Below are 72089 nucleotides of genomic sequence, written 5' to 3'. Positions count from 1 at the left end.
TTGAGTTTTCATTTAGTGGAGTGGTTAGTTTGGTAGAGTTGTGATCAGAAGTACCAAGATGGTGTAGAATGGTGTAAAATGGGTAGTAGGTACATGTAGGTCTGGTGGACTGTAAAGCAACTACTTAGAGTAAGAGGCAGTATGTGTACCCATGTGTGTTATTTAGGGGGGTTTAAAAGTATTAATCACTGGTTAATATTGTTTTCTAGTGTAAAAAGGCATTTAAATGTAACCTATATAGCTGTAGAGAATCTAGATGTTTCTGGTAATAAACATCCATCCTTTCACTCTTCCAGGAACATCACTGGTACCTATAATTACATCTATTAATTCACATATCGGTGTAATATAATGAGAAGATTAAAATCCATGTCAGTGCCAAATGTTGGTACTATTATAACTTTCTGAATTCTATATAAACAGAGAGCTTTTAAAAAAACTCATAAGCTTACATTAGACTTAATAAATGATTCAATATTTCTGCATACACCTAATCAAGATACAAAACACAATAAAATAGCTAATTATTAATACATTTTAAACATGATTTTAACTAGAAATACTTGGCATACACATGTTAATTTTATAAAATTACTTCCAATTTTGACAATTTGTTTGTCTATTCTGCTTTCTTGATACTTTAGTTTAAAGTGCAATTAGTTTAAAGGTTAAGATAAAGCTGTTTATTTTGATTTTGAAGTATGTCAGTGTACAAGTGGGCTCTGTGAACTGATTGCTTACTGGCTGACAAGCACAAATCCCCCTATTTAATGGTGGACAGTAATACAAATACAAAAAAATGCAACAAAGAAAAAAAACATGCATTTAAAGGAATAAAGAGCGTATTTTTCTTTGTTGTATCAATGAAGGGTATTTTAAAAAGCATTCATTACTGTCCCGATAAACAGTGTTTTTAAATTCCAGTTCTCAAGGGGCCGTATAAGGGCCAGATTCTAAAAGCCTAAAAAAATAAAATTTCATGCTTCCAAGAGCCTGCATTTTTAAGAGATTTAATAGACTTTTCAATGTAGTAGAGATATGCATGGGCGACACATTTAGTTTTTTGACTATTCATTGCTGGTGCTATTTGGTATTCATTTCGTTTTAAACAAAATTAATACCAACCATTCATGGAACATTTACATCCGTTTTAATTAAAGTTATATAAATGTTCCTTTGCTACAGGGGAAAATGTTCAGAAGATGTACTGTATCTATGAGTCAGAAGTCAGATAATGTACTGTTTCTATGAGTATTATCTATATATATATATATATATATAGAGAGAGAGAGAGATAGATAGATAGATGATAAATAGATAGATAGATGATAAATAGATAGATAGATTATAGATAGATAGATAGATAGATAGATAGATAGATAGATAGATAGAGAGGGAGAGGTACATACATTTACATTCATATTCATTTTTTATTCTTGTGTATTGGAGCTTGTTATATATAGTGGATACAAATATGTTTCCATATACTTTTTACAAAAAAACATTATCCTTTTTTCAGTAGGTACAAGATAGGAGGGCTGTTCCTCCTCAATCCCCCATTGCTTACATAAGTAATTATCCTTACGTGCACACTTTTGTTGCATGACACCACAAGGTATGGAGTAGGACACTGATGGGGTGCGTGAAGCAGGCTACACTTGGTAACACTAAACTGTAAGTAATTTTGCAGATTTTTGGAAATTTTATTAAAATACTTATAAGCTTTTTTACACCTTTTTTCACACACTCTTTTACCTCAGTTGACCCTTCTATAATATGCCCATAGCTCAAAATGTTTTATGGCACTTAAATGAGTTTAGTTTTTTCTGCCACACATATTGGTAACAGGTGCCTACAATCCAGCACATAGCCATCAAATCTCCATAGACAAACAATGGCAGTACAATGGGTCATACTGAAGAGCTCAGTGACTGTTACAGGATGTCATAGGATGTCACCTTTGCAACAAGTCAGTTTGTGAAATTTCTGCTCTACCAGGTCTGCCCCAGAGGGCTGAAGCACATATCACATAAAAAACGTCTACAGAATTCCATACTACCTTTCAACATAGCTTACACCTATGGAGTGGTGTAAGGAATGCTGCCATTGAATTCTGGAACCATGGAAACATGTTCTCTGGAGTAATGAATTATGCATCACTATCTGGCAGTCTGTTGAAAGAATCTGTGTGTGCTGCTACCTGCTGTAATGCATAGCGCCTACCGTAAAGTTTGGTGGAGGAGGGATAATGGTCAGGCTGCTTTACAGGGTTATGGATAGGCCCATAAGTTCTAGTGAAGGATCATTTTAATGCTTTGTAGGCATTTTAGACAATTTGGTGCTTCCAACAATTTGGGGAGACCCTTTCCTGTTCCAGCATGACTGCACCTCTGTGCACAAGGCAAGGTCCATGGTTTGACAAGTTTGTGGGGGGGGGGGAATTAAGTGGACTCCACCCCTGGACATCCATAGAACACTCCAATAACATACAGAATGAAAAAGCATATAGAGTTTTTCAGGAAACCAGGTATAAAGGACTAAGAAAATGATTTGCTGCCCACCCAATCGTAACAGATCAAAATGCCTTTGTACAAGTGACTGACAAAAGTATAAAACAGACAGTCAAGGTCAAGGATGTTGGTCAAAGGAAGAGCTACAAGACAGAAATAAAGATTGTATTAATAAATACTGGAACTACAATAACTGTTATTGAATTTTATATTAAGACTTGTTAAAAGGTGATTTATTGTACTCATAAGCTTTACATTAGACTCATTAAATGATGCTTTCACCTAATCAAGATAAAAAGCACAATAAGACTTATTATACATTTGAAACATGATGTTAACTAGAAATACTTTGCATACAAATGTTAATTTTAAAAATTACTTCAAATGTTGCAAATTTGTTTGTTTATTCTACTTATTCTTGATAATTAAAATTAAGTGCAATTAGTTTAAAGCTTTTCATTTTGATGTTGAAGTATGTCTGTGTACGAGTGAGCCCTGTGAACTGATTGTAGAAGAATATATGCTTTGCAAAAAAAAAAAAAAAACAACTTTAATACACTTTAAAATGCAACAATGAAAAAACATGCATTTAACATTGCTTCAAAGTTATATCAAGAGACTGTCTTTGTTTTATCTATGAAGGGTATTTTTAAATGCATTAAAGGGATAGTCTATTCATAATTAAACTTTCATGATTTAGATAAAGCACCTCAGGCCTCCTTAACAGCCCATTTTTTAGGCTATCTGAACTAGAGCACATGTGAAATAATCAGCTGATTAGTAAACATGGTTATTTTACCTTATCTCATCCTAGGTAATCCCAAAAATCTGGCCTGTTAGGGAGGCCTGACGACAGGTTTGAAAACCAGTGAGATAGAGCATACAATTTTAAGCAACATTCTAATTTACTCCGATTATATATTTTTTCTTCATTCTCTTGGTATCTTTATTTGAAAAAGCTGGAATGTAAGCTTAGGAGCTGGCCCGATTTTGGTTCAGAACCCTGGGTAGCGCTTGAGACACCAATCAGCAAGCGCTACCCAGGTGCTAAACCAGAAATGTCCAGGCTCCTAAGCTTACATTCTTGCTTTTTCAAATAAAGATACCAAGAGAATGAAGAAAAATTGATAACAGGAGTCATTTAGAAAGTTGCTTTATATTACATGCTCTATCTGAATCATAAACGTTTAATTTTTACTAGACTATCCCTTTAATTAATGTCCCAATACCAGTTCTCAAGAGGCCCTATGATTAAATTGAGCATACAATTTTAAGACACTTTTCAACGTTCTTATATGATCATATTTACTTTATTGTCTTAGGCCTAGATTTGGAGTTCGGCGGTAAAAGGGCTGTTAACGCTCCGCAGGCTTTTTTCTGGCCGCACCATAAATTTAACTCTGGTATCGAGAGTTTAAACAAATGCTGCGTTAGGCTCCAAAAAAGGAGCGTAGAGCATTTTTACCGCAAATGCAACTCTCGATACCAGAGTTGCTTACGGACGCGGCCGGCCTCAAAAACGTGCTCGTGCACGATTCTCCCATAGGAAACAATGGGGCTGTTTGAGCTGAAAAAAAACCTAACACCTGCAAAAAAGCAGCGTTCAGCTCCTAACGCAGCCCCATTGTTTCCTATGGGGAAACACTTCCTACGTCTGCACCTAACACCCTAACATGTACCCCGAGTCTAAACACCCCTAACCTTACACTTATTAACACCTAATCTGCCGCCCCCGCTATCGCTGACACCTGCATATTTTTTTTAACCCCTAATCTGCCGCTCCGTAAACCGCCGCAACCTACGTTATCCCTATGTACCCCTAATCTGCTGCCCTAACATCGCCGACCCCTATATTATATTTATTAACCCCTAATCTGCCCCCCTCAACGTCGCCGACACCTGCCTACACTTATTAACCCCTAATCTGCCGAGCGGACCTGAGCGCTACTATAATAAAGTTATTAACCCCTAATCCGCCTCACTAACCCTATCATAAATAGTATTAACCCCTAATCTGCCCTCCCTAACATCGCCGACACCTACCTTCAATTATTAACCCCTAATCTGCCGAGCGGACCTCACCGCTACTGTAATAAATGTATTAACCCCTAAAGCTAAGTCTAACCCTAATACTAACACCCCCCTAAGTTAAATATAATTTTTATCTAACGAAATAAATTAACTCTTATTAAATAACTTATTCCTATTTAAAGCTAAATACTTACCTGTAAAATAAATCCTAATATAGCTACAATATAAATTATAATTATATTATAGCTATTTTAGGATTAATATTTATTTTACAGGCAACTTTGTAATTATTTTAACCAGGTACAATAGCTATTAAATAGTTAAGAACTATTTAATAGTTACCTAGTTAAAATAATAACAAATTTACCTGTAAAATAAATCCTAACCTAAGATATAATTAAACCTAACACTACCCTATCAATAAATTAATTAAATAAACTACCTACAATTACCTACAATTAACCTAACACTACACTATCAATAAATTAATTAAACACAATTGCTACAAATAACTACAATTACATAAACTTGCTAAAGTACAAAAAATAAAAAAGAACTAAGTTACAAAAAATAATAAAATATTTACAAACATAAGAAAAATATTACAACAATTTTAAACTAATTACACCTACTCTAAGCCCCCTAATAAAATAACAAAGCCCCCCAAAATAAAAAATTCCCTACCCTATTCTAAATTAAAAAAGTTACAAGCTCTTTTACCTTACCAGCCCTGAACAGGGCCCTTTGCGGGGCATGCCCCAAGGATTTCAGCTCTTTTGCCTGTAAAAAAAAACATACAATACCCCCCCAACATTACAACCCACCACCCACATACCCCTAATCTAACCCAAACCCCCCTTAAATAAACCTAACACTAAGCCCCTGAAGATCTTCCTACCTTGTCTTCACCATACCAGGTTCACCGATCCGTCCTGGCTCCAACATCTTCATCCAACCCAAGCGGGGGTTGGCGATCCATCATCCGGTGCTGAAGAGGTCCAGAAGAGGCTCCAAAGTCTTCCTCCTATCTGGCAAGAAGAGGACATCCGGACCGGCAAACATCTTCTCCAAGCGGCATCTTCAATCTTCTTCCATCCGGTGCGGAGCGGGTCCATCTTGAAGCAGGCGACGCGGATCCATCCTCTTCTTCCGTTGTCTCCCGACGAATGATGGTTCCTTTAAGGGACGTCATCCAAGATGGCATCCCTCGAATTCCGATTGGCTGATAGGATTCTATCAGCCAATCGGAATTAAGGTAGGAATTTTCTGATTGGCTGATGGAATCAGCCAATCAGAATCAACTTCAATCCGATTGGCTGATCCAATCAGCCAATCAGATTGAGCTCGCATTCTATTGGCTTTTCCGATCAGCCAATAGAATGCAAGCTCAATCTGATTGGCTGATTGGATCAGCCAATCGGATTGAACTTGATTCTGATTGGCTGATTCCATCAGCCAATCAGAAAATTCCTACCTTAATTCCGATTGGCTGATAGAATCCTATCAGCCAATCGGAATTCGAGGGACGCCATCTTGGATGACGTCCCTTAAAGGAACCGTCATTCGTCGGGAGACAACGGAAGAAGAGGATGGATCCGCGTCGCCTGCTTCAAGATGGACCCGCTCCGCACCGGATGGAAGAAGATTGAAGATGCCGCTTGGAGAAGATGTTTGCCGGTCCGGATGTCCTCTTCTTGCCGGATAGGAGGAAGACTTTGGAGCCTCTTCTGGACCTCTTCAGCACCGGATGATGGATCGCCAACCCCCGCTTGGGTTGGATGAAGATGTTGGAGCCAGGACGGATCGGTGAACCTGGTATGGTGAAGACAAGGTAGGAAGATCTTCAGGGGCTTAGTGTTAGGTTTATTTAAGGGGGGTTTGGGTTAGATTAGGGGTATGTGGGTGGTGGGTTATAATGTTGGGGGGGGGTATTGTATGTTTTTTTTTACAGGCAAAAGAGCTGAAATCCTTGGGGCATGCCCCGCAAAGGGCCCTGTTCAGGGCTGGTAAGGTAAAAGAGCTTGTAACTTTTTTAATTTAGAATAGGGTAGGGAATTTTTTATTTTGGGGGGCTTTGTTATTTTATTAGGGGGCTTAGAGTAGGTGTAATTATTTTAAAATTGTTGTAATATTTTTCTTATGTTTGTAAATATTTTATTATTTTTTGTAACTTAGTTCTTTTTTATTTTTTGTACTTTAGCTAGTTTATTTAATTGTATTTATTTGTAGCAATTGTGTTTAATTAATTTATTGATAGTGTAGTGTTAGGTTAATTGTAGGTAATTGTAGGTAGTTTATTTAATTAATTTATTGATAGGGTAGTGTTAGGTTTAATTATATCTTAGGTTAGGATTTATTTTACAGGTAAATTTGTTATTATTTTAACTAGGTAACTATTAAATAGTTCTTAACTATTTAATAGCTATTGTACCTGGTTAAAATAATTACAAAGTTGCCTGTAAAATAAATATTAATCCTAAAATAGCTATAATATAATTATAATTTATATTGTAGCTATATTAGGATTTATTTTACAGGTAAGTTTTTAGCTTTAAATAGGAATCATTTATTTAATAAGAGTTAATTAATTTCGTTAGATGTAAATTATATTTAAGTTAGGGGGGTGTTAGTGTTAGGGTTAGACTTAGCTTTAGGGGTTAATCAATTTATTAGAATAGCGGTGAGCTCCGGTCGTCAGATTAGGGGTTAATAATTGAAGGTAGGTGTCGGCGATGTTAGGGAGGGCAGATTAGGGGTTAATACTATTTATGATAGGGTTAGTGAGGCGGGTTAGGGGTTAATAACTTTATTATAGTAGCGCTCAGGTCCGCTCAGCAGATTAGGGGTTAATAAGTGTAGGCAGGTGTCGGCGACGTTGAGGGGGGCAGATTAGGGGTTAATAAATATAATATAGGGGTCGGCGGTGTTAGGGGTAGCAGATTAGGGGTACATAGGGATAACGTAGGTGGCGGCGCTTTGCGGTCGGAAGATTAGGGGTTAATTATTTTAAGTAGCTGGCGGCGACGTTGTGGGGGGCAGATTAGGGGTTAATAAATGTAATACAGGGGTCGGCGGGGTTAGGGGCAGCAGATTAGGGGTACATAAGTATAACGTAGGTGGCGGTCGGCAGATTAGGGGTTAAAAAATTTAATCGAGTGGCGGCGATGTGGGGGGAGCTCGGTATAGGGGTACATAGGTAGTTTATGGGTGTTAGTGTACTTTAGGGTACAGTAGTTAATAGCTTTATGAACCGGCGTTAGCCCAGAAAGCTCTTAACTCCTGCTATTTTCAGGCGGCTGGAATTTTGTCGTTAGAGCTCTAACGCTCACTTCAGAAACGACTCTAAATACCGGCGTTAGAAAGATCCCATTGAAAAGATAGGATACGCAAATGGCGTAGGGGGATCTGCGGTATGGAAAAGTCGCGGCTGAAAAGTGAGCGTTAGACCCTTTAATCACTGACTCCAAATACCAGCGGGCGGCCAAAACCAGCGTTAGGAGCCTCTAACGCTGGTTTTGACGGCTACCGCCGAACTCCAAATCTAGGCCTTAGTGTCCTCTGTTTAACCCCTTAATGACCGGTATTTTCAGACACAAACTTACCCAAAAGACCAGAGCATATGTAGCATTTTTTCTATCACTTCATTTAAACAGAAAAAGTTTTGTTTTTTCAAAAACTATATATATTTTTTTTTTTAATAGAAGACAACCCAAGGTATTGATCTAGATCCATTTTGGTATAATTCATGCCACTGTTTTGCTGTAATATGCAATCAGATTTTAAAAATTGTTAACTTTTTGCCCAATGTAGGGGCTCTCACTGAAATTATTTAGATATCACTTATGCAGTCATAATACAAATGGTTGTAAAAGCTTCTCTGGGATCCGCTTTGTTTACAAATAGTAGACATAGGTGTAGGCGTTCTGGGGGTGTTAGCCAGGCATTCCAAGGGGAGTAACCTGTACTTTGATTGGGATACATCGCCAGCAGTGCAATATATTCCGGGTGTCCGCCATGTTCGTCTCACCACCTTTTCAGTGGCAAGACTTTCCAGTGTGAGGAAGGTAGTGTAGGTGTAGTTAGAGTTAAGACAAAAAAAGGCATTATTTGAAGTGTTCCAGACACAGAAACTGTGTTTGGTTTCAGTGAGGCCACTGTGTAGAAATACTTCAATTACACATTAGAAAAAAACACACACAAATGATCAGCTCAAAATGGACCTACACAAACAATCACGATATAAGGAGCTCCTAAACCTTATAAAAAAAGGGAAATAATTACATTAAACAGAAAATTCATGATTGTGTAAAAAATGCTAAAATGGATATTGAAAATATGGATTTAGAAAGGAACATTGAGCTGCCCCTACCTAAACATTTCATAAAATGTAATAATAGCAATTGGAGAGGAGAGAATATCAGGAAAGAACTGCTAAGGTTAGAAATAACATACTTATCTAACTGCCATTCTAATAATGTTTAAAGTTCATATGTCCCTTTAAGTTGTAAGGTCCCTTTAAATTAAGTAAGTAATAAAAGGGCATTGAGTTACACATTATACTGAGCTTAAAAAATATTTTTGAAATGCTTTGCTCAGTATCCAGGGGAATCCGTAGTGAAGCGCACCTGAGATCAGCCTTTAACGGTCAGTTTTAGGTCCAAACGGACTTGTAGTAGCGTTAGTCTTGAAGCACACTGTAAGTCAGTCACAGATGAGAACTTGACCAACCACACGGGATAACGACTTTCTTCCCTAATGCTTGGCAGATTTAACTGGCTTCTGAGGACACTGAACTACATCCATACCGGACTTCTCATATTTATATGTGAGTATGAATTGCTTTTGTATCCCTATGTTTTAATACTGCAAGAGGGGATTTCTTTCTCCCTTTAACAGGACCAAGACGGCTTGTATTGTGAAACCCATAAAGAGAACAGCCCCACATTGCGGATCTATTTGGATATTCACCTTTGCATTTGATGCTTGTTGTTTGTTTTATTGTATTTTTTATTTTTTTTTTATATAATTTTGTATCAATTTGTTATCATTGCCAGGTGTGTTTTACTGTTTTAAATTAATTGTTTTCAATTAAATGTTCTACTGATTTTTATCATAATAGTAAAGTAACGATTATATTGCACATATCATAAAAAATCATCTGTTGCATCACTCAATACAGAATTCTTAACTGCCTCTGAAAGTTACATCAGCACATCGAGAGCTTCATGAAATGGTTTTCCATGGTTGAGCAGTTGTACACAAGCCTCACATCAGCATGTGCAATGCAAAGGAATGGCTGGAGTGGTGTAACGCATGGCCCCACTGGACTCTGGAACAGTGGAAACATGTTTTCTGTGATGATGAATCACACTTCACTATCTGGCTGTCTGATGGAAGAATCTGTATGTGGTGGATGCCTGGAGAATACTACCTGCCATAATGTATAGTGCCAACTGTAAAGTTTGATGGAGAAGGGAAAATGGTCTGGGGCTGCTTTTTAGGGTTATGATTAGACCCCATAGTTCTAGCGAACAGTCAATTAAATACTACAAACTCATTTTAGACAGTTGGGTGCTTCCAACTTTGTGGAAACAGTTTGGAGAGGACCTTTCCTGTTTAAGCATAACTGTTACAATTTGCTCAAAGCGAGGTCCACAGCTTAACGAGTTTGGTGTAGAGGAACTCAAGTGACCTGCACAGATCCCATACTTCAAGCCCATTGAACACTTTTGGGATGAATTTAAATGAGGATTACAAGCCAGACCGTCTCATCCAACATCAGTGCCTGACTTCATAAATACGCTTTTGGCTGAATGAGCGCAAGTCCCCACGGACACGCTCCAGAATAATACAATGTCCATTTAACAGAAAATTAACCAGTAGCTTAATCATACACAGACATTTATGAGGCACCAAGCAATGATGCTTTTTTTCTGCTAAATCACATAAAGCATAAGCTTCCTTGTTTCTAAGCTAACAATAATTTTAAAAGCAGGGCCCTGCTATATATCCTGGCCCTAAGATGCTATTCAACTGATGGTATATTCTTAAGTATTACTATATTAGTAAACAAAACAGATTATCTGTGGCTCCAGAAAATGTCCATGGAAATTACCCCGAAACAAAATACACAAGGGCGGGTGCTGGCAGGAAGCAGCAATCTCCCAATGCTGTAAACACAGATGCGATACTGCCACACTCAAATGCTGGTAAAAAATGTATTAAAAAAACATTAAAAATAAAAAGTTACACACAGAGACAACAATGACACAAACATCTTATGCGTTTCGCACCTAGAAGCATCATAGATGACGTAGGTAAATGCTATTTTTAATGTTTTTGTTAATAATTTTTTCAGTTTTTACCAGCATTTGAGTGCGGCAGTATTCCTCATATTACTATATTAGTACCAGGGCTTTTTTTGTGTGAGTACTCACCGGTAATAAGTACCACCACCTCTGCCATTTCATAACAGGTAATATTTGTAATCATTATGTAAATACTCTAGTTTTCACAAGATGGGGCCGCTTCAAAACATATCAAGCATTGTAAATAACTAAATCCTGTTGCTTTTCTCAGTTACTATATAATATCTCAATCAATAATCAGTACTGGCACTTTTTTTTTGAGTACCAGCACCTTTTCTTTTACAAAAAAAGTACTGATTATTTCCATCTATTACACAAGTCAACGATGATTTTATTGGTAATGATATTAGATCGATTTTAGGGTAACTTTGTGCTGCTGATTCCGAATATGGCATAGATTTGTCTAGATTTATTTTAATTTTAAAGATAATGGATGCCCCCATTTAAAATAAAAAATGTAAGGAACAGGCGTACCCGTCACATGGAAACTGTCTCAAATCATACAAATACCTAATGGTGTTGTATTCAGCACAATAACATAAAAACAAAGTAAGCTGATTCAGATAATCTCACTTAATGCATAGAAAAACAATGTCTGTAAATGGCTGTGGAGAAAGTGTACCTTTATGCTCATATTAGTACTTCATTTTTTAAAGATAGCAAGCATCTTTTGCACCAAGTCTTTATAATTGTCTGCTTTGTGGTTACCCAAGAAGTTCTTGACAACTAAGGCATAACGGCACCCGGTAGAAACTTCAACCACATTCATACATTTTGTGAAATTCGAAACATTGATGAGTTTACCAATTTGAGAACCATCAAAGATTCCTGCTTTTAGTTTTTCAAAACTCGGTCCAAGGAACAATCTACAAATGTATTTTAACAATCACCATCTCTGTCCAAGGCCTTAACAAATTGCTTCATCAGTCCAAGCTTTTTATAGAGTGGTGGGAGAATGATTTTTTCTTTGGCACCCAATGGCTCATTAATGATGTTCGCTGCACTACAGTTATGTCTTCCCTTGAAGTCCCTTAAAGTCCATGTCACTTTATTCCAGTGATCTTGCTTTGTCTATCCCACATTTCAAGCATTTTAATTAATTTGTTGCTGCTCACTAATGTGATCTGCTAGAATAATAAGGGAAAGTTAAAGGGACAGTAAAATGAAAATTAAACTTGATTCAGATAGAGCATGCAATTTTAAACAACTCTTCAGTCTACTTATATTATCTAAAATGTTTTATCCTCTTGCTAGACTCTGTTACAAAGCATAGCTAGGTAAGCTCAGGTGCAGCAATACACTACTGGGAACAAGATGCTGATTGGTGACTCCTCATATGCATTTTGTCATTGGCTCACCTAGTCAGCTAGCTCCCAGTATTACATTGCTTCTACTTTAACAAAAGATATCAAGAAAATTAAGCAAACCTTTGATTACATGTAAAATGAACTGTTGTTAAAGATTATATACTTTCTATCAATCATGAAAAAAATGTGGGGGGGTTATGTCCATTTAAACACTGACTTTGTCATTAGCCTTATTTTTATGTAATTGTTCTGCAGGACTGAAACAGCACCTTGTATTACTAGGACCTACAAACTCTGTATGTATCTGTAGCCCACACCAAATAGACCAAGAAGGAACAAGACAAATTTACCTCCAGGACTATGATTAGGTTAGCTGTCACTCCTCGTAGTGCACCTGTACGTGAATTAACAGAACCAAGTGAGCAACTCCTATGTTCCAAATATTTTTCTTGCTTAATAAAAGGATCATTATTCATTGTCACATATCCTCCTCCCCTACTGTGTTAACTGCACTGTGAATTCAATTTCTTACATTGCCTGCGGTGGACCTTTAACAAGCTACCATAGCTTAGAAAAAATGAACCATTCCCCAATCCTTTTAATTAATCCTAGCTAAGCTATGTTCAGTTCTAGGATTCCTGAATAATTTTGTCTACCACTTAACCCTCTTCTGTATGCTTTGAATATATTGTGTCATATAATAAGTATCTTCTAAATAATTATTTATATTTGTATATAAGACCTTTTTAACAGCTGTTATAGGCTCTTAAAGGGATTTAAATAAGGTCAAAATTGGAAAGCGCATGAGTATATTTCAGTATAAATAGAAGCATTTTTGCAATATACTTCCATTAGCAAAAATGATTACTGTTTAAATTGCATACATACACATGACTACATACGAATAGAGGATGAAAACACTTTGCTTGTTTAGAGAGCTGGCAGTTGTGTGTACTGCATCAGTGACAACTTCATTTGGGTCATATAAAGCACTGCTTAATCTCTGAGAAGGTGTGGTGTTTCATGATTCAGATAGGGCATGCAATTTTAAAGGGACACTGAACCCAAATTTTTTCTTTCGTTTTTCAGATAGAGCGGGCAATTTTAAGCAACTTTCTAATTTGCTCCTATTATCAAATTTTCTTTGTTCTCTTGCTATCTTTATTTAAAAAAAGAAGGCATATAAGCTTTTTTATTAGTTCAGAACTCTGGACAGAACTTTTTTATTGGTGGATGAATTTATCCACCAATCAGCAAGAACAACCCAGGTTGTTCACCAAAAATGGGCCGGCATCTAAACTTACATTCTTGCATTTCAAAAAAAGATACCAAGAGAATAAAGAAAATGTGATAATAGGAGTAAATTAGAAAGTTGCTTAAAATGTCATGCTCTATCTGAATCACAAAATAAAATATTTGGGTTCAGTGTTCCTTTAAACAACTTTCCAATTTACTTTTAGCATCAAATTCTTTTATCCTCTTGATATTCTTTGTTGAAGGCAAACCGAGGTAGGCTCATATGCTAATGTCTAAGCCCTTGAAGGCTGCCTCTTATCTTTTTCACAGCATTTTGACAGTTTTTGCAGCTAGAAAGCACTAGTTCATGAGGACCATAAAGATGACATTGTGCTCACTCCCAGTTATTTATTTAGTCAACACTAATTGAGTAAAATGTAAGTCTGTCAAAAGAAATGAAATAAGGGGGCAGTGTGCAGAGGATTAGATACGAGGTAATCACAGAGGTAAAAATTATATTAATGTAACTGTGTTGGTTATGCAAAACTGGGGAATAAAGGGATTATCTATCTTTTTAAACAATAAAAATTCTGGAGTAGACTCTCCCTTGTAAAACTGAAATGTGCTTAGGTGTATTTAAATTTTACCTTTCTAAATAAATCCTCTAAAATACACATCCTAGGGGCTCAATAATCTTATCTAATTTTCCAGATAGGACATGAGAAACCTCACTAACACTCGCTGTGGTTGCCCTCAGGGAATTCTCTCAAAAAAGAGACTTTCCCTGCAAGATGTGAGATGTCTCCCATAGAAAGTAAGGATTTAGCTGGAGAGGAAAATTTTGCTGGGGAAAGTGAAGTTAACAGGGAGCAGGGAGCACACTTTAAATATTAAATACTGCACCAATACAAATCAGATATATAGTAGTATTTTGTGATTGCCCTGATTTTTGTCTGCATTTTTTACTACACCCATGGAACACCTCTGTGCAGCCCACTAACAGAGGCAGAGAAACACGTCCTACAATATGTTAATGCATAGTTATGAAATATTTATATTTAGTTAAGTGTTATACTGTGTATGTACTGTAAATATTTCACATTCCAATGTTCTGCACATAGCAGAATATTTTCTAAGTATTTTTAAATAGACATTCATATATATATATATATATATATATATATATCTGTATATATATATATATATATATAATTATATACACTGTATATATATATATATATATATATATATATATACACTGTATAGATATATATATACACTGTATATATATATATATATATATATATATATATGGACAGAAAGATGGGTGTAGGAATGGCGCTGGAAAGACACCCTATAAATATATTTTAGAGAGATAGGAGCGGTAAATTTGCTGCCTATGAATATCTACCCAAAGTAAAACTGAGCCCCCAGGAACAGTTAACTTGGTAGGAAAAATATGTAATAAAGAGAGGGAAAATAGGGGAAAAAAGGGAAATTCAGGAAGGCGCAACACTCTGAATAAAGAATCCTAGATAGGGAGTATTTGGATCAGTGTGTTTTGGATGACCTATTACTCTAGTGATATATACCTAATGGATTAATGCAAAGGGAATATCAAATATAGATATAATATAATATAAAATAAAATAAAATAAAGGAGAGGCAATAAAATGTTTACTAAGAGTTATTCTGATAGGTTGTTTGTTGATTATTAGATGTCTAAAAGTTCTGTTGGATGATATGTGACCAATTATGTACATACAGACCTATAACAGAAAAAAACACAACCGCCTAAAAATGCCTAAAATATTCAAAAGTTAGCAAAAAATTTTTTTATAAAAATACCTACGATTGATATTGTAAATTATAATAGCCTGAATATAGAATAAATTATGATAGTAATAGTAATATAGAAACGTAGTATTAACTGTCAGACTGTATTTCAACAATAAAAGTCCTGTGAAAGTTCAGAGTTTTAATCCAATAAGGCAAGTGAACTTCTATAACTGTGGATGAATGCAAAAAATCCAAAATGGTTAAACAGGATATATCAATGAATCCACGTTCCACAACGAACCCGTTGGGAGTATACTTACACTCTGTTACCTCAATCTCATGAGGTAAGTGCCGCGTAGTGTATAGGTAGTTCTTCCCCTTGGTGTCTGTGGTAAAGTGGAGCGGTGTCCTTTTTCGATCCAGAGATCTCTTTAATACTCTCTCCCGAATAGTATTCAGTCCTCTGTTATCAGATTTTGTTGTCTTGGTAATTTATTTTTAGAGAGCATATTTAGATGTCCTATATGGAAGCTGTGAATATATATATAGGTATTTATTGTACCAAAATACCATCCAAAATATATAGAAATATGTATTTATGAAAAAGATAGAACATATTCTGCTATGTTAAGAACATTGGAATGGGAAATATTTATATTTTTATGTCTGGTTAGCGCACTTGAGAGTATGCGTTTGGGTTAGCGAGAGTGCGGTGTTAGTTTTTTTCCACTTTTTCTCTCCATTGACTACTATGGGGGGATTAGGTTATCGTGCAAGCAATTTTCTAACTTTGGCCTAGATTTAGAGTTTTGCGGTAGCCGTGAAAACCAGCGTTAGAGGCTCCTAACGCTGGTTTTAGGCTACTGCCGGTATTTGGAGTCAGTCAGGAAAGGGTCTAACGCTCACTTTTCAGCCGCGACTTTTCCATACCGCAGATCCCCTTACGTCATTTGGGTATCCTATCTTTTCAATGGGATCTTTCTAACTCCGGTATTTAGAGTTGTGTCTGAAGTGAGCGTTAGAAATCTAACGACAAAACTCTAGCCGCAGAAAAAAGTCAGTAGTTAAGAGCTTTCTGGGCTAACGCCGGTTTATAAAGCTCTTAACTACTGTGCTCTAAAGTACACTAACACCCATAAACTACCTATGTACCCCTAAACCGAGGTCCCCCCACATCGCCGCCACTCGATTAAATTTTTTTAACCCCTAATCTGCCGACCGCCACCTACGTTATACTTATGTACCCCTAATCTGCTGCCCCTAACACCGCCGACCCCTATATTATATTTATTAACCCCTAACCTGCCCCCACAACGTCGCCGCCAGCTACCTACAATAATTAACCCCTAATCTGCCGACCGCAAAGAGCCGCCACCTACATTATAGCTATGTACCCCTAATCTGCTGCCCCTAACACCACCGACCCCTATATTATATTTATTAACCCCTAATCTGCCCCCCTCAACGTCGCCGACACCTGCCTAAATTTATTAACCCCTAATCTGCCGAGCAGATCTCACCGCTACTATAATAAAGTTATTAACCCCTAATCCGCCTCACTCCCGCCTCAAAAACCCTATAACAAATCATATTAACCCCTAATCTGCCCTCCCTAACATCGCCGACACCTAACTTCAAGCATTAACCCCTAATCTGCCGACCGGACCTCGCCGCTACTGTAATAAATGGATTAACCCCTAAAGCTAAGTCTAACCCTAACACTAACACCACCCTAAATTAAATATAATTTAAATCTAACGAAATAAATTAACTCTTATTAAATAAATTATTCCTATTTAAAGCTAAATACTTACCTGTAAAATAAACCCTAATATAGCTACAATATAAATTATAATTATATTATAGCTATTTTAGGATTTATATTTATTTTACAGGTAACTTTGTATTTATTTTAACCAGGTACAATAGCTATTAAATAGTTAAGAACTATTTAATAGCTAAAATAGTTAAAATAATTACAAAATTACCTGTAAAATAAATCCTAACCTAAGTTACAATTAAACCTAACACTACACTATCAATAAATAAATTAAATACAATTCCTACAAATAAATACAATTAAATAAACTAACTAAAGTACAAAAAATAAAAAAGAACTAAGTTAAAAAAAATAAAAAAATATTTACAAACATTAGAAAAATATTACAACAATTTTAAACTAATTACACCAACTCTAAGCACCCTAATAAAATAACAAAGCGCCCCAAAATAAAAAAATGCCCTACCCTATTCTAAATTACAAAAGTTCAAAGCTCTTTTACCTTACCAGCCCTGAACAGGGCCCTTTGCGGGGCATGCCCCAAGAAATTCAGCTCTTTTGCCTGTAAAAAAAACACATACAATACCCCCCCCAACATTACAACCCACCACCCACATAACCCTAATCTAACCCAAACCCCCCTTAAATAAACCTAATACTAAGCCCCTGAAGATCTTCCTACCTTGTCTTCACCTCACCGGGTATCACACCGATCCGTCCTGGCTCCGATATCTTCATCCAACCCAAGAGGGGGCTAGACATCCATCATCCGACGGCTGAAGAAGTCCAGAAGAGGGTCCAAAGTCTTCATCCTATCCGGGAAGAAGAGTAGATCCGGACCGGCAACCATCTTCTTCCAAGCGGCATCTTCTATCTTCATCCGATGAGGACCGGCTCCATCTTGAAGACGTCCATCACGGATCCATCCTTCTTCTCCGACGACTTCCCAACGAATGACGGTTCCTTTAAGGGACGTCATCCAAGATGGCGTCCCTCGAATTCTGATTGGCTGATAGGATTCTATCAGCCAATCGGAATTAAGGTAGGAAAATTCTGATTGGCTGATGGAATCAGCCAATCAGAATCAAGTTCAATCCGATTGGCTGATTCAATCAGCCAATCAGATTGAGCTCGCATTCTATTGGCTGATCGGAACAGCCAATAGAATGCGAGCTCAATCTGATTGGCTGATCGTCGGGAAGTCGTCGGAGAAGAAGGATGGATCCGCGATGGACGTATTCAAGATGGAGCCGGTCCTCATCGGATGAAGATAGAAGATGCCGCTGGAAGAAGATGGTTGCCGGTCCGGATCTACTCTTCTTCCCGGATAGGATGAAGACTTTGGACCCTCTTCTGGACTTCTTCAGCCGTCGGATGATGGATGTCTAGCCCCCTCTTGGGTTGGATGAAGATATCGGAGCCAGGACAGATCAGTGTGATATCCGGTGAGGTGAAGACAAGGTAGGAAGATCTTCAGGGGCTTAGTGTTAGGTTTATTTAAGGGGGGTTTGGGTTAGATTAGGGGTATGTGGGTGGTGGGTTGTAATATTGGGGGGGTATTGTATGTGTTTTTTTTACAGGCAAAAGAGCTGAATTTCTTGTGGCATGCCCCGCAAAGGGCCCTGTTAAGGGCTGGTAAGGTAAAAGAGCTTTGAACTTTTGTAATTTAGAATAGGGTAGGGCATTTTTTTATTTTGGGGGGCTTTGTTATTTTATTAGGGGGCTTAGAGTAGGTGTAATTAGTTTAAAATTGTTGTAATATTTTTCTAATGTTTGTAAATATTTTTTTATATTTTGTAACTTAGTTCTTTTTTCTTTTTTGTACTTTAGTTAGTTTATTTAATTGTATTTATTTGTAGATATTGTATTTAATTCATTTATTGATAGTGTAGTGTTAGGTTTAATTGTAGGTAATTGTAGGTATTTTATTTAATTTATTTATTGATAGTGTAGTGTTAGGTTTAATTGTAACTTAGGTTAGGATTTATTTTACAGGTAAATTTGTAATTATTTTAACTATTTTAGCTATTAAATAGTTCTTAACTATTTAATAGCTATTGTACCTGGTTAAAATAAATACAAAGTTACCTGTAAAATAAATATAAATCCTAAAATAGCTATAATATAATTATAATTTATATTGTAGCTATATTAGGATTTATTTTACAGGTAAGTATTTAGCTTTAAATAGGAATAATTTATTTAATAAGAGTTAATTAATTTTGTTAGATTTAAATTATATTTAATTTAGGGGGGTGTTAGTGTTAGGGTTAGACTTAGCTTTAGGGGTTAATACATTTATTAGAATAGTGGTGAGCTCCAGTCGGCAGATTAGGGGTTAATGTTTGAAGTTAGGTGTCGGAGATGTTAGGGAGGGCAGATTAGGGGTTAATACTATTTATTATAGGGTTAGTGAGGCGGATTAGGGGTTAATAACTTTATTATAATAGCGGTGCGGTCCGCTCGGCAGATTAGGGGTTAATAAGTGTAGGCAGGTGGAGGCGACGTTGTGGGGGGCAGATTAGGGGTTAATAAATATAATATAGGGGTCGGCGGTATTAGGTACAGCAGATTAGGGGTACATATCGATAATGTAAGTAGCAGCGGTTTACGGAGCGGAAGATTAGGGGTTAATAATAATATGCAGGTGTCAGCGATAGCGGGGGCGGCAGAATAGGGGTTAATAAGTGTAAGGTTAGGGGTGTTTAGACTCGGGGTACATGTTAGGGTGTTAGGTGCAGACGTAGGAAGTGTTTCCCCATAGACAACAATGGGGCTGCGTTAGGAGCTGAACGCTGCTTTTTTGCAGGTGTTAGGTTTTTTTTCAGCTCAAACAGCCCCATTGTTTTCTATGGGGGAATCGTGCACGAGCACGTTTTTGAGGCTGGACGCGTCCGTAAGCAACTCTGGTATCGAGAGTTGAAGTTGCGTTAAATATGCTCTACGCTCATTTTTTGGAGCCTAACGCAGCCATTCTGTGGACTCTCAATACCAGAGTTATTTAAAAGGTGCGGCCAGAAAAAAGCCAGCGTTAGCTACGCGGGTCGTTACCGACAAAACTCTAAATCTAGCCGTTTGTCTTTTTGCATGCATTGAGTTAGCGCACAAGCAATAACTTTTACTTTAAATCATAATTTGAGAGCAACCCAACGTTAACACTTGAGTGGGAGCGTTAAATAGCGAGCGCTCCACTTGTAGTCTGGCTATACTGTAAATAGGGTATTTTTCCCTTTGTAATTTCAATAAGAAATAAAAAATTTCCATAAAATACAATTTTTGCAGAACAATTTTGATATGATTTTTAATGTGATTTAACAATACAATTTCCACTGCTTCTTGTTATTTCAATATTTGTTGTGAAACATAATGTTGATACGTCTCAGGAGTGTCCCCCAGTAATGTTGGTGTATTTGCCACCACCGCGTTACGTATTGTAATTATGAATATTAATAATTTATAGCAGTATAAAATTATTGTGAGTGATATCTCCAATTAATATAGCAGAATTTTGTCAATACACTCCAGTAAGATGTTAAATCTCTTTAGTGTACCCCAAAATAACACTATTGAGATATCTATAAATTTGACAACAATATTATTATTAAAAATTAATTTTTAATCTCAATATAAAATATTCCTAAATTCTGACCAGTTAATCTTTATATACACATTAATTATATTTATGTAGTAACTGAATATCACCTATGACCAGATATATATATCAATTGTTTAATACAATATTAAAATATAAAGTTGGCTATAGAGATACTATTCAATTAAATCGTCTGTTACCTCAGAATTATGGACACAATCGGCTAGATTACGAGTTGTGCGTTAAGGTAAAAAAGCAGCGTTAAGAGGTCCTAACGCTGCTTTTTTACGCCTGCTGCTATTATGAGTCTTGCAGGTATAGGTGTACCGCACACTTCTTTGACCTTACTACAAAACGGCTTACGTAAACTTCATAAAGTCATTTTTCTACGGGACTTCCATAGCGCAGGTATTACGAGTCTGTCCTGGGAGGCCAAAAAGTGACCGGTACACCCTACCCCGTCAATAGTCCTAACGCATTTAAAAGTCAGTAGTTAAAGGGACACTGAACCCAAATTTTTTCTTTCATGATTCAGATAGAGCATGCAATTTTAAACCACTTTCTAATTTTTTCCAATTATCAATTTTTTTTCGTTCTCTTGCTATCTTTATTTTAAAAAGAATATATCTAAGCTTTTTTTTTAAATTCATAACTATGGACAGCACTTTTTTATTGGTGGATGAATTTATCCACCAATCAGCAAGGATAACCCAGGTTGATCACCAAAAATGGGCCGGCATCTAAACTTACTTTCTTGCATTTCAAATAAAGATACAAAAAGAATGAAGAAAATTTAATAATAGGAGTAAATTAGAAAGTTTCTTAAAATGTCATGCTCTATCTGAATCACAAAAGAAAAAATTTGGGTACAGTGTCCCTTTAAGAGTTTTATGGTACAACGCCGTAACATAAAATTCATAACTAAAGTGCTAAAAAGTAAACTAACACCCATAAACTACCTGTTAACCCCTAAACCGAGGCCCTCCCGCATCGCAAACACTAAACTTAAATTTGTAACCCCTAATCTGCCGTTCCAGACACCGCCGCCACCTACATTACTTTTATGAACCCCTAATCTGCTGCCCCCAACATCGCCGACACCTACATTATATTTATTAACCCCTAGTCTGCCGTCCCCAAAGTCGCTGCAACCCACCTACACTTATTAACCCCTAATCTGCCGCCCCCAACGTCGCCAAAACTATAATAAACATATTAGCCCCTAAAACGCCGCACTCCCGCCTCGCAAACATTAGTTAAATATTATTAACCCCTAATCTGCCGTCCCTAACATCGCCGCCACCTACCTACACTTATTGACCCCTAATCTGCCGCCACTATACTAAATTTATTAACCCCTAACCCTAACACCCCCTAACTTAAATATAATTACAATAAATCTAAATAAAAATTCCTATCATTACCTAAATTATTCCTATTTAAAACTAAATACTTACCTATAAAATAAACCCTAAGCTACCTACAATATAAATAATAGTTACATTGTAGCTAGCTTAGGGTTCAATTTTATTTTACAGGCAAGTTTGTATTTATTTTAACTAGGTAGAATAGTTATTAAATAGTTATTAACTATTTATTAACTACCTAGCTAAAATTAATAGAAAAGTACCTGTAAAATAAAACCTAACCTAAGTTACAATAACACCTAACACTACACTATAATTATATAAATTTACTAAATTAAATACAATTACCTAAATTAAATTAAATTAGCTAAAGTGCAAATAAAACCCCACTAAATTACATAAAATAATAAACAAATTACAAATATTTAAACTAATTACACCAAATCTAATAGCCCTATCAAAATAAAAAAAAGCCCCCCCAAAATAAAAAAAACCCTAGCCTAAACTAAACTACCAATAGCCTTTAAAAGGGCCTTTTGCGGGGCATTGCCACAAAGTAATCAGCTCTTTTACCTGTAAAAAAAAATACAAACAACCCCCCAACAGTAAAACCCACCACCCACACAAACAACCCCCCAAATAAAATACTATCTAAAAAAACCTAAGCTCCCCATGGCCCTGAAAAGGGCATTTGGATGGGCATTGCCCTTAAAAGGGCAGTTAACTCTTTTGCAGGCCCAAACCCTAACCTAAAAATAAAACCCACCCAATACACCCTTAAAAAACCCCTCTGAAGATCGACATATGGTTCTGAAGACCGGACATCCATCCTCAAGGAAGCGGCAGAAGTCATCATCCAAGCCGGGCAAAGTGGTCCTCCAGACGGGCAGAAGTCTTCATCCAGACGGCATCTTCTATCTTCATCCATCCGACGCGGAGCGGGTCCATCTTCAAGACATCCAACGCGGAGCATCCTCTTCATCCGATGACTAAAGACGAATGAAGGTACCTTTAAGTGATGTCATCCAAGATGGCGTCCCTTAGATTCCGATTAGCTGATAGAATTCTATCAGCCAATTGGAATTAAGGTAGAAAACATCCTATTGGCTGATGCAATCAGTCAATAGGATTGAAGTTCAATCCTATTGGCTGATGTAATCAACCAATAGGATTGAGCTCGCATTCTATTGGCTGTTCCAATCAGCAATAGAATGCAAGCTCAATCCTATTTGCTGATTGGATCAGCCAATAGGATTGAACTTCAATCCTATCGGCTGATTGCATCAGCCAATAGGATTTTTTCTACCTTAATTCTGATTGACTGATAGAATTCTATCAGCCAATCGGAATCTAAGGGACGCCATCTTGGATGACGTCACTTAAAGGAACCTTCATTCATCAGGTAGTCGTCAGATGAAGAGGATGCTTCGCGTCGGATGTCTTGAAGATGGACCCGCTCCGTATCGGATGGATGAAGATAGAAGATGCCGTCTGGATGAAGACTTCTGCCCATCTAGAGGACCACTTCGCCCGGCTTGGATGAAGACTTCTCCCGGCTTCGTTGAGGACTTCTGCCCGGTTGGATGAAGACTTCTGCCGCTTCCTTGAGGATAGATGTCCGATCTTCAGAACTGTAAGTCGATCTTCAGGGGGTTAGTGTTAGGTTTTTTTAAGGGTGTATTGGGTGGGTTTTATTTTTAGGTTAGGGTTTGGGCCTGCAAAAGAGCTAACTGCCCTTTTAAGGGCAATGCCCATCTAAATGCCCTTTTCAGGGAAATGGGGAGCTTAGGTTTTTTTTTAGATAGTATTTTATTTGGGGGGTTGTTTGTGTGGGTGGTGGGTTTTACTGTTGGGGGGGTTGTTTGTATTTTTTTTACAGGTAAAAGAGTTGATTACTTTGGGGCAATGCCCCACAAAAGGCCCTTTTAAGGGCTATTGGTAGTTTAGTTTAGGCTAGGGTTTTTTTTATTTTGGGGGGGCTTTTTTATTTTGATAGGGCTATTAGATTAGGTGTAATTAGTTTAAATATCTGTAATTTATTTATTATTTTATGTAATTTAGTGTTTGTTTTTGTACTTTAGCTAATTTAATTTAATTTAGGTAATTGTATTTAATTTAGTACATTTATTTAATTATAGTGTAGTGTTAGGTGTTATTGTAACTTAGGTTAGGTTTTATTTTACAGGTGCTTTTGTATTTATTTTAGCTGGGTAGTTATTAAATAGTTAATAACTATTTAATAACTATTCTATTTAGTTAAAATAAACACAAACTTGCCTGTAAAATAAAAATAAACCCTAAGCTAGATACAATGTAACTACTAGTTATATTGTAGCTAGCTTAGGGTTTATTTTATAGGTAAGTATTTAGTTTTAAATAGGAATAATTTAGGTAATAATATTAATTTTTATTTAGATTTATTTAAATTATATTTAAGTTAGGGGGTGTTAGGGTTAGGGTTAGACTTAGGTTTAGGGGTTAATACATTTAGTATAGTGGCAGCGATGTCAGGGGCAGCAGATTAAGGGTTAATACGTGTAAGATTAGGGGTGTTAAGACTCAGGGTTCATGTTAGGGTGTTAGGTGTAAAAATAAAATGTGTTTCCCTATAGGAATCAATGGGGCTGCGTTACTGAGTTATATGCTGCTTTTTTGCAGGTGTTAGACTTTTTCTCAGCCGGCTCTCCCCGTTGATTCCTATGGGGAAATCGTGCACGAGCACGTTCGACCAGCTCACCGCTGACTTAAGCAGCGCTGTTATTGAAGTGAAGTGTGGAGCAAAATTTTGCTCTACGCTCACTTTTTGTCTTTTAATACCGGTTTGAAAAAATCCGTAATACCAGCACTGTATGTAAGTGAGCGGTGAGAGAAAACTGCTTGTTAGTTGTATTTATTTTAGCTAGGTAGTTATTAAATAGTTAATAACTATTTAATAACTATTCTACCTAGTTAAAATGAATACAAACTTGCCTGTAAAATAAAAATAAACCCTAAGATAGCTACAATGTAACAATTAGTTATATTGTAGCTAGTTTAGGGTTTATTTTATAGGTAAGTATTTAGTTTTAAATATGAATAATGTAGTTAATTATAGTAATTTTATTTAGATTTATTTAATTATATTTAAGTTAGGGGGTGTTAGGGTTAGGGTTAGACTTAGGTTTAGTGGTTAATACATTTAGTATAGTGGCGGCGACGTTGGGGGCAGCAGATTAGGGGTTAATATGTGTAGGTAGGTGGCGGCGACATTGGGGGCAGCAGATTAGGGGTTCATAAGTATAATGTAGGTGGTGGCGGTGTCCGGAGCGGCAGATTAGTGGTTAATAAGTATAATGCAGGTGTCGGCGATGTCGGGGGCGGCAGATTAGGGTTAATAATTGTAAGATTAGGGGTGTTTAGACTCGGGGTTCATGTTAGGGTGTTAGGTGCAGACATTTTATTTTCCCATAGGAATCAATGGGGCTGCGTTAGTGAGTTTTACGCTGCTTTTTTGCAGGTGTTAGACTTTTTCTCAGCCGGCTCACCCCTTTGATTCCTATGGGGAAATCGTGCACGAGCATGTACAACCAGCTCACCGCTGACTTAAGCAGCGCTGGTATTGGAGTGCGGTAAGGAGCACAATTTTGCTCAACGCTCACTTCTTGCCTTTTAACGCCGGGTTTGTAAAAACCCGTAATACCAGCGCTGCATGTAAGTGAGCGGTGAGAGAAAACTGCACGTTAGCACCGCATAGCCTCTAACGCAAAACTCGTAATCTAGCCGAATATTTCTATAAATTAACCTTAACTCAAAATGAATCACTTAAAGGGACACTGAACCCAAATTTTTTCTTTCATGATTCAGATAGAGCATGCAATTTTAAAATGTATTCATATTATCAATTTGTCTTCATTCTCTTGCTGTGTTTATTTGAAAAGCAAGAACCGGACCATTTTTGGTTTACAACCTGAGCTGTTGCTGATTGGTGGCTAAATGTCAGCCATCAATAAACAAGTGCTGCCCAGGGTCTGAACCAAAAAATGGCTGGGTCTTTACCTTAGATGCCTTCTTTTTAAAATAAAGATAACAAGAGAATGAAGAAAAATTGATAATAGTAGTAAATTAGAAAGTAGCTTAAAAGTTCATGCTCTATCTATTTAGCCAGAAATATTAACCGATTCAATATATAGCTTATTTAACAACGTTATATCCAAATCTCACAGTAAAACCCTAAAGGGACAGTCAAGTCCAAAAAAAAACTTTCATGTTTCAAATAGGGTATGTAATTTTAAACAACTTTTCAATTTACTTTTATCAACAATTTTGCTTTGTTCTCTTGGTATTCTTAGTTGAAAGCTAAAACTAGGAAGGCTCATATGATCATTTCTAAGCCCTTGAAGGCTGCCTCTTATCACATGCTTTTTTATTTGCTTTTCACAAAAGGGTAGAGGTAGTTCATGTAAACCATATAGATAACATTGTCATCACGCCCGTGGATTGTGGCAGACACTGCACTAATTGGCTAAAATAAAAGTAAATAAATATCATGTGATCAGGGGGCTATCAGAAGATGCTTAGATACAAGTTAATCACAGAGGTAAAAAGTATATTAATATAAGAGTGTTGGGTTTGAAAAACTGGGGAGGGGGTAATAATGGGATTATCTATCTTTTAAAACAAAAAAAATTCTGATGTTGACTGTCCCTTTAACTTAACTCCCACAAATCTAATGAAATTTCCAGAGAAATATAATTCACTATTTTAAACCAAGATAATCTAATAAAACGTTGAATAATCAAGCAGAGATTGTTACACAATTTTATCAGCTCAACATATACCAATCATATACCAATGTTTAATAGTTCCAACTCAGCCACAACAACTAGTGCAATTTCTAAAATATATCACAGTAACTCCAACAAATTTATATTAATGCCTGACCCTTTTCTCAATAATAATTGACTTAGCGCTAGTATATTGAATATATGAAATACACTGGTCTATTTAATACTAGCGTTGCAACTATAAAGTAGCTCTTTAAATACCAGCTTAAATTAAACTACAACAATAAAGAATATATTTGCTTTAAACCCTAATGACCAAGGATGTACAGGGTACGTCCTACAAAATAGGTCAGTTAACGACCAAGGACGTACCCTTAGAGGCTTCAAGCCGCTTTCATGGTATTGCAGTGATGCCTCGATATTGAGGCATCCTACAATACCATTTGGTATTGTGGCCCTCTCTGCACCGGTAGTGATGGTGCTGATCGTTAATGGGTGGGAGCCATAGAAAGGAGGCGGGTGGGCGGCCCATTGTTACTCACCATCCAGTTCCTGTCCATGTAATGTGCATGCCGGGTGTCGGGAGCGTGTGGGGGGGCATGAGGTAGGTGTGTGGGTGCGCACGCGCAAAAAATTGCAAGCAGCAGTCTAAATAACTCTAAGTATGGGAAGGAGGGAGAGGGAGGGGGGAATAAATTATGAGCAAAGGACCTGGGAGGGGGAGGGTATTGAGGGGGGGCAGCTGCACTACAGAAAAATAGATAATTTAGTATAAAATAATAAAAAAACATTTTTGGGGGGGCAAATTGGGTAATGCGAGCTCAATCCTATTGGCTGATTGGATCAGCCAATAGGATTAAAACTTCTACCTTAATTCTGATTGGCTGATAGAATTCTATCAGCCAATCGGAATCTAAGGGACGCCATCTTGGATGACGTCACTTAACGGTACCTTCATTCATCTTTAGTCATCGAATGAAGAGGATGCTCCGTGTCGGATGTCTTGAAGATGGACCCGCTCTGCGCCGGATGGATGAAGATAGATGATGCCGTCTGGATGAAGCTTCTGCCCGTCTGGAGGACCACTTCACATGGCTTGGATGAAGACTTCTCCCGGCTTCGTTGAGGACTTCTGCCCGGCTTGGATGAAGACTTCTCCCAATAAGTCAATCATTAGGGGGTTAGTGTTAGGTTTTTTTAAGGGTGTATTGGGTGGGTTTTATTTTTAGGTTAGGGTTTGGGCTTGCAAAAGAGCTAACTGCCCTTTTAAGGGCAATGCCCATCCAAATGCCCTTTTCAGGGCAATGGGGAGCTTAGGTTTTTTTAGATAGTATTTTATTTGGGGGGTTGGTGGTGTGGGTGGTGGGTTTTACTGTTTGGGGGGTTGTTTTTTTACAGGTAAAAGACCTGATTACTTTGGGGCACTGCCCCGCAAAAGGCCCTTTTAAGGGCTATTGGTAGTTTAGTTTAGGCTAGGGTTTTTTTTTTATTTTGGGGGGGCTTTTTTTATTTTGATAGGGCTATTAGATTAGTTGTAATTAGTTTAAATATCTGTAATTTGTTTATTATTTTATGTAATTTAGTGTTTGGGTTTTTTTGTACTTTAGATAATTTAATTTAATTGATTTAATTGTTGTTAATTTAGTTAATTTTTTTAATTATAGTGTAGTGTTAGGTGTTAGTGTAACTTAGGTTAGGTTTTATATTACAGGTACTTTTGTATTTATTTTAGCTAGGTACTTTTTAAATAGTTAATAACTATTTAATAACTATTCTACCTAGTTAAAAGGAATACAAACTTGCCTGTAAAATAAAAATAAACCCTAAGCTAGATACAATGTAACTATTATTTATATTGTAGCTAGTTTAGGGTTTATATTATAGGTAAGTATTTAGTTTTAAATAGGAATAATGTAGTTAATTATAGTAATTTTCTTTAGATTTATTTTAATTATATTTAAGTTAGGGGGGGTTAGGGTTAGACTTAGATTTAGGGGGTTAATATATTTAGTATAGTGGCAGCGACGTTGGGGCGGCAGATTAAGGGTTAATAAATGTAGGTTGGTGGCAACAATGTTAGGGACGGCAGATTAGGGGTTAATAATATTTAACTAATGTTTGCGAGGCGGGAGTGTGGCGGTTTAGGGGTTAATATGTTTATTAGAGTGGCAGCGATGTTGGGGGCAGCAGATTAGGGGTTAATAAGTGTAGGTAGGTGGAGGTGACATTGGGGGTGGCAGATTAGGGGTTAATAAATATAATATAGGTGTCGGCGATCTTGGGGGCAGCAGATTAAGGGTTCATAAATATAATGTAGGTGGCGGCGGTGTCCGGAGCGGCAGATTAGGGGTTAAAAAATGTATTATAGTGTTTGCAATGCGGGAGGGCCTCGGTTTAGGGGTTAATAGGTAGTTTATGGGTGTTAATGTACTTTTTAGTACTTTAGTTATGAGTTTTATGCTACAGCGTTGTAGTGTAAAACTCATAACTACTGACTTTTAAATGCATTAGGACTCCTGACAGGGTAGGGTGTACCGCTCACTTTTTGGCCTCCCAGGGCAGACTCGTAATATCAGTGCTATGGAAGTCTCATAGAAAAAAGACTTTACAAAGTTTACGTAAGTCGTTTTGCGGTAAGGCCAAAGAAGTGTGCGGTGACCCTAAACCTTCAAGACTCGTAATACCAGCGGGCGTAAAAAAGCAGCGTTAGGACCTCTTAACTCCGCTTTTTTACCCTAACGCACAACTCGTAATCTAGCCGACAGTCTCCTTACTTTAGTGATGGGAAATTCAAAGAACATTTTTTTTTTCCAGAAATTAATATCCCATTCTGAAAAGCTTTTGTTTATTTTAATTACTCAGAACATTACATAAACGTAATATGAGTGCCTCATTATAATCTTTCAGGTTTATTAAACTCATCTGTGATGCCTACAATCAATCGCCTAGATTACGAGTTTTGCGGTAACAGGGGTGCATTGCTAACGAGCCTTTTTTTTTCACCGCTCCCTTAAGACAACGCTGGTATTACAGGTTTTTTAAACCTGGCGTTAGTCACAAAAAGGTGAGCGTAGATCAAAATTTAGCTCCACATCTCACCTCAATACCAGCGTTGCTTAAGTCAGCGGTAAGCTGGCTAAACGTGCTTGTGCGCGATTTCCCCATAGGAAACAATGGGGCAGATTCAGCTTGAAAAAACTAACACCTGCAAAAAAGAAGTGTTCAGCTTCTAACGCAGCCCCATTGCTTCCTATGGGGAAATAAAATTTATGTCTACACCTAACACCCTAACATGAACCCAGAGTCTAAACAACCCTAATCCTACACATATTAACCCCTAATCTGCCGCCCCCGACATCGCCGACACCTGCATTATATTATTAACCCCTAATCTGCCGCTCCGGACACCGCCGCCACCTACATTATACTTATGAACCCCTTATCTGCCGCCCCCAACATCACCGAACCCTACATTATAGTTATTAACCCCTAATCTGCCCCCCCCCAACGTCACCGCAACCTAACTACACTTATTAACCCCTAATCTGTTGCCCCCATCATCGCCGCTACTATAATAAATTTATTAACCCCTTAACCTAAGTCTAAACCTAAGTCTAACCCCCCCTAACTTAAATATAATTTAAATAAATCTAAATAAAATAACTACAATTAAATAAATTAATCCTATTTAAAAATAAATACTTACCTATCAAATAAACCCTAAGCTAGCTACAATATAACTAATAGTTACATTGTATCTATCTTAGGGTTTATATTTATTTTACAGGCAAGTTTGTATTTATTTTAACTAGGTACAATAGTTATTAAATAGTTATTAACTATTTAATAACTACCTAGTTAAAATAAGTTCAAATTTACCTGTAAAATAAATCCTATCCTAAATTACAATTACACCTAACACTACACTATCATTAAATTAATTACCTAAACTAACTACAATTAACTACAATTAAATTAAAAAACTAAATTACGAAAAACAACAAACACTAAATTACAGAAAAAAAATAATAATTACAATTTTTTTAAACTAATTACACCTACTCTAATCCCCCTAATAAAATAAAAAGCCCCCCCAAAATAAAAAAAATCCCTACCCTATACTAAATTACAAATAGCCCTTAAAAGGGCCTTTTGCGAGGCATTGCCCCAAAGTAATCAGCTTTATTGCCTGTAAAAAAAAAAATACCCCCCCCAACATTAAAACCCACCACCCACACATCCAACCCTACTCTAAAACCCACCCAATCCCCCCTTAAAAAAAAACTAACACTACCCCCATGAAGTCTTCACCCAGCTGAGCACAAGTGGACCTCCAGAGGGGCAGAAGTCTTCATCCGATCCAGGCAGAAGAGGTCCTCCAAGTGGCATTAGTCTTCATCCAAGCGGCATCTTCTATCTTCATTCATCCGGAGCGGAGCGGGTCCATCTTCAATCCAACCGACGCGGAGCATCCTCTTCAAATGAAGTCCAAGCGAAGAATGAAGGTTCCTTTAAATGACGTCATCCAAGATGGCGTCCATTGAATTCCGATTGGCTGATAGGATTCTATCAGCCAATCAGAATTAAGCCAATAGGATTGAGCTTGTATTCTATTGGCTGTTCCAATCAGCCAATAGAATGCAAGCTCAATCCTATTGGCTGATTGGATCTACAATAACTATTGTACCTAGTTAAAATAAATACAAACTTGCCTGTAAAATAAATTTAAACCCTAAGATAGATACAAATGTAACTATTAGTTATATTGTAGCTATCTTATGTTTTATTTTATAGGTAAGTATTTAGTTTTAAATATGATTCATTTATTTAATTGTAGTTATTTTATTTCGTTTTATTTAAATTATATTTAAGTTAGGGGGGGTTAGACTTAGGTTTAGACTTAGGTTTAGGGTTTAATAAATTTAATATAGTAGTGGCGACGTTGGGGGCGTCAAATTAGGGGTTAATAAATGTAGGTAGGTGTCGGCGATGTTAGGGACGGCAGATTAGGGGTTAATAAAATTTAACTAGTGTTTGCGAGGCGGGAGTGCGGCGGTTTAGGGGTTAATATATTTATTAAAGTGGCGGTGATGTCCGGTCGGCAGATTAGGGGTTTAAAATGTTATTTAAGTGTTTCCAATGTGGGGGGGGGGGGGCTCAGTTTAGGGGTTAATAGGTAGTTTATGGGTGTTAGTGTACTTTTGAGCACTTTAGTTAAGAGTTTTATGTTACGGCGTTAGCCCATAAAACTCTTAACTACTGACTTTTAAATGCGGAAGGAGTCTGGACAGGAGAGGGTCTACCGCTCACTTCTTCCAAGACTCGTAATACCGGTGTTAGGCAAATCCCATTAAAAAGATAGGATACACAATTGACGTAAGGGGATTTGTGGTATGCTCGAGTCACGTTAGAAAAGTGAGCGGTACACCTGTACCTGCCAGACTCGTAATACCAGCGGGCGTTAAAAAGCAGTGTTGGGACCTCTCAACGCTGCTTTTTAAGGCTAACGCAAGACTCGTAATCTAGCAGAATGTGAGTTAGGGTTTATGAATCATTTTCAGTCCAACTAGGGTTATGCAGTTCTAAATTTATATTTGTAAATTTCTATTCTATTATTTCTTACCCCCTGTCTGCTATAACTGGTCTCTCTGTCACTCTGCACTACTTGATATTGCTCGTACGCACGCCTCCAGGAGCAGGATGTTATTCAACTTCTCCTGTGTCTCCACTCTCCAGACTGAGAAATACCTCATCACGCCGCAGGGGCAGCCCGGCCGCTGCCTTTCAGCAAAGCTTTGAAATACATCACTGGCAGCAGCCAGCAAGCAAGTAGTTTGGAATTTGAGCGTAATTGTGCCCAAGCAGGGGGGCCGTGGGTATAGCAGCACAAGGGGAGCTGAGTGAGGATACAGGCCGGGGGTGTGACAGCACTGGCGGGTGACTTTCCAATCAGGGACACTGCATTGTCCTGGAATGAAGGTGCCCGGGACAGACCTCCAGGACACGTGGTCACCTTAGTCTGTTCCCTTCTTGCATAGTGTGAAAACCTATATCAGTTAATAGACTCCTCCTTCATTTCTAAATCATTCAAGGAAATTCTCTGGGTACGCCCTTAGCTCTCATTGACTACTGGTAATGCCGCTTCGTAATTCAACCCCCATGGTTGAATATCTCTAGTTGTAATTCTTGCACTGAACAACGGGGGCAACATGTAACTAGAATGTAGCTTTGTTTGCAAAATCTTAACTGTATTTCAACTATATATATGTTTTATAGAAATGTATATTTAATACATTTATAATTTCATAGTTTTACTAAACTATTTGTTCAGTATATGGCCTATCCAATATCATTTAACATGTATTTTTGAGACTTAACATGGGTACACTTAGAATATATATATACATATGATATATATTTCCTACTATTTTATATCATATATAGTCTGTAAGTAGCAGTCTGATGTAATTAATCATATAGCCATATCTATATTTGAGCATCATTCCATTTTAATATAACTACATTATATTTCATATTTAGTGAACACCACATTTTTCAGTCCTCTCCTTATTCCATACGTACCTGCAATTGGAATCCTGTAGTAATCAATTAGATAGATCTTATTCCATTTACTACAAATGTTGCATATCTGTTGATATCACTTTAATATTGAGTGCATAAACTATATGATATGATTCAGGGCACACATTACATAGGCATTTATATACCAGTATCTACTAGCCATATTTGGAACCTCATTTGTACATTAGATTTCTGAAAAACAAAAAGGAAATCCTATTTATTCATTTTGAAACAGTTTGCTAAACATTTTAAATTTACCAATACAAGTATTTGTTCACTCTACTTCATATTTAATGTATATTGTGCAACATGTGATGTATATACTGGATTCATACATATTATTCATATAATCCGGCATATTAATTTATATAAAACTATATGGACAATTTGTCTAAACTTAGAAATGTCACATCTTCCACATGCCTTTCATATAGACGTAGTCTGAGTTTCGTGTATTGAAACTCAGTGTGTACTATTTTGCACTGAAGTGTGAATTATTTAAATTGCTGGTCATCTTGAAATCTTGCTAGCTTCAGAACTGATCACTTGTAGATTTCTGGGCTGCTGTTCAAAGGGGGCATTCTAGGTAACACGTTTATCTTGTCAATTTAAATTAGATTTTAACCTGATATAGATCATAGAACACAAACTCTTTTGAAGTTTATACATTCTAGTTGGGAAACAAATGATTACTTTACAAAATATAAAAATAGGGGGCGTCCTTGAGTAATTTCAACCTATATTTAATATATAATATTCCAGTAAATAATATATCAAACCAAATAAAATATATCAATGGATAGTAAAATAGAATATAATACAATAAAATAAAAATTTAAGTTGAAATAAAATGAAATATAGTGATATAGACCAGTGCAATTCTAGAACCAGAAGGTATATAGTTAAGATCTAGTGTACAGTTACACTGTTAGATAAAAGTCCCCAGTAATGGTAATATAAGGTTTATGGTTACACCCAAACACAGTGGGTAGTTGTAGGTCCAGGCAGCTATCTGTGGAGGATCAGGTCACGATCCAAGTTCAGCAATCTGTGGATGACAAGAGAAAACAGAAGCGCCACATGGCCTAGTATTGTCTAACTGAATGGCAAATTCTAATGTGATATGTTACACTCCCATTTGGTAAAGCACATTGGTAGTGCAAATAGAGCAGGCTGGAATCAGTCACCCAGCAGACTGGCCTCTGGCAAAGGATTCAGTAGTCTCTAAATTAAGTTAAGCAGAGTAATGCCAATATGGCCTGGTATTGTTTGGCTCAATGAGTATTAATAGTCATACAAGAGGAATTGCACTCACGTGTGGTAAAGCACCCCTCTCGGCCCAGCAGACAGGCCTCCGGTCTATCAGGATACACTCCAAGGGAACCCAAGGCTCAGGTGGAATATCCCCACAAGGTGGACATCAGTGGATTTCAGATAAATATTGTTGTTGAAATGTATTTATACTTTTATTAAAATAAGTTTTTTAGCTACCACTTGCTGCCATACCTTATTTCAACAACAATATTTATCTGAAATCCTCTGATGTCCACCTTGTGGGGAAATTCCACCTGAGCCTTTGGTTCCCTGAATCCTGATAGACCGGAGGCCAGTCTGCTGGGTGACTGTTTTAATCCCAGCCTGCCACACTTGCACCGAGAGGGGTGCTTTACCACACGTGAGTGCAATTCCTCTTGTATGACTATTAATACTCATTGAGCCAAACAATACCAGGCCATATTGGCATTACTCTGCTTAACTTCATTTAGAGACTACTGAATCCTTTCCTAGAGGCCAGTCTGCTGGGTGACTGTTTGATTCCAGCCTGTTCTATTTGTACTACCAATGTGCTTTACTAAATGTGAGTGTAACATATCACATTAGAATTTGCCATTCAGTTAGACAATACTAGGCCATGTGGCGCTTCTGTTTTCTCTTGTCATCCACAAATGTTCACTTTGTAGTTTTGGGACATCCTGTCTGCAATGTGTATTTGAGTATAGAGAGGGGTCTGGATTGAAAGGTCTGATTTCAGATCCTTAATGACTCTTACAGTACAGAAAATATATTTAAAATAGTTTCATATATAGATGAATTAATCAACATGATATCTATGCACATAGCTTTCAATGATATTTCACCTTTTACATGACAACACTGTTACCAAGATAAATTCCAACAGGGGCATGATATTACTGGTGAGATTGCTTAGATAATCGTGCAAGCCAAGAGACCTTTAGATAATCAGGGCCTGAGAGTGAAGATGATACATTTGGATCAGTAAAGGGACACAAAACCACAAACTTCTCTTTTGTGATTCAGGCGCATCATGTAATATTTAACTAATATACAATTTGCTTAATTCTCTTACGCCTAGATTTAGAGTTCTGCGTTAGCCGTCCAAACCAGCGTTAAGGGCTCCTAACACTGGTTTTGGCCGCCCGCTGCTATTTAGAGTCAGTCAGGAAAGGGTCTAACGCTCACTTTCCAGCTGCAACTTTTCTATACCGCAGATCCCCTTACACCAATTGCGTATCCTATCTTTTCAATGGGATCTTTCTAACGCCGGTATTTAGAGTCTTGGCTGAAGTGAGCGTTAGAACTCTAACGACCAAACTCCAGCTGCAGCAAAAAGTCAGGAGTTAAGAGCTTTATGGGCTAACGCCGGTTCATAAAGCTCTTAACTACTGTGCTCTAAAGTACATTAACACCCATAAACTACCTATGTACCCCTAAACCGAGGCCCCCCCACATCGCCTCCACTATAATTATTTTTTTAACCCCTAATCTGCCGACCACACACCGCCGCAACCTACATTATCCCTATGTACCCCTAATCTGCTGCCCCTAACATCGCCGACACCTACATAATATTTATTAACCCCTAATCTGCCCCCCCCCAACATCGCCGCTACCTACCTACACTTATTAACCCCTAATCTGCTGACCGGACCTCTCCGCTACTCTAAATGTATTAACCCCTAAACCGCCTCACTCCCGCCTAAAAAACCCTATAATAAATATTATTAACCCCTAATCTGCCCTCCCTAACATCGCCGCCACCTAACAAGTATTAACCCCTAATCTGCCGACCGGACCTCACCGCTACTCTAATAAATGTATTAACCCCTAAAGCTAAGTCTAACCCTAACACTAACACCCCCCTAAATTAAATATAATTTAAATCTAACAAAATAAAATTAATCTTATTAAATAAATTAATCCAATTTAAAGCTAAATACTTACCTGTAAAATAAACCCTAATATAGCTACAATATAACGAATAATTATATTGTAGCTATTTTAGGATTTATATTTATTTTACAGGCAACTTTGTATTTATTTTAACTAGGTACAATAGCTATTAAATAGTTAATAACTATTTAATAGCTACCTAGTTAAAATAATTACAAAATTACCTGTAAAATAAATCCTAACCTAAGTTACAATTAAACCTAACACTACACTATCAATAAATTAATTAAATAAACTACCTACAATTATCTACAATTAAATCAACTAAACTAAATTACAAAAAAAAAACCCACTAAATTACAAAAAATAAAAAAAGATTACAAGAATTTTAAACTAATTACACCTACTCTAAGCCTCCTAAAAAAATAAAAAGCCCCCCAAAATAAAAAAAGGCCCTACCCTATTCTAAAATAAAAATTAAACAGCTCTTTTGTTTTACCAGCCCTTAAAGGGGCCTTTTGTGGGGCATGCCCCAAAGTAAACAGCTCTTTTGCCTGTAAAAAAAAACATACAAACCCCCCCCAACATTACAACCCACCACCCACATACCCCTAATCTAACCCAAACCCCCCTTAAAAAAACCTAACACTAAGCACCTGAGCTTGCATTCTATTGGCTGTTCCGATCAGCCAATAGAATGCGAGCTCAATCTGATTGGCTGATTGGATCAGCCAATCGGATTGAACTTGAATCTGATTGGCTGATTCAATCAGCCAATCAGATTTTTCCTACCTTAATTCCGATTGGCTGATAGAATCCTATCAGCCAATCGGAATTCGAGGGACGCCGTCTTGGTTGACGTCCCTTATAGGAACCTTCATTCGTCGGGAGTCGCCAGAAGAAGAGGATGGATCCGCGTCGGCTGCTTCAAGATGGTCCCTCTCCGCGCCGGATGGATGAAGATAGAAGACGCCGCCTGGATGAAGATGTCTGCTGGTCCGGATCTCCTCTTCTTGCCGGATAGGATGAAGACTTCGGAGCCTCTTCTGGACCTCTTCTTGCCGGATAGGATGAAGACTTCGGACCCTCTTCTGGACGGATCGGTGATACCCGGCGTGGTGAAGATAAGGTAGGGAGATCTTCAGGGGCTTAGTGTTAGGTTTATTTAAGGGGGGGTTTTGGTTAGATTAAGGGTATGTGGGTGGTGGGTTGTAATGTTGGGGGGGTATTTTATGGTTTTTTTTTTACAAGCAAAAGAGCTGTTTACTTTGGGGCATGCCCCGCAAAAGGCCCTTTTAAGGGCTGGTAAGGCAAAAGAGCTGTTAAATTTTTATTTTAGAATAGGGTAGGGCATTTTTTTTTATTTTGGGGGGCTTTGTTATTTTTTTAGGGGGCTTAGAGTAGGTTTAATTAGTTTAAACTTTTTGTGATCTTTTTTTATTTTTTGTAATTTAGTGTTTGTTTGTTTTTTGCAATTTAGTTTAGTTGATTTAATTGTAGATAATTGTAGGTAGTTTATTTCATTCATTTATTGATAGTGTAGTGTTAGGTTTAATTGTAACTTAGGTTAGGATTTATTTTACAGGTAATTTTGTAATTATTTTAACTAGGTAGCTATTAAATAGTTATTAAATATTTAATAGCTATTGTACCTAGTTAAAATAAATACAAAGTTGCCTGTAAAATAAATATAAATCCTAAAATAGCTACAATATAATTATTCGTTATATTGTAGCTATATTAGGGTTTATTTTACAGGTAAGTATTTAGCTTTAAATTTGATTAATTTATTTAATAAGATTAATTTTATTTCGTTAGATTTAACTTATATTTAACTTAGGGGGGTGTTAGTGTTAGGGTTAGACTTAGCTTTAGGGGTTAATACATTTATTAGAGTAGTGGTGAGGTCCGGTCGGCAGATTAGGGGTTAATACTTGAAGTTAGGTGGCGGCGATGTTAGGGAGGGCAGATTAGGGGTTAATAATATTTATTAGAGTAGCGGTGAAGTCCGGTCTGCAAATTAGGGGTTAATAAGTGTAGGTAGGTAGCGTTGATGTTGGGGGGGGCAGATTAGGGGTTAATAAATATTATATAGGGGTCGACGATGTTAGGGGCAGCAGATTAGGGGTTCATAGGGATAATGTAGGTTGCGGCGGTGTCCGGAGCGGCAGATTAGGGGTTAATAATAATATGCAGGGGTCAGCGATAGCGGGGGCAGCAGATTAGAGGTTAATAAGTGTAAGGTTATGGGTGTTTAGACTCGGGCTCGGGATACATGTTAGGGTGTTAGGTGCAGACTTAGGAAGTGTTTCCCCATAGGAAACAATGGGGCTGCGTTAGGAGCTGAACGCTGCTTTTTTGCTCAAACTGCCCCATTGTTTCCTATGGGGGAATCGTGTGCGAGCACGTTTTTGAAGCTGGCCGCGTCCGTAAGCACCGCTTGTATTGAGAGTTGAAGTGGCGGTAAATATGCCTGTACGCTCCCTTTTTTTGGAGCCTAACGCAGCCCTTCAGATAACTCTCAATACCAGCGGTATTTAAAAGGTGCGGGGGGAAAAAAACACACGTAGCTAACGCACCCCTTTGGCCGCAAAACTCTAAATCTAGCCGACTGTGTCCTTTGTTAAGGAGCAGCACTGCATTACTGGGAGCTAGCTGAGCACATCAAGTGAGCCAATAACAAGAGGCCTATATGTGCTGCCACCAATCAGCTAACTCCCAATAGTTAATTGCTGCTCCTGAGACTACCTATGTATGCTTTTCAATGAAGGAAAGAAAAAGAAGCAAATTAGATAGCAGAAGTAAATTCGAAAGTTCTTTAAAATTGCATTATCTGGGGAGGAAGAGGAGAAGTCTGGAGTAAAAGAGTGTGCTCCAGGCTACCATTCCCTGTAGCTTGTTTCTAGGTGTTTTTTTCGTGCCTGGCTACCCCCCAGACACGGGAAAGCCCTGCTACAGCACAGAAAAATATCATCCGTCCTGTGCCCCCCCGGCAGCGCAAGATTTCACCTGCGCTAAACAAGACCTGACCCACCAAGAGCTTACTTTGTGTGGCAGACTACTTTTGTAAGCTCCTTGCCTGGTGGAAGTTATAGGAAAACTTGAAGGTGGGCCTCCCACTCGCAACTCTGCCACTCGAGTGGGACAAGCAGCCCAGAGACATTATATACAAAGACAGCCTCAACACAGTGGTGAGCACCCGCAACTTACCCAACCCAGCCACCGGAATTGTAACCGCTACGGAGGGTTCCTTGACATAAGGGCGTCCGGCCGGAGTGGCGCCGGCAACCAAGACGAGGCTCTGCAGGATTAGCTGTTCTCCCCACCCACCGGTGCTGCGAGTGGGGATTGAGCAGCGCAAGTCCCGGACCACCCAGGCCCCCGCGAGAGGCAACCTTAAGGAGATTCCACCCCTATCAGCAATGGCAGGTCTACCCCACCGATGCTGCAAGGCAGATCCTGCAAGACAAGACGCTGACCTAGGGGGTAAAGGAACAGCAAAACCCTCGGTAACCAAGGCGAATAAAAGTTATGCCCGGGAACATTACCCAACAGTAAATTACGGCCACAGGAACCACACCGGCTGCTAACTAAGACACAGAGCCGTACGGCGAAGACGGGTAAGTGCGGGACGGCTCCCACCCTGCTCACACACGCTAGATGCCGGGAAGGGAAGAGGGGACCGGCTAGTAGTTTAACACGAGGGCTGGAACTTTGTATCAAAATGGGCAACTGAACTCTGGCTTAAGTTTGTCGTTTGACTGAGCCCTGAAAAGGGAAGGAGTGGGGCAGGAATCAATAAGGATAAAAACCCAAGATCTGAATTTACTGCCTTATCCCCTTAAAAGGGAAGGGGAAAAAAAAAAAAAGAAAAAACATAAGTGGCATAACTTTGCTTTAATACCCCCCAGCGAATCATCGATACTAGACTTCATCTAGCCCATGAACATTTACCTGAGTTTTCTTTTCTTTTCTTCCTCATTTTTTGTAATAGCTCCCCTCTCTTGCTACCAGAGACACTGAAAAGCACTGCAGGGCTATAAGCTTGGGAGCTAGCTGGTGAATTGTACAAAAGCTGGCTCAGATGCTAATCTATCATTAATTGTACATAATAATTGTATTATGTCTATGGGTTGAGTTTAAGATCCTATGTACTCAAGTGAATATGTTTCCCGTGAAATACATGGGACACGGTTTAGTTTTTTTTTTTTAGTTTTTTTTTTTTCATTACTGCAGAATAATTGATGGTCTTAACAAGTACTATTGAAATCTATAAAACCTGGTCAATAATACTACTGGGCAAATTGAAGGGTTAACAATGCTTATTTTTGCCTTAATAACGTGAGAAAGAGAAAAAGAAAAAAAATTAGTTGGGTCTTTCTACTATTGAACTATTAAACGGTATAATTGTGGAAAGGCAGGTTTAGAACCAAAGGCATTGATTTCGTATAGGTATAGGCATAATACACTGCCCCAGGAGACAAGTTAGATTAGCTCATTTCCCTATAGCCATCTTTTGAGAGCACTAAGCATTCCAATCTGTGGGTCATATGCTTCAGATGGGGATTTATGAGATGAACTAGAGCTAGGCAATTGTTTAAAGGTTAAAGTTTAGGACTTAATAAAGGTATTGAAGTAATCCAGAGCAATTCTAAGGTATTTAAGAATTTCCTCTACCATACTGCTTTCTTATTAATCTTTCGGTCTATTAGGAGGTAGTGTTTACCACTGAATCAATAGTGATATTGGCATGCAGGTACAGTGCTTAAAGCCCTGGATCCAGCATTATGATATGAACACAGATTGGATTATCTATTAACCCCTTAATGACCACAGCACTTTTCCATTTTCTGTCCGTTTGGGACCAAGGCTATTTTTACATTTTTGAGGTGTTTGTGTTTAGCTGTAATTTTCCTCTTACTCATTTACTGTACCCACACATATTATATACCGTTTTTCTCGCCATTAAATGGACTTTCTAAAGATACCATTATTTTCATCATATCTTATAATTTACTATAAAAAATTTTTTATAAAATATGAGGAAAAAATGGAAAAAAACACACTTTTTCTAACTTTGACCCCCAAAATCTGTTACACATCTACAACCACAAAAAAACACCCATGCTAAATAGTTTCTAAATTTTGTCCTGAATTTAGAAATACCCAATGTTTACATGTTCTTTGCTTTTTTTGTAAACTATAGGGCCATAAATACAAGTAGCACTTTGCTATTTCCAAACCATTTCTTTTCAAAATTAGCGCTAGTTACATTAGAACACTGATATCTTTCAGGAATCTCTGAATATCCATTGACATGTATATATTTTTTTTTAGTAGACAACCCAAAGTATTGATCTAGGCCCATTTTGGTATATTTCATGCCACCATTTCACCGCCAAATGCAATCAAATACAAAAAATCGTTCACTTTTCACAAATTTTTTCACAAACTTTTGGTTTCTAACTTAAATTATTTACAAACAGCTTGTGCAATTATGGCATAAATTGTTGTAAATTCTTATCTGGGATCCCCTTTGTTCAGAAATAGCAGACATATATGACTTTGGCGTTGCTTTTTGGTAATTAGATGGCCGCTAAATGCCACTGCGCACCACACGTGTATTATGCCCAGCAGTGAAGGGGTTAATTAGGGAGCATGTAGGGAGCTTTTTGGGATAGTTTTAGCTTTAGTGTAGTGTAGTAGACAACCCCAAGTATTGATCTAGGCCAATTTTGGTATATTTTATGCCACCATTTCACCGCCAAATGCGATCAAATTAAAAAAAAAGTTAAATTTTTCTCAATTTTAGGTTTCTCACTGAAATTATTTACAAACAGCTTGTGCAATTATGGCACAAATGGTTGTAAATGCTTCTCTGGGATCCCCTTTGTTCAGAAATAGCAGACATATATGGCTTTGGCATTGCTTTTTGGTAATTAGAAGGCCTCTAAATGCCGCTGCGCATCACACGTGTATTATGGCTAGCAGTGAAGGGGTTAATTATGTAGCTTGTAGGGAGCTTGCAGGGTTAATTTTATCTTTAGTGTAGAGCTCAGCCTCCCACCTGAAACATCAGACCCCCTGATCCCTCCCAAACAGCTCTCTTCCCTCCCCCACCCCACAATTGTCCCCGCCATCTTAAGTACTGGCAGAAACTCTGCCAGTACTAAAATAAAAGGTATTTGGCCATTTAAAAAAAAAAAAAAAAGCATATTTACATATGCTGATGTGTATGATCCCCCCTTAGACCCCAACCTCACTGATCCCCCACCTAACAGCTCTCTAACCCTTCCCCTCTGCCTTAATGGGCGCCATCTTGGGTACTGGCAGCTGTCTGCCAGTACCCAGTTTTGCAAAAAATTTGCCATTTTATTAAAAAAAAAGCCATTTTCTGTAGTGTAGCTTTCCCCCCCACCAAGACCAACCCCCCACCCCTTCCAGATCCCTTAGATTATATTTTTAAAGTTTAAACTTTATTTTTTTTGTTTACTTTTTACTTTATGTTTTTCTGTAGTGTAGTGGTTCCCACCCGCTCCCGCCCCATGCACGCGCCCGCCCTCCAACCCCCGTGCACGTGCGCGCCCCCGTGCACGTGCGCGCCCCCGTGCACGCCCCCGTGGGTCCCGTCCCCGATCCCGCCCCCCTCCACTCCATACACAACATCGATGACCGCCCACCCGCCTCCCACGTAAGCTCCCACCCACCAACGATACCGGCCATCGATGTCCGGTGCAGAGAGGGCCACAGAGTGGCTCTCTCTGCATCGGATGGCCAAGGGGGGTTATTGCAGGATGCCTCCATATCGAGGCATCACTGCAATAACCGTAAAGCAGCTGGAAGCGAGCAGGATCGCTTCCAGTTGCTTTCCAGACCAAGGACGTACGCCACACGTCCTCGGTCATTAAGTGTATTTTTTTTGAGGACGTGTGGCGTACGTCCTTGGTCGTTAAGGGGTTAAATAATGGAGGAAGGGGGGGAAGGGGAGAGAGAAAAAAAAAAGAAGGGAAAAAAAACTTAACGACGTAATCTTGATTTATTCTGGGGAAAGAGTTTAGGAACATAAGTGGAACCTAGAGGACTGTACAGACCCCCATGTGGAACTTTTTAACAGGTGTCGTTTACTCAGGTGAATATATACAGCAAAGTTATTTTGTCTGATCTAATAGGAGCTCATCCTCTGCTGTTGGCTTAATAGCAAGTGTACTATAGGAAAATATCCAGTCTAGATTTGGGTCATAAGTGCTGATAGCCTTGTGTCCTTGTTTTTTGGCGCTAGAATATATTTTGCACACTGGTGTATCGTGGTTTCAAAACCTAAAGGTCATTAACTAGTATCACCTTATTACATTTCTCTTAACTATACTCTTGAAGAGGCACAGTGGTTTCTTGCTCTCTTCTCATACTTATCACTTTGGTGGCATTTCACTTACTAGACACTTCCCTCTTGCACTTCACTCCCCAGGCACCTTTTTTTTTTTTTTTTTCTCACTTAGCACGTCCACACTAGGGCACGCCCTAAACCACTAACGCACTTAGTTTTTACTGCACACAACCTCTTTCACATTTTCTTGTCGCGCATGGATAAATATATCACCTCACCATCACTCACGGGAAAAAATGCTTCGGGCATGGCCACCAAAAACAAGGACCGTAGGAACAAAGGCCCCCCAGGGACGCCGGTAGACACACTTATAGAATCAACGCCCTCAAAGACCCCAAATCTAACGATTTCAAATGAATCAACAAACCTTGTCGCAAGTATATTAGAAGCCATTTCCCCAAAATTTGACTTACTAAAAACTGAAATTAGACAGGATATCTCTCTACTGACCTTAGAGGTCAGACAATTCTCGAAAAGAATCCAAGAAGCAGAACAGAGAATCTCAGATTTAGAGGATGCGTCAAATGGTTATTTTACAAAGATTGAAGATCACCATTCTGAGATTCTGAAATTAAAAGCTAAAGTAGAAGACTTAGAAAACAGATCAAGGAGGAATAACCTCAGAATTATTGGCCTCCCAGAATCAGTTAAGCAGGATGATCTTATGCAGATTATGACGCACACCCTACCACAATTGTTAAAAATCCCCCCAGCACAAACTCTTATTGCTATTGAAAGAGTTCACAGACTGGGGAGGGCTCCCGAATCCTCATCTAACCTAGCCAGACCCAGACTAATCATTGCAAAGTTCCTGAACTATCAGGACAAAATGATGTTTCTTCAATCCTACCGAAAACATCAACCCATTTTTTACAATGGGAATAAAATTTTGTTATTTCAAGATTTTTCCATAGAAACCTCCACAAAGAGGAGGGAGCTCTCCTCGGTTTGCGGTAGGATGTTGAAATTGGGCTGGCAAGCCACGGTTATTTTCCCAGCTAAACTTAAACTTACACATGATGGTCAAACGTTTTTTTTTTATTCAGCAGCTGATGCTGAAAAAAAGATAGTTGAACATGGGGTTAACTGTTAAAATTAATGTAAGGAACAGGGACTGCACCAAATCTATTTTTGACGGTAAATGGACGTTTGTTTGTTTTTTTGTGTGTTTTTTTTTTCTCTCCTTTCTCTTTTTCTACATTTTCTTTTTTACTCCTCCCTCCCCCCCCCCTCGCCACGGGCCCCAGATGGCATAGGAATACAGGAGTTACTCTTATATAACTATTTCCCCTTAGAGATATATGAACAACCTTAGGATTAAAGATATGAAAATCACCTCATGGAATATTGGCGGGATCACATCGCCTATCAAATGAAAAATAATTTTGACACACTTGCAGAAAACTAAATCCCTCATAGCACTACTCCAGGAAACACACCTTAACGCAGAAGAATCGCTTAAACTGAAAGCAACCTGGGTGGCAGAAAGTATTTTTGCACCCTCAGTAAACAGGTTGCAATCTTGATTGGGAAGGAACTGAGATACGAAAAATTAGACACAGTGATTGATCCAGATAGCAGATTTATAATTATAAAGTTGAAAATTGTAAACTCAATATTCACTATATGTAATCTCTATGCACCAAATATAATTGAGTATGGGTTTTGGGACTCTCTTCAAGCAAAAATTCTGCAAATAGCGGAAGGTCATATAGTTATAGCAGGGGACTTCAACATGACCCCTCATGCTCCAATAGACAGATTGAGACATGGGGGGGTAGTTATCAAGCCGTCTACTTTTCTGCCTTTGCCGGCCCAATACGCCCGCCTAAGCTCGCCTACCTTCACCGCCGCGGATCTTGAATATGTTCGCCTAAGTTATCAAATAAAGCTGTCAAAAAGCCGCGGGGCGATGAGCAGCGGACTGTGAGAGTTATCACTCATCCGATCTCGCTGCTCTTCGGCTTTTTCCCAGCTTTATTGCTAGCCTGTCACTAAGCACTCACACTAAACTACACTGTTCTATCCCTATACCGGCACCCCCGGAGCCCCCCGCAACTCAATAAAGTTACTAACCCCTAAACCGCCGCTCCTAGACCCTGCCGCAACTCTTATAAATGTATTAACCCCTAAACCGCCGCTCCTAGACCCTGCCGCAACTCTGATAAATGTATTAACCCCTAAACCGCCGCTCCCGGACACTGCTGCCACCTACAGTATACCTAGTAACCCCTATCCTGCCCCCCCCCATACCGTCGCCCTCTATAATAAAATGATTAACCCCTATCCTGCTGATCCCGCACCTCGCCGCAACTAAATAAATAGTTTAACCCCTAAACCGCCGCTCCCTGAACCCGCCGCAACCTATATTAAACCTATTAACCCCTATCCTGCCCCCCCTACACCATCGTCACCTATAATAAATTTATTAACCCCTATCCTGCCCCCCACTACACCGCCGCCACTGTAATAAAATTATTAACCCCTAAACCTAAGTCTAACACTAACCCTAACGCCCCCCTAACTTAAATATTAATTAAATAAATCTAAATAATATTTCTATTATTAACTAAATTAATCCTATTTAAAACTAAATACTTACCTTTAAAATAAACCCTAATATAGCTACAATATAAATAATAATTATATTGTAGCTATCTTAAGATTTATTTTTATTTAACAGGCAACTTTCAATTTATTTTAACTAGGTACAATAGCTATTAAGTAGTTATTAACTATTTAATAGCTTACCTAGCTAAAATAAACTGAAATTTACCTGTAAAATAAAAACTAACCTAAGTTACAATTACACCTAACACTACACTATACTTTAATAAATTATTCCTATTTAAAACTAAATACTTACCTGTAAAATAAACCCTAAGATAGCTACAATATAAATAATAATTATATTGTAGCTATCTTAGGATTTATATTTATTTTACAGGTAACTTTGTATTTATTTTAGCTAGTTAGAATAGTTATTAAATAGTTATTAACTATTTAATAACTACCTAGCTAAAAGAAATACAAAATTACCTGTAAAATAAATCCTAACCTAAGTTACAATTAAACCTAATACTACACTATCATTAAATTAATTAAATAAACTACCTACAAATAACTACAATTAAATACAATTACATAAACTAACTAAAGTACAAAAAATAAAAAAAGCTAAGTTACAAAAAATAAAAAAATAAGTTACAAACATTTTAAAAATATTACAACAATTTTAAGCTACTTACACCTAATCTAAGCCCCCTAATAAAATAACAAACCCCCCCAAAAATAAAAAAAATGCCCTACCCTATTCTAAATTAAATAAAGTTCAAAGCTCTTTTACCTTACCAGCCCTTAAAAGGGCCATTTGTGGGGGCATGCCCCAAAAAGTTCAGCTCTTTTGCCTGTAAAAGAAAAATACAACCCCCCCAACATTAAAACCCACCACCCACATACCCCTAATCTAACCCAAACCCCCCTTACAAAAACCTAACACTAATCCCCTGAAGATCATCCTACCTTGAGTCGTCTTCACTCAGCCGAGCAGCGATGGAACCGAAGTGGACATCCGGAGCGGAAGAAGTTAATCCTCCAAGCGGCGCTGAAGAAATCTTCCATCCGATGAAGTCATCATCCAGGCAGCGCTGAAGAAGTCTTCGATCCGGGCGATGTCATCTTCCAAGAGGCGCTGAAGAGGTCTTCTATCCGGGCGATGTCATCTTCCAAGTCAGGTCTTGAATCTTCCTCCCGCCGACGCGGAACATCCTTCTTCACCGACGGACTACGACGAATGAAGGCTCCTTTAAGGGATGTCATCCAAGATGGCGTCCCCTCAATTCCGATTGGCTGATAGGATTCTATCAGCCAATCAGAATTCAGGTAGGAAAAATCTGATTGGCTGATGGAATCAGATTGAGCTTGCATTCTATTGGCTGTTCCGATCAGCCAATAGAATGCAAGCTCAATCTGATTGGCTGATTGGATCAGCCAATCGGATTGAACTTGAATCTGATTGGCTGATTCCATCAGCCAATCAGATTTTTCCTACCTTAATTCCGATTGGCTGATAGAATCCTATCAGCCAATCGGAATTGGGGGGACGCCATCTCCTTAAAGGAGCCTTCATTCGTCGTAGTCCGTCGGTGAAGAAGGATGTTCCGCATCGGCGGGAGAAAGATTCAAGACCCGCCTTGGAAGATGACATCGCCCGGATAGAAGACCTCTTCAGCGCCTCTTGGAAGATGACATCGCCCGGATCGAAGACTTCTTCAGCGCTGCCTGGATGATGACTTCATCGGATGGAAGATTTCTTCAGCGCCACTTGGAGGATTAACTTCTTCAACTCCGGATGTCCACTTCGGTTCCATCGCTGCTCGGCTGAGTGAAGACGACTCAAGGTAGGATGATCTTCAGGGGATTAGTGTTAGGTTTTTGTAACGGGGGTTTGGGTTAGATTAGGGGTATGTGGGTGGTGGGTTTTAATGTTGGGGGGGTTGTATTTTTCTTTTACAGGCAAAAGAGCTGAACTTTTTGGGGCATGCCCCCACAAATGGCCCTTTTAAGGGCTGGTAAGGTAAAAGAGCTTTGAACTTTATTTAATTTAGAATAGGGTAGGGCATTTTTTTATTTTGGGGGGTTTGTTATTTTATTAGGGGGCTTAGATTAGGTGTAAGTAGCTTAAAATTGTTGTAATATTTTTAAAATGTTTGTAACTTATTTTTTTATTTTTTGTAACTTAGCTTTTTTTATTTTTTGTACTTTAGTTAGTTTATGTAATTGTATTTAATTGTAGTTATTTGTAGGTAGTTTATTTAATTAATTTAATGATAGTGTAGTGTTAGGTTTAATTGTAACTTAGGTTAGTTTTTATTTTACAGGTAATTTTGTATTTCTTTTAGCTAGGTAGTTATTAAATAGTTAATAACTATTTAATAACTATTCTAACTAGCTAAAATAAATACAAAGTTACCTGTAAAATAAATATAAATCCTAAGATAGCTACAATATAATTATTATTTATATTATAGCTATATTAGGGTTTATTTTACAGGTAAGTATTTAGTTTTAAATAGGAATAATTTATTAAAGTATAGTGTAGTGTTAGGTGTAATTGTAACTTAGGTTAGGATTTATTTTACAGGTAAATTTCAGTTTATTTTAGCTAGGTAAGCTATTAAATAGTTAATAACTATTTAATAGCTATTGTACCTAGTTAAAATAAATTGAAAGTTGCCTTTAAAATAAAAATAAATCCTAAGAAAGCTACAATATAATTATTATTTATATTGTAGCTATATTAGGGTTTATTTTAAAGGTAAGTATTTAGTTTTAAATAGGATTAATTTAGTTAATAATAGAAATATTATTTAGATTTATTTAATTAATATTTAAGTTAGGGGGGCGTTAGGGTTAGTGTTAGACTTAGGTTTAGGGGTTAATAATTTTATCACAGTGGCGGCGGCGTAGTGGGGGGCAGGATAGGGGTTAATAAATTTATTATAGGTGGCGACGGTGTAGGGGGGGCAGATTAGGGGTTAATAAGTTTAATATAGGTTGCGGCGGGTCAGGGAGCGGCGGTTTAGGGGTTAATTGGTATAGAGTAGCTTGCGGTGGGCTCCGGGAGCGGCGGTTTAGGGGTTAATACACTTATTATAGTTGCGGTGGGCTCCGGGAGCGGCGGTTTAGGGGTTAATATGTATAGAGTAGCTTGCGGTGGGCTCCGGGAGCGGCGGTTTAGGGGGTAATAACTTTATTTAGTTGTGGCGGTGTAGGGGGGGACAGATTAGTGGTGTTTAGACTCGGGGTACATGTTACGGTGTTAGGTGCAGACAGCTCCCATAGAAATCAATGGGATGTCTGGCAGCAGCGAACTTGTACTTTCGCTATGGTCAGACTCCCATTGATTCCTATGGGATCCGCCGCCTCCAGGGGTGGCGGTTTGAAAACCAGGTACGCTGGGCTGTAAAAGTGCCGAGCGTACCTGCTAGTCATTTGATAATTAGCAAAAGTAGTGCGATTGTGCCGCACTTGTGTGCGGAACATCTGGAGTGACGTAAGAATCGATATGTGTCGGACTGAGTCCGGCGGATCGAAGTTTACGTCACAAAATTCTACTTTTGCCGGTCTCGAGCCTTTGATAACTAAGGCGAATCAGCCTCGCCACAAATACGCTGCGGAATTCCAGCGTATTTGAGGTTGACGGCTTGATAACTACCCCCCATGGAGTGAAGCAGAAGATAAATAAAAAGGACAAATTGGAAAATAAACTTTTCAAATCCATTACGCGAAACCTGGCAGTCAGAGACATTTGGAGGGTTCAGAATCCCGATAGTAGAAATTATACATGTTGCTCTAAAACATCTAAATCCCTATCAAGAATTGATCTTATGCTAATTAATGACAGCCTCTATCATAGGGGGGCCAAAGCACATATATCCGAAATCTTATTATCAGACCACGCACCAATTACTTTAAACATCCCAGCCTCAAAGATTGGCACTAAAAGACATGCGTTTTACTATCCCAAATATCTTGACAAGAACGCATAATTCAGAGAGTGGCTCGGGGAAAGGTGGGGGGATTATTATCGGAACAACAAAGACTCAGTGGCTAGCCCTCTGATCCTGTGGGAAACAGCAAAAGCGGTATTGAGGGGGGATATAATTGTGTATATGGCAAATATCAAAAAAGAAACTCACCGAAGGGAAAGACAAGTAACTGACATGGTAATCAATGCTTACAATAGGTACATAAATACACCCTCCAACGAGAATTGGAGAAAATACATTAAAGCTAAAGAAGAAAGGGATACTCTCTTACTTCTTAACGCAACACAAGCAGACCTAAGATACCAATTCAATTTCTACAAATTCGGTAATAAATCGGGCAAATTACTGGCTAAACTGGTAAAGAATTCAAGATCTTCAAAAACAGTGGAAACTATACGAATTAATAATACATTGCTCACCTCACCGGAGGAAATATCAGAATCTTTTTTTTTCACACTATAAAGCAATTTATGCGGCGAATCCAGTAAACACGGATATAAAGGAGAGTTTCTGGAAAGATATCTCCCCCACGAAAATATCTTCCGAATTTAAGCTGGGATTGAATGCCCCGATAACAGAGCTGGAAGTAAGCCAAGCAATACAAAGCTTGAAAAAAGACAAAGCGCCGGGTCCCGATTCATTGCCAAATGAATTTTATAAAAGTTTAGGTAAAGCGATCACTCCACAGTTGACCACTCTTTTTAACTATCTCTTTCAACAGAACAATCAAATACCTCACAGCTTCTTAGCATCTCACACCATACTAATACCCAAAGCTGATAAAGATCCACAGTGCAGAGAGTCGTATAGACCTATTGCATTATTGAACACGGATTACAAAATATTCGCTTTAATTTTGGCAAAGAGAATGCAAAAAGGCTTAGGGGAAGTAATTCATAAAGATCAGGTTGGGTTTCTTGTAAAAAGGAGCTCATCATCTATAATCAGACAACTTCTTTTATCCATTGACTATTTTAAGAATAGTGAAAGGAAGCTAATGGAAAGCTTACCTGATGCGGCGATTATAGTGATCAACGCTGAGAAGGCGTTTGATCGAATTAGCCACGATCATATTCTTACCACATTGAAACAATTTGGATTTCAAGATAAATTTCTGAACCTAGTAAATAACTTGTGCAAACAGGCAACATCAAAATTAGTCATGCACGGGCAGGAGTCACAGAGCATATCTTTAGAGCAGGGTACAAGACAGGGCTGCCCGCTTTCTCCTTTGCTATTTGACTTGGCGATTGAACCCCTAGCTATAAAAATCAGAAACCACATTGAAGGCATTAGGATTAATAAACACAAGCTAAAAGTGTCTCTATATGCGGACGACCTGCTGGTTTACGTTTATAATACCTCCTTGAATATTCCAATAATTCTCAACATAATTGAACAATTTGGCCAATTCGCAGGGTATAAAATGAATAAACAAAAAACTGAAATACTATGGTTAAGGAAGACCGATACGTCATATTTAAATAACCCATTTAAGACGGTTCTGAAATCGCTTAGATATCTGGGGATTCTTGTCTCTGCAGATCCCCGGGAATGGTACTCCTTAAATTTTACCCCAATCTTTGCATGTGCCTTTTCACTCATGAGAGATTGGCAGAATTTACCTCTCTCCCTCTCGGGGCGTGTTGCTTTATATAAAATGGTAATCTTGCCAAAAATATCAAACATTCTCCAAAACCTTCCGCTTTTTATAAAATCGCAAGACATTAAGAAATTTAATATGGCACTTCGGAAATTTATATGGCAGTCAAGGAAACCCAGGGTTGCCCTGCATAGATTGTATCTGGCAAGGCAATTTGCTGGGCTGGCTTTGCCAAATTTGTATCTCTATAATTTGTTTTTTTTGGGTCGCACTGCGGCAGATTGGGTGGCAGAAGCTGACTAATTTACGGATAACGAGCTAGAGAATAGCTTAATCTTCCCTCTAAAGCCGCTGTCGCTCTTACATACGCCGCTCCATTTAGTGCCCAAACTAGGGAGAAAATTTAAAACCATACATGTAATAATTCAGGCATGGAAAAAGATAGGCACAATACTGGGAATAAATACCAACATTCCCAGGTATCAAACCTTTATAGGCAATATTGAATTCCAAGAAGGATCCCAAGCACTGCACTTGAGAAAGTGGCAGGAGCAGGGGCTTAGCCAGGTTGCACAGCTCCACCATGCAGAATCAGGAACTATTAAATCTTTCCAAGAACTGAAAGTGGAATTTAATCTTAGCAATCAAGATTTCTTTGCCTACCTTCAAGCCAGGCACTACACTTCACAGCTGCTTGCGCAATATGATTGGAAATGGACATGGGGGAGACTGGAGACATGGCCGGCCCTGATCAAGGCTGGTTGTGCCTCCATCTCTCCATGGTATACCCTTCTGAACTCGCAGAGGGGTAACGGTAATGTTGAAAAACTAGCCAAAAAATGGTCAGACCACCTGTCTATGAATATAGACAAGGATATACATATTGTGAGATCCTTCACGCTACTACGTAATACTACGATATCTGAAACTTGGAGAGAGTCTCATACAAAGCTCATATATCAGATTTATTACACACCAGATAAAGCATTTAGGTGGAATAATATTGATTTTAGGAAATGTCCAAAATGTAGTTTACTAGCGGCTGACCTATTGCACATGGTGTGGCTATATCCGAAAATAGAACAATTCTGGCACAAATTAGAGTTCTGGCTAGTGAAAGTGGTAAAAATTAAACCCCTCAAACTTACTCTGTCAAATATAATTTTTCTGTCCAATAATAAGGAGGATTTCAGAGATGCCAAGATATTAAATCTAGTAGTTCTTGCCGCAAGGAATCTGATTTTTAAAAAATGGAAAACAAGATTTATACCGACAGTGAACAAAGTTAAAAACTATCTCAAAAAGCAATATAAGGTAGAACAACTGGCCACAGACCTAAACTCAGAAGGCGAGATTGTAACATTTTTTAGCAAGTGGTCAAAATTCATTAAAAGCTTCTCGCCAACAGAAATAGAGGTAATGATAAACCCATTTCAAGATTCCAAAATAGTTATTTTAGGCATTTGGTAGAGTGGGCCTGGCGCGAAGGGGGAGGGGAGGAATAGGCTTAGCAAGGTGGGGGTTGTGTCTCCCTCTTCGATATATATATATTTTTTTTTTCCTCTCTTTCTTTGTTTTGTCTTGTTTTGTTGTTTTTTTTAATTATCATTTTTTACATGTTTATTTTTTGATTAAGTTGAAATTAAGGTGCTGCGAAACCCCTTAAGCACCTTATATACTAGAATGTATGCCAAGAACTTATGCTATGTAACTATTCCAGCTGCATTAGAATAGACTCACGTAGCATTTACAGTAGATAATATTACTTTGAAGTATTACAATATGCATTGAGTTATTTATTGTTTATGTATTAGATTTTGGGTTACTATCTCAGCTGTTTGGATGTTGCTATTGTCTATATGCTCATATTGATTAGGCTAAAATTAAGGTGCTGCGAAATTCCTTAAACACCTTACACATTAGAATATATGCTAAGAAATTATGCCATGTAATCAATTCAGCTGTTTTAGAATAGACCCACTCAGCATATACAGCAGATAATATTATAAGGAAATAGTATATTATGTATTGAGTTATTTATTGTTTATGTATCAGATTATGGGTTATTGTTGTATTGGTTGGACGACGATGTTGTTAAAAAAGAAAAAAAAAACAATAAAAATTATATTTAAAAAAAAAAAAATTGCATGATCTGTCTGAATCATGAAAATTGTATTTTTATTGTAGTATCCCTTTAAATAGAGGCTGCAGTAAGTCATACTGCACCTTTGTGTTTAAACAGCAGTTTTTTAAAAATGTTGAACATTTTATTTGCCTAAAAAATGTTAACTAAAACTGTTTAAATTTAAAGAGTAGAGAAACAGATATCCCGGCAGTCAAGAAGTTAAAAGTGAAAAATCCGTTATTGACAAATTAAAAACAAATGGTAAGTGGTAGCCCAATAAAAACAAAAGGGACAAGAGGGGAAACCAAGGCCCCCTGCTACAACAGACGCGGTTCATGCCGCTAGGGCACTTGTTCACTGATAAAGTGCTGGAGGATGGATGACCTAAGTATATAGGAGAGATAAACCAATCCGAATGGAAAATCACATAAATACCTTAACCCCATAAGTCCCTGTTCTAAATAATATTACTGCTTTAGAATAGAGAAAGGACAACATAAAGAAAACACATATTTATAAGGCAATCAAATTACCTAAACATTTGTAAATAGTTTTAATCCCTATGTGAAATAGATAGGCTTTAAATAACATGATTTTCAAAAAACATTGTCCATTAACATTCATTTTAGAATTTAACCCTAGAGGTACCCTAGTTTTTAGGTGCACAGAAAAAGTATATAAAATGGCGCTAACACTCCTTTTAAAATATAAATAATGATTATCACTACCTGTTTTTAAATAAAATAGCTGAAATATCACAATAAATACATTCCACAAAATAAATATATTACATTTCAGATTAAGACCTGGTGTATATTGTTAAAAATACAGCAAAATAAACTATATTACCACCTCCAGATCATAAAGAGTAATCAGTGCACCACTTGAGTCCTCTGCTGCTTGTTTGCCAAATGTATCCTTCACACCAAATGCAGTAGGGCAGGAACTTTCACTCTAAAAGAAAAAAGCGCAAACAAGACTCAAGTGCAACAAAACACACAATTGCAACTGCGCTTTAAAAATCAACACTAACAATGTTTATTAACAGTAAAAGCACATACAAAACACGCAGCTTCTGTCATCCAAAGCAAATGTTCCAAATACTCAGCTGCTCAAAACTGCTTGCTCTTCTATGGTATGAACTCTCTTCCAGAAGTCCGCCGGAACTTTCAAAATACGGAGAAACTTGCTGCTAGGGCTACGGAAGCCCTGAGTGTCCCAAAAAAGTAAAGCGTTCTCTTCCTAGAACTGCTATGACTACGGATCCTCTAGATGTCCAAAATTCATCCGTGATTACCCCAACGCGTTTCATCTGCTATCGTGCAGACTTTCTCAAGGAGAATGTTAAACTTCATATGTTAAAGGATCTGAACAATTTACGCTTTACCCTGATAAGTTGGCTTTTTGGAATAGATTTCAAGAAATGAGGTGGATGGCAAGATTGAAAATTTAGAATTGTATTGCCTGCCGTGGGTTTGAGGTAAAATTCTACATTAATGTGTTGTAAATTATTGTTTGGTTTGATTGTCACATCCAAGGAGTTGAATTTTTCTTTACTGTATTCAATTGTAAATTTGAGATTTAGATCATTATTTTATGTGTAGGAGGGGGATGCATTAATAGATTCACCATTGATGTCCCAAACAAAAAAAAAAGAACTCTATTGCTTTCATGCCCTTTTTATGGGGAATTGAGGTGTATAACGATGAAACATCCAGAGATTTTAATGTATTGCTACTATTCCAAGGTATAGTTTGAGGCATATTTCACAATTTCCCTTAGCATCTGTTTAAATTCATTGGTAGGATTAGATGGTAGAGAACAAAGTACATTTGAAAACAGAAGTGAATTTAGGTGTCTTTAAATGACATGCTATATCTGAATGATGCTGGATTATTTTTGATTTTCCTATCCCTTTATTAATAAATACTCTGTGCTTATAATTGTATCAATTATTTTGAGGGTTTAAAGAGATAGGAGAGTCAAAATTAAACGTGCACGATTCAGATAGAGAATGTAATTTTAAGACACTTTTAAATTCACTTCCATTTTGAAATATTCTTCGTTCTCTTGGTATCGCTTGTTGAAAAATAATGCGCACATATCCTGCACTAGTGGAAGCTAGTTGCTGATTGGTGCCTGCATGCATTTGTCTCTTAATATTGGCTAACTAAATGTGTTCAGCAAGCTGGTTGCCGGTAGTGCAATGCTATTCCTTCAGCATAGGATTACAAGAGAATTAATCAAATTTGATAATAGACGTAAATTGTAAAGTTGTTCAAAATTGTATGTTCTATCCAAATCATGAAAGAACATTTTTGGGTTTCCTGTCCCTTAAAACTAGACATGTGCGATTCGGTTCGGTTCGATTCGGAAATTCGGAAAATTCGGAAAATTCGGAGATTCGGATCGAACCGAATCTCCGAATTAAAATAGTGCCGAATCTACCGAATAAATCCGAATAACTTCGGATTTATTCGGTAGATTCGGATGGCCATGGATTACACTAGTATTGTACAGTAGATTAGGTTATATCACTCTGCTATGGGTTACACCTAATGTACAGTACATAATACTAGTCTAATCCCACCTAACACTTACCGAAATTCCGAATTTCTGAACCGAACCGAATCGAACCGAATCCAGCCGAATTTATTCGAATCCGAATGAATCCGAAACAAATCTGAACCGAATTTTTTCGCCATGCACGTCTACTTAAAACTAGCTGCCACTTTATTTATTTACCATGCACTATGATAAGCTACGGAATCGGATAACCTTCTGCAAATTGCAACTTCATACATCCTACAAGGAATGCTATTGAAATGCCACTATTAAAGTAGCACAACTCAAAATCCAGTTAATCCAATTAAACAATACTTTGATCACAATAGGTTAAACATAACCATTATTTTAGCAGCATTCAGTTACTGTCACAGACCACTCCTTAGACAAAATGGGCAATTAAAAAACAAAACTCTTTTTTTTCACATAGGATTGTGATCAACTTTCTCTTATTTCAGCTGTTATTAAATGCACCACATATTAAAGTATTAAAGAATGACTCCCTTAAAGGGACAGTAAACACCCTGAGATTTTTATATACAATGTTTAGTAATAAAACAACGTTGCAATATAGTTTCATTATTTACTTTACCATCTGTTGATATCATCTTATGGAGCCCCAGAGTTGCCACTTCAGCGGAATTATTTATTTATTTTAAATTGTGTACACAGTTAAGTTGTTTGTGCACATGAGCAAGTAAATTGTGTAATTGGCTTTAACATGTAACAACTGTATACGATTTACTTTATACGAACATTATAATTTAGCTTGTTTTGTTGTCTGCAGACTAAAGCCCAGATTGGCTCCTACAAATAAGGCAGATGGTGGGTGGAGTTTGGCTATTGAAAAACAATTGCAGTAAAAAGGTTGTTTATTTGTTTCAAAAACATTAAGACTAATATGTTATTCTATAGCAAAACAACAGAAATGTCTTACAAGATGTTTTTCCTGTCCCTTTAATGATGTTTGCCTTGACAGTAGCAGAAGAGCTAGCATGTGATGGGAAAAAGTTTCAGAATAGATAGAGAATACAATGAGACTTTTAAATTTACTTCTATTACCTAGTATCTTGGTATCATACCTAGATACTCTCAAGAGCAGCAATGCACTACTGCAAGCTAATTGGTGATTGGTGGCTACACTCATATGACTCTTATCATTGGCTCACCATTTGTCTTCAGCTAGCTCCCAGTAGTGCATTTCTGCTCTGAAGCTGACTTTAACTATTTTCAAACCCTTTACAAGGGTTAAATATGGTTATATGGTAGCAATAGTGAAATAGTAAAGCATTTTCTTTTTGTATGTCAATTTAACATTCTCTTATAAACCCCTTAGATGTCAGAGAAGGCTAAACTGCAGATACAGGTCTCTGAAATACACACAAATAGTGTTCATCCAGCTTTTTTTATTATTGTGACTTGTATATGTCTCCTTGTTTCCTTATTTCTCCTCTCCATATCTCTTGTACTGAAAAGTGATTCCAGTGCCCATTTAACCATACCCACCCTTATCTTATAATAAATTACTGTATAATATTTTTAGAATAGAAAAGTTAAGAAGCGCCTCACTTGCAACCCTATGTGCTGTTTAAACTGAATAATCTCACAGTTATTCTAGGGTGAACATATAGGAAAAAGAAAAAATATAAACAGCGTTTGGCCTATATTAGAATATAGGATAGCTAGGAATGTAAAACAACTTGGTTAAAAGTTCTAGATATAATGCTTCAAACTGATCCAATGAGTATAAAATATTTATTAATACATCAATATATAGATAATAACAAACAATTTATCTTGATTTAAAATAAAAATAATATTGTATAATAATAATAAAAAATAAAAAATAAAAGATAATGGCTTAGGATTTTTAAAGGCAATAAAATTCTAAAGAGGGGAGGACGTCTCCTCAACCTCTAATTTGCATAACTCCTACTTCGGCTATTTGAGTGAACCACCTTTTAATATTACATTAGTATTGATAGAGCCAGCTCAATTGAAATACCATCAGTAGTTATTGGCAGAAAATGTTGCAATTATTTATTCGCCTTGGAGCGTAGTTAATTGTTGCACTGAACAGGTCTTTTTAGCCACAAAGTCCCATAGCGACTAAAACAGCAGAGGTAACAAAGTGTCTGTTTCAAACATCAATGTCCTTGTTAAAATATGTGAGCAGTCTCTATAGGTGTCGATAGTAGAAATAAATCAGATAGTAGCAGGTTAATCTTTGTGAATCATAAACATTCCGTAGCTGTTCAGCATTTAAAAGCGGTTAAACACACTTCCGCAAATAATATACAGTGAAAGTCAGTATAATAATAAGCGGGTATACTTTACCGGACCCCTGTTGGTTGGACTACAGCGTCTGTAGTGTTATGTCTCCGCGATGTGTCCTAACCGTCAGCAATCAGTCTCACCTCTGACCTGGTAGTGTTATGACGTAACGGTATCTTCGTTAGTGTGAATCAGTACCGTTTCAGTCACTCCGGGCGTCTGATTTGCTTAATGGGTTTAGCCGGTATCCCTTCCACTTATACCAACTGCTAGTCCACTCCCAGTTGTTGCGATCTAATTATCTGTATTGTACTCTGCGCAGAGTATTAGAAATTAATTGGCTTCTTGCTGACTTTGGTTGCCAGTTAGGATGGGAATAGTTCCAATAATATCAATAGAAGAATACTCTTCTTTGCTCCTTGAATCAATATTTTTATAATAAATTAATAGATGCCAGGTGCTATGATCTATTTGTCCAACTCTAAAAACATTATATGTTGTCTACAAAGTCTATGTGGTTGTAAAGGATAGAAAGTTTTAGTAATTACAGTCACAAATAATTAATCAATTAAAGTATTAACATACATTATTATTATTATTATCGGTTATTTGTAGAGCGCCAACAGATTCTGCAGCGCTTATTTTATTATTTATTATATATGTTAATACTTAGTTGGTAAGAAACATAGGCCTAGATTTGGAGTTTGGCGTTAGCCGTGAAAACCAGCGTTAGAGGCTCCTAACGCTGGTTTTAGGCTACCGCCGGTATTTGGAGTCACTCAAAATAGGGTCTAACGCTCACTTTTCAGCCGCGACTTTTCCATACCGCAGATCCCCTTACGTAAATTGCGTATCCTATCTTTTCAATGGGATTTTTCTAACTCCGGTATTTAGAGTCGTTTCTGAAGTGAACGTTAGACATCTAACGAAAAAACTCCAGCCGCAGGAAAAAAGTCAGTAGTTAAGAGCTTTCTGGGCTAACGCCGGTTTCTAAAGCTCTTAACTACTGTACTCTAAAGTACACTAACACCCATAAACTACCTATGTACCCCTAAACCGAGGTCCCCCCACATCGCCGACACTCTATTAAATTTTTTAAACCCCTAATCTGCCGACCGCCACCTACGTTATCCTTATGTACCCCTAATCTGCTCCCCCTAACACCGCCGACCCCTGTATTATATTTATTAACCCCTAATCTGCCCCCCTCAACGTCGCCTCCATCTGCCTACACTTATTAACCCCTAATCTGCTGACCGCAAAGCGCCGCCACCTACGTTATCCTTATGTACCCCTAATCTGCTGCCCCTAACACCGCCGACCCCTATATTATATTTATTAACCCCTAATCTGCCCCCCACAACGTCGCCTCCACCTGCCTACACTTATTAACTCCTAATCTGCCGAGCGGACCTGAGCGCTACTATAATAAAGTTATTAACCCCTAATCCGCATCACTAACCCTATAATAAATAGTATTAACCCCTAATCTGCCCTCCCTAACATCGCCGACACCTAACTTCAATTATTAACCCCTAATCTGCCGACTGGAGCTCACTGCTACTCTAATAAATGTATTAACCCCTAAAGCTAAGTCTAACCCTAACACTAACACCCCCCTAAGTTAAATATAATTTCCATCTAACGAAATTAATTAACTCTTATTAAATAAATTATTCCTATTTAAAGATAAATACTTACATGTAAAATAAATCCTAATATAGCTACAATATAAATTATAATTATATTATAGCTATTTTAGGATTAATATTTATTTTACAGGTAACTTTGTATTTATTTTAACCAGGTACAATAGCTATTAAATAGTTAAGAACTATTTAATAGCTAAAATAGTTAAAATAATTACAAAATTACCTGTAAAATAAATCCTAACCTAAGTTACAATTAAACCTAACACTACACTATCAATAAATTAATTAAATAAACTACCTACAATTACCTACAATTAACCTAACACTACACTTTCAATAAATTAATTAAATACAATTCCTACAAATAAATACAATTAAATAAACTAGCTAAAGTACAAAAAATAAAAAAGAACTAAGTTACAAAAAATAAAAAAATATTTACAAACATAAGAAAAATATTACAACAATTTTAAACTAATTACATCTACTCTAAGCCCCCTAATAAAACAACAAAGCCCCCCAAAATAAAAAATGCCCTACCCTATTCTAAATTACTAAAGTTAAAAGCTCTTTTACCTTACCAGCCCTGAACAGGGCCCTTTGCGGGGCATGCCCCAAGAAGTTCAGCTCTTTTGCCTGTAAAAAAAAACATACAATACCCCCCCCCAACATTACAACCCACCACCCACATACCCCTAATCTAACCCAAACCCCCCTTAAATAAACCTAACACTAAGCCCCTGAAGATCATCCTACCTTGTCTTCACCATACCAGGTTCACCGATCCGTCCTGGCTCCAAAATCTTCATCCAACCCAAGCGGGGGTTGGCGATCCATCATCCGGTGGCTGAAGAGGTCCAGAAGAGGCTCCAAAGTCTTCATCCTATCCGGGAAGAAGAGGCGATCCGGACCGGCAACCATCTTGATCCAAGCGGCATCTTCTATCTTCATCCGATGACGACCGGCTCCATCCTGAAGACCTCCACCGCGGACCCATCTTCTTCCGGCGACGTCCAACTGAAGAATGACGGTTCCTTTAAGGGACGTCATCCAAGATGGCGTCCCTCGAATTCCGATTGGCTGATAGGATTCTATCAGCCAATCGGAATTAAGGTAGGAATATTCTGATTGGCTGATGGAATCAGCCAATCAGAATCAAGTTCAATCCGATTGGCTGATCCAATCAGCCAATCAGATTGAGCTCGCATTCTATTGGCTGATCGGAACAGCCAATAGAATGTGAGCTCAATCTGATTGGCTGATTGGATCAGCCAATCGGATTGAACTTGATTCTGATTGGCTGATTCCATCAGCCAATCAGAATATTCCTACCTTAATTCCGATTGGCTGATAGAATCCTATCAGCCAATCGGAATTCGAGGGACGCCATCCTGGATGACGTCCCTTAAAGGAACCGTCATTCTTCAGTTGGACGTCGCCGGAAGAAGATGGGTCCGCGGTGGAGGTCTTCAGGATGGAGCCGGTCGTCATCGGATGAAGATAGAAGATGCCGCTTGGATCAAGATGGTTGCCGGTCCGGATCGCCTCTTCTTCCCGGATAGGATGAAGACTTTGGAGCCTCTTCTGGACCTCTTCAGCCACCGGATGATGGATCGCCAACCCCCGCTTGGGTTGGATGAAGATTTTGGAGCCAGGACGGATCGGTGATACCTGGTGAGGTGAAGACAAGGTAGGATGATCTTCAGGGGCTTAGTGTTAGGTTTATTTAAGGGGGGTTTGGGTTAGATTAGGGGTATGTGGGTGGTGGGTTGTAATGTTGGGGGGGTATTGTATGTTTTTTTTTACAGGCAAAAGAGCTGAACTTCTTGGGGCATGCCCCGCAAAGGGCCCTGTTCAGGGCTGGTAAGGTAAAAGAGCTTTTAACTTTAGTAATTTAGAATAGGGTAGGGCATTTTTTATTTTGGGGGGCTTTGTTGTTTTATTAGGGGGCTTAGAGTAGGTGTAATTAGTTTAAAATTGTTGTAATATTTTTCTTATGTTTGTAAATATTTTTTTATTTTTTGTAACTTAGTTCTTTTTTATTTTTTGTACTTTAGCTAGTTTATTTAATTGTATTTATTTGTAGGAATTGTATTTAATTAATTTATTGATAGTGTAGTGTTAGGTTAATTGTAGGTAATTGTAGGTAGTTTATTTAATTAATTTATTGATAGTGTAGTGTTAGGTTTAATTGTAACTTAGGTTAGGATTTATTTTACAGGTAATTTTGTAATTATTTTAACTATTTTAGCTATTAAATAGTTCTTAACTATTTAATAGCTATTGTACCTGGTTAAAATAATTACAAAGTTGCCTGTAAAATAAATATTAATCCTAAAATAGCTACAATGTAATTATAATTTATATTGTAGCTATATTAGGGTTTATTTTACAGGTAAGTATTTAGCTTTAAATAGGAATAATTTATTTAATAAGAGTTAATTAATTTCGTTAGATTAAAATTATATTTAATTTAGGGGGGTGTTAGTGTTAGGGTTAGATTTAGCTTTAGGGGTTAATCCATTTATTAGAATAGCGGTGAGCTCCGGTCGGCAGATTAGGGGTTAATAATTGAAGTTAGGTGTCAGCGATGTTAGGGAGGGCAGATTAGGGGTTAATACTATTTATTATAGGGTTAGTGAGGCGGATTAGGGGTTAATAACTTTATTATAATAGCGGTGCGGTCCGCTCGGCAGATTAGGGGTTAATAAGTGTAGGCAGGTGGAGGCGACGTTGAGGGGGGCAGATTAGGGGTTAATAAATATAATATAGGGGTCGGCGGTGTTATGGGCAGCAGATTAGGGGTACATAGGGATAATGTAAGTAGCGGCGGTTTACGGAGCGGCAGATTAGGGGTTAAAAATAAAATGCAGGTGTCAGCGATAGCGGGGGCGGCAGATTAGGGGTTAATAAGTGTAAGGTTAGGGGTTTTTAGACTCGGGGTACATGTTAGAGTGTTAGGTGCAGACGTAGGAAGTGTTTCCCCATAGCAAACAATGGGGCTGCGTTAAGAGCTGAACGCGGCTTTTTTGCAGGTGTTAGGTTTTTTTTCAGCTCAAACAGCCCCATTGTTTCCTATGGGGGAATCGTGCACGAGCACGTTTTTGAGGCTGGCCGCTTGCGTAAGCAGCTCTGGTATTGAGAGTTGAAGCTGCGTTAAAAATGCTCTACGCTCCTTTTTTGGAGCCTAACGCAGCCTTTATGTGGACTCTCAATACCAGAGTTATTTTTATGGTGCGGCCAGAAAAAAGCCGGCGTTAGTTTTTCGGGTCGTTACCGACAAAACTCCAAATCTAGCCGATAGACCTAGATTTGGAGTTTGGCGTTAGCCGTGAAAACCAGCGTTAGAGGCTCCTAACGCTGGTTTTAGGCTACCTCCGGTATTTGGAGTCACTCAAAATAGGGTCTAACGCTCACTTTTCAGCCGCGACTTTTCCATACCGCAGATCCCCTTACGTCAGTTGCGAATCCTATCTTTTCAATGGGATCTTTCTAACTCCGGTATTTCGAGTAATTTCTGAAGTGAGCGTTAGAAATCTAACGACAAAACTCCAGCCGCAGGAAAAAAGTCAGTAGTTAAGAGCTTTCTGGGCTAACGCCGGTTTCTAAAGCTCTTAACTACTGTACTCTAAAGTACACTAACACCCATAAACTACCTATGTACCCCTAAACCGAGGTCCCCCCACATCGCCGACACTCGAATACATTTTTTTAACCCCTAATCTGCCGACCGCCACCTACGTTATCCTTATGTTCCCCTAATCTGCTCCCCCTAACACCGCCGACCCCTGTATTATATTTATTAACCCCTAATCTGCCCCCCTCAACGTCGCCTCCATCTGCCTACACTTATTAACCCCTAATCTGCTGACCGCAAAGCGCCGCCACCTACGTTATCCTTATGTACCCCTAATCTGCACCCCTAACACCGCCGACCCCTGTATTATATTTATTAACCCCTAATCTGCCCCCTACAACGTCGCCTCCACCTGCCTGCACTTATTAACCCCTAATCTGCCGAGCGGACCTGAGCGCTACTATAATAAAGTTATTAACCCCTAATCCGCATCACTAACCCTATAATAAATAGTATTAACCCCTAATCTGCCCTCCCTAACATCGCCGACACCTAACTTCAATTATTAACACCTAATCTGCCGACTGGAGCTCACCGCTACTCTAATAAATGTATTAACCCCTAAAGCTAAGTCTAACCCTAGCACTAACACCCCCCTAAGTTAAATATAATTTACATCTAACGAAATTAATTAACTCTTATTAAATAAATTATTCCTATTTAAAGATAAATACTTACCTGTAAAATAAATCCTAATATAGCTACAATATAAATTATAATTATATTATAGCTATTTTAGGATTAATATTTATTTTACAGGTAACTTTGTATTTATTTTAACCAGGTACAATAGCTATTAAATAGTTAAGAACTATTTAATAGCTAAAATAGTTAAAATAATTACAAAATTACCTGTAAAATAAATACTAACCTAAGTTACAATTAAACCTAACACTACACTATCAATAAATTAATTAAATAAACTACCTACAATTACCTACAATTAACCTAACACTACACTATCAATAAATTAATTAAATACAATTCCTACAAATAAATACAATTAAATAAACTAGCTAAAGTACAAAAAATAAAAAAGAACTAAGTTACAAAAAATAAAAAAATATTTACAAACATAAGAAAAATATTACAACAATTTTAAACTAATTACACCTACTCTAAGCTCCCTAATAAAACAACAAAGCCCCCCAAAATAAAAAATGCCCTACCCTATTCTAAATTACTAAAGTTAAAAGCTCTTTTACCTTACCAGCCCTGAACAGGGCCCTTTGCGGGGCATGCCCCAAGAAGTTCAGCTCTTTTGCCTGTAAAAAAAAACATACAATACCCCCCCCCCCAACATTACAACCCACCGCCCACATACCCCTAATCTAACCCAAACCCCCCTTAAATAAACCTAACACTAAGCCCCTGAAGATCATCCTACCTTGTCTTCACCTCACCAGGTATCACCGATCCGTCCTGGCTCCAAAATCTTCATCCAACCCAAGCGGGGGTTGGCGATCCATCATCCGGTGGCTGAAGAGGTCCAGAAGAGGCTCCAAAGTCTTCATCCTATCCGGGAAGAAGAGGTGATCCGGACCGGCAACCATCTTGATCCAAGCGGCATCTTCTATCTTCATCCGATGACGACCGGCTCCATCCTGAAGACCTCCACCGCGGACCCATCTTCTTCCGGCGACGTCCAACTGAAGAATGACGGTTCCTTTAAGGGACGTCATCCAAGATGGCGTCCCTCGAATTCCGATTGGCTGATAGGATTCTATCAGCCAATCGGAATTAAGGTAGGAATATTCTGATTGGCTGATTGAATCAGCCAATCAGAATCAAGTTCAATCCGATTGGCTGATCCAATCAGCCAATCAGAATGAGCTCGCATTCTATTGGCTGATCAGATTGAGCTCGCATTCTATTGGCTGATCGGAACAGCCAATAGAAGGGCCCTGTTCAGGGCTGGTAAGGTAAAAGAGCTTTTAACTTTAGTAATTTAGAATAGGGTAGGGCATTTTTTATTTTGGGGGGCTTTGTTGTTTTATTAGGGGGCTTAGAGTAGGTGTAATTAGTTTGAAATTGTTGTAATATTTTTCTTATGTTTGTAGATATTTTTTTATTTTTTGTAACTTAGTTCTTTTTTTTTTTTTGTACTTCAGTTAGTTTATTTTATTGTAGTTATTTGTAGATATTGTATTTAATTAATGTATTGATAGTGTAGTGTTAGGTTTAATTGTAGGTAATTGTAGGTATTTTATTTAATTAATTTAATGATAGTATAGTGTTAGGTTTAATTGTAACTTAGGTTAGGATTTATTTTACAGGTAATTTTGTAATTATTTTAACTAGGTAACTATTAAATAGTTCTTAACTATTTAATAGCTATTGTACCTGGTTAAAATAATTACAAAGTTGCCTGTAAAATAAATATAAATCCTAAAATAGCTACAATATAATTATTATTTATATTGTAGCTATATTAGGGTTTATTTTGCAGGTAAGTATTTAGCTTTAAATAGGAATAATTTATTTAATAAGAGTTAATTAATTTCGTTAGATTAAAATTATATTTAATTTAGGGGGGTGTTAGTGTTAGGGTTAGACTTAGCTTTAGGGGTTAATCCATTTATTAGAATAGCGGTGAGCTCCGGTCGGCAGATTAGGGGCTAATAATTGAAGTTAGGTGTCGGCGATGTTAGGGAGGGCAGATTAGGGGTTAATACTATTTATTATAGGGTTAGTGAGGCGGATTAGGGGTTAATAACTTTATTATAATAGTGGTGCGGTCCGCTCGGCAGATTAGGGGTTAATAAGTGTAGGCAGGTGGAGGCGACGTTGAGGGGGGCAGATTAGGGGTTAATAAATATAATATAGGGGTCGGCGGTGTTAGGGGCAGCAGATTAGGGGTACATAGGGATAATGTAAGTAGCGGCGGTTTACGGAGCGGCAGATTAGGGGTTAAAAATAAAATGCAGGTGTCAGCGACAGCGGGGGCGGCAGATTAGGGGTTAATAAGTGTAAGGTTAGGGGTGTTTAGACTCGGGGTACATGTTAGAGTGTTAGGTGCAGACGTAGGAAGTGTTTCCCCATAGCAAACAATGGGGCTGCGTTAAGAGCTGAACGCGGCTTTTTTGCAGGTGTTAGATTTTTTTTCAGCTCAAACAGCCCCATTGTTTCCTATGGGAGAATTGTGCACGAGCACGTTTTTGAGGCTGGCCGCTTGCGTAAGCAACTCTGGTATTGAGAGTTGAAGCTGCGTTAAAAATGCTCTACGCTCCTTTTTTGGAGCCTAACGCAACCTTTATGTGGACTCTCAATACCAGAGTTATTTTTATGGTGCAGCCAGAAAAAAGCCGGCGTTAGTTTTTCGGGTCGTTACCGACAAAACTCCAAATCTAGCCGAAAGGCTTGTTTTCCCTTTTTTACTCTAGCGCAATACGTTTTAATACAGACTGTAGCATTAGAACTAAAGCTTAATATGACTAATACATGTTTGTTAGACATTGTGCAGGTGCTTGAAAAATAATATTTTTTTTTCACAAATCTAAAACTAGATAGATTCAGATAAAAACTGAAGTGAGAGAAAATTAAGATAGACTGAGATTGAAACTGCAATGAGAGAAGTCTAGATGCCAATGGGTTGGTGCAAGATTTTGTAAAATCAGACAAATTAAACCTGTATGCAGATTAAAGGGACAGTGATTTTGTTTATTGTTTGAAAAGAAAGATAACACCTTTACTACATATCCCCCAGCTTTGCATAACCAACATTGTTATATTAATATACTTTATAACCTCTAAGTTTTCCTCTTTCTAAGCCCCAGCTGGCCATCCCTTATCTCAGTGATTTTTAAATGTTGCACAACAGCTACACAGTGCTAGTTCATGTGTGCCATGAGGATAACATTGTGCTCAATTCCGTGGAGAATGATAATGGTTATGCAAGAACCAGCACTGCTTGGCTAAAATTCCAAGATTGTAAAAAGCACAGAGATAAGGGGCATTCTCTATGGGCTTAGATACAGGTAATCAGAGGGGAAAAAGTATATTAATATCACAGTTTGGTTATGCGAAACTGGGGATACATACAGAAAGAGAAGCAATCAGCTTAGCGGTGTGTTCTACGGCCTGGCTACTACCTGGGAGTAGCTTCTTTTAGCCTAATTGTGCATTTCACAGAGGAGAACTTTCCTGAAGTACATCTTTTTTATCCAGTTTAATAAGGTCAGTCCAAAATCAGCTCTTTTGCCCCTGTTACTGAGGAAGGTTCTGTCCTTGTATTGTCCTCACACCTCACTACCTGTCCCTTCAATTCCATCCACTCACAGCTATTCCCCTTCCTCTCTCCTACCCTTACCCTCACACACATTTTCAACCTTTCCCTTAGCACAGGTATATTTCCCTATCTTCTAAACAAGCACTAGTCACACCTATTCTTTAAAAAACCTTCTTTCGATCAAACCTCCCTATCCAACTACCACCCTATTTCCCTACTCTTATCGAGGTAAAGCTGTTAGACTTGTAGCAAGAGAGGGTGCCAGAGGCCAAAAGTATCAAACACTAATATATATAAAAAATATATAACAGAAATTTATTAAAAATATAAATTAAAATACATACTATAAGGGACGTCTCCCTGTTACAGTTATAGCACAAAATATGAGTAATATATCGTATCTAAAAATAGCATACCCAGAGAGATGGCATATACATAGCAAATAATGATGACCGTTAAATAAAAGTCAGCAATAATGTCCGTTTTAGGAAGGTCTTATACCAGTGAATATGGCTTGCTGATATATGTCCGGTATGTGACAATAACTAAAATAAAGCTGCGGTTTAGAGGGTTAATCCTAGGAGAATGGATGTATACAATCTCAATATTGAGTTCACAAACAAGATGTTAAATGTAGTTTTACGTGAGGGTTGTGAATCATACCCTTTCCGTGAGCGGTGTATAAATGTTAATGCTTGGTAAGTGTGTATTTCGGTACTTTACCCTTCTTCTTTTGGCAGAAATGTTGTCCAGTCCCAACGTGGGACGCTGAAAACACTGCAGCTCCTTTACCGAGCTTTACTGATCTTGATAAAGCCCAGAGGAGGGCGAAATGCGTTGCTTGTTTGTGTGGCATTGGAACACCTCATTATCTACTATATACTTCATTCTGATTAAGTTTTACTATTTAACCCGGGTTCATAATTTCACAAGTTTCTCTCAATAACTTTGACTTTATTTGTAGTGTGGAAGGATTTGGATACCCCACTACAGTGCTGGCCTATGTGTATGACACTGGGTGCAGGTAAAAGATCCTTTTGTCACAACTGTGGATTGTACTGACAGTTTGCTCTATACGCACTGTCACTCTGCTAACAAGAGCTGACGGACGAGGCGTGACGTCAGACGCCATCCAACACATGGTTGCTGCTTGGAGCACAGCTCGGTAAAGGAGCTGCAGTGTTTTCAGTGTCCCACGTTGGGACTGGACAACATTTCTGCCAAAAGAAGAAGGGTAAAGTACCGAAATACACACTTACCAAGTATTAACATTTATACACCGCTCACGGAAAGGGTATGATTCACAACCCTCACGTAAAACTACATTTAACATCTTGTTTGTGAACTCAATATTGGGATTGTATACATCCATTCTCCTAGGATTAACCCTCTAAACCGCAGCTTTATTTTAGTTATTGTCACATACCGGACATATATCAGCAAGCCATATTCACTGGTATAAGACCTTCCTAAAACGGACATTATTGCTGACTTTTATTTAACGTTCATCATTATTTGCTATGTATATGCCATCTCTCTGGGTATGCTATTTTTAGATACGATATATTACTCATATTTTGTGCTATAACTGTAACAGGGAGACGTCCCTTATAGTATGTATTTTAATTTATATTTTTAATAAATTTCTGTTATATATTTTTTATATATATTAGTGTTTGATACTTTTGGCCTCTGGCGCCCTATCTTGCTACAAGTCTAACAGCTTTACCTCGATAATTCTAACTCTTTACACTTTTTAGGGATAGTGTCAACTAGAGAGGTGCTTAGTATCTTATTTCCTAGCGCTTACCTTACAGTTTCTCCTTATATATTTCCCTACTCCCCCCCCCCTTGCCTGATAAGCTAGTATATACATGTTTATCTCATTTCCTCACATTAAACTCCGTCCTTGACCCACTGAAATCTTTCTTGTTTTTCACCCCCAACACTCCACTGAGACAGTAATCGTCAAGGTTGCAAATCACCTACTTACAGCAAAATTGAAAGGCCACTTCTCTCTGTTAACCCTTCTTGATCTGTCTGCAGCCTTTGATACTGTTGACCACCCTTTTTTGCTTTAAACCCTCCAGTCCTTCAGCATTTGAGACACAGCCCTCTTGTGGTTTTCCTTCTACACGTCAAACTGTACCTTTAGTGGTACCTTTTCTGATGCATCCTCTGCCCCTCTACCACTTTCTGTTGGGGTACCACAAGGCTCTCTCCTTGGTCCCAAATCTCTTCTCAATCTATACGTCCTCATTAGGTTCCTTAATAAAGTCCTATGGGTTTCAATATCATTTGTTTGCTAAAGACTCCCAAATCTACCTTTTTGCACCAGGCCTATCCATTTCCTTGCTAACTCGGGGCACAAACTGTCTTTCATTTTTCATCTGAGTTGAATCCATCTATGCTGAGCACTTTTATACCATCAATCTAAATAATAACTTGCTTCTTTAAAGTGATGGTAAATCCTAGCATTTCAAGTTAAAATTAAAGGCAAAATTCATAAAAAAAATGAATGAAAATGTGCCTTTGTTTCACCACGTCTTCACCGTTAAGCCTAGTGACTCTGGCAGCCCACAGCACTGTTCATTTTGTCAATGAGGTGACATTTCCACCTCTTAGCCAATAGCGTGCATGCCTACATAATGCTGATAGCTAGGCTATTGACTAAGAGGTGGAAACGTCACCTCATTGAAAAAATTAGTAGTGCCATGGGCCATTAGAGCTGACGTGGCAAAATAAAGGCAACTTTTCATTCGTTTTTTTAACCTGATGAATGGAGGTGACCTTTATTTTTAGTGATGGTACTGTAAATCCTAGCATTTTTTAAACACTAGGATTTACTATGATTTTAATAAAATGACAAGCCTGCTTTTTCAGATTCATTGGGTGCATACAACAGAAAGAAAATATTTTATTTCTGTAACAATACCATCCTGTTTTATTAGGAGTTTTGATTTTTTTTTTTAATTAAATATTTAGTTTTTTTGTGTTTGCTTCTAGCAGCTTGTTTCTGTTTGTTTTTTCATTAGAGATATCAGTGTACTTGATTGGATATTTCTGGTTATATAATGTTATGGAATTCAATTTGTGTTTATTTCCTAGTCTTGGAAACTTGAGTTAAAGGTTTATTATTCAGTAATTTTGCCACTCTGATATGAGACCAGGATAATTATCTTTCTCATGATTTGTGATTTATGTGCTTCTGAGGGGGGCGGGGGGGGAGTAAAAGCTACAGAGTAAGTAGAAAGTTTATGGATTGAAAAAAAACCCATTAAATATCCTTTTGAATAAGGAAAATGTTTAGTGGCGCATTGTTATTAAAGAGATATAAAAAAAAAAGTCTGTTTCATTGTAATAAAAAAGCACTAAGCAGTGGGTTATATTTAATAGAAATCATTGCAATGTGTATTATTCATTTTTTAAAAGGATTTTACCTTTTATTTCTTTTTGTAACATTATTTGTGAATGGTCTGTTACACCCTGTCACTGTCCCACAAGGGGGCTGGGGTCTCTACAGGAAGGCAATGGAGCTACTTTTGTTTTGAAGTGTTGCTAGG

The sequence above is a fragment of the Bombina bombina genome, chromosome 5 (genome assembly GCF_027579735.1).
Source record: "Bombina bombina isolate aBomBom1 chromosome 5, aBomBom1.pri, whole genome shotgun sequence".
Classification (NCBI taxonomy): Eukaryota; Metazoa; Chordata; class Amphibia; order Anura; family Bombinatoridae; genus Bombina; species Bombina bombina.
Note: the sequence above shows the minus strand (reverse complement) of the source record.